A 72089-nucleotide genomic window follows, 5' to 3' on the forward strand; every position below is an offset into this window, starting at 1 on the left:
AAGCTAAAAATGTAAAATATATGACTCGATCTGAACCGTTCTTTATATGTCCAAAATGTAGATAATCGTCCATAGAGAAAAACACCATTGTCCCTTATAATATAGATAGAATTATATACATTTTATATTGATACAACTACTTTTTATGAGCCTGTTCTAAAAGATGAGTTCTAGTTAGCTTTGTTGCTTTCCAATCCGACTGGGACTATACTTACCAAGGAGGGTGAAAACTGTGCTACTTGCAAGTTACTGGCTCAGAAGATACAGCAAGGTAAGGTTCTCTGTACGGTGATGCTACTTCCAATGCCTAATGAAAGTGATTATGAGAATCTTCAAGGATTATTTTATGAGCTGCATCATACTGGAAGCTGGAATTGGGGGTGGTGAACCACAGTCTCTACTCTTGCTGCTGAATTATGGTTTGCCTCAAAGGATTGCAGTATCATATCTGGGCTCCGAGAATATTTTCCAGCTTAAATTGAAGAGTTTTCGGTGTGTTCCTTCTGGGTTCCTTGATTCGCCACAGTGGGTCCTCCTCTTTCACATGTCTTCATCTTTTACTGCTTGTGGTAATTGGTTGGATCGATTTTAACACATATAATAGACCAGTTAATGAGAGACCTTCCCAACTGATTAGCACTTTAAGTGCCACAGGTGATTTGGTCGAGTTTTACGAATATCCTCTTGAGGTGATTCTTCTACGTGTTCAAAGTTATGTGGTCCAGTTAAGTAAATGTTATTTCTTACAGGAACTACTCAGTGAATGGTCTGCTATTGTTTTGAGGGGTTTGAATGGTGGTGTTTTTGTTCATCTTCACTTTGATTCTACTTGTTCCGTATTTGATCCAGGAAAGAGGATTGGCGGGTCAGTTTTATTGGATGCTGACACAGGTACGTCTCTTTATGAGCTTATTACAAAGGTCCCTTATGATGACTTGTTGCTCGCTACTGTGGGAAAACATGCACATGGAGATATCTCACAACATGCTTTCCTAAAATTCCCGCATATATTCTTGCTTCTCTTGCCAACTCTCACAAGTACAAGGAGAATTTTTTATAATTGGAGATGGGTTTATAAAGCCAATCAAGCTCAAGTTCGACAAGAGAGTGTTGAGGTAACTATTTATGTTTGTTGGATTATTTTTCCAACCTCTCTATATTTTCCAGCATGTTGTTGTCAATTTTTGGGGGTTTATAGTGAATCTACATCCTCGGGGAGGAGGACAAGATTTCGGGTTGAGTCTGATGTACCTCACTTCACACATGTATTATATTGCACACTTTTATGGAAGTGGAAATTTACAACAAATGGGCGGTCGGTTGTTGAGCTGGGAGTTGAAGTCTCTAGCTTTGAGGCTAAATATTTACTCATGGTAATTCAAGTTTCTCCTGTGTTGGCGTGGCTTGATTAGTTGAGATGTAAATTCAAATGGTTTTCTGTTGTAACTACTTTAGTAGTTATGTTTTGCTTGGGAAATGTTGACTGCAAAACAGCAAGAGACAAAGGAGGGGGTCCTGAAGTAATGCAAGCAGACATAATGAACAACCCCCTGGTGGTCACTGTATCTTGTACAAGGTTCTATCATGCAGCACCAGCTGTTATTAACATGACAGTGGCGGGAATTCATGGTCATACTGGAATTGGTTACGAGATGGCAGCAACATCATTTTCTACTGAAATGAATGCCTTGACCTTTCTCATAATACTCACACAGGTGGTAAGGTCTTACATTGAAGCTATTGCGCAAGCAAATATTGCAGTGTCATGGGGTGGTGCTTCTGTTCGTGGATTTCTTATTGGAACCTACGGAGATAGTGAGCCTGTTCACAAAGCAGTGATCAGTGGACTATTTTGAGCCTAGTGTTGCAGTCTTTCAGGTCCTCAAATGGATTTTTACTGGCGTTATGGTTTTGGGTCTTGTAGTGCATGCTTTTACAGTCCTTAAAATGATTCATCTATCTCACATCCTTGAGGACAAGGATGTTTTGAAGAAGGGTGGAATGCATGTACCTTGGGTTGTGTTGGAGTGCCCATATCATATTCGATGGGGGTAGTTTATTAGTATTTATCTTAGAAGTGAGTGTTTTTATCAATTGTAATGAGCGGGTTAGATTAAACATCTGGTGGCATTGTAGTCGTAGATGCTAGGTTAGCCTCTCTAGCTTTATAAGCTAATTGAGTCTGTAAGAAAATAAATCAATGAATTAAGAAAATAGAAGAGGAACTCAGTCCAGTGTGGCTGCAGTTGGTTACTTTCATGCTTTAGGGTTCTTATTATCTCAGTTCAATAGTTCTTGTTGTGGAATCACTAGGAAGTCCATGACATCTTCCTATTGTTGTTTTTATGTGACCAAAGGAATTAATGTTCCACTTCACTAAATCATTCTTCACATGACTGAGTTTATTAAACACAACAAAAGATGGTGAGCCATTCACTTTGTGAGACCAAGAATTATGAAGAATATCTTTAAACTCGGGATTAAGCTAACAACACTGGAAGAACTTATACGGAATGTTAACATTCCTATCATAATGGAAACACTTAACCATTATGTGACTATGGTCAGAACAAATTCTACCTAAGTTGGTGACTCTAGTGTGGGGAAGAGCCGAAACCCATTTATCATTCATAAAGCTCCTATCCAATTTTTCAAAAATCAAATCCACGGGGTTTTTGAATCTTCGATTACACCAAGTGAATGGATTACCATAAGAGGATACTTCATTCATATTCATCTTAAGAAGATGTTCTCTAACAAAATTAGGAGGAAAGGAGCATTCAGGATTACCTCCTTGTTTTTCAGAGCTATGTAAGATGAAATTAAAGTCTCCAACTAATAGCCGAGGGTTGTTGTTATTTTCAAACATATCATTCAGAAAATTTCATTGATTTCTCATGCCAATTGGAGTTAAAGAGCCATAAATGAAAGAAACAGCACAATTCTTGATTGTAGGCGTAATGCCGCACAATATATGAATCATGTTTAAGGAACAACCTAGGACTTCAATACTCGAATTTTCAAAATATCCAAAAGCAAGACCACCCGATTTTCCAACAGCAGGAATAAAAGACCAAGCATCAAAAGGCATATGATGTGTGTATTTCCTAACTGTTTCAACATAAACCATACTTTCAAGCAGACAAACAATATCTAATTTATATTTTCTAACAAGGTTAAATACATGTCTCCATTTTTTATCCGAACAACAGCCATTTATGTTCCAACATAAGAACTTCATTATTAAGCAAAAACAAAAGCTAGCAGAAATTAGGCGAAATAAACCACACAGATAAGTATTGACAACAAACCACTAGAAAAAAAAAAATCAGACAATGAGTATGAGAGCGACAAGTAAAAATCTATACGAAAAACTAGGGAGAGATAAATATTTACTTACTAGATCATGAGTAGTAGAGGTATCAGCTGCCGTAGATTCTGAATCCAACATCATAAGATCGATTTCCCTTTCAAATTCTTTATCGAAGACGACAGGTTCAGGAGGATGGGAAGCTAATGGAGTAGGTTCAAGAATAACAGAGTCTCTAAATCCAACATTATGACCAATATCACTCATAAAGTCATTGCCTGAATAGAGAGACCTAAAGGAATTCGAGGAGAAATTTATTTCCGATGCTGAGCTAAATATAAAACCCTAAGAAGAGACCACAGTCTGAGAGAAGGTGGAGCATGAAGAACACCAGAAAACATTCCAAGCAGAAGAACCCATACTAGATGATTCCCCTAAACACCCAACATTTAAAGAGACATCTGATGGAGGGGTAAAAGGAGGCAAAGAAGAAACAGGAGACCAACGGGGGGTAGGCATGAAAGCAAAAGAAGAAACACCAGCAGAAGAGTTATGAGGGTCAAATTCAAAGTCAGTCCTAGGATTTTTACCTTTTCTATCAAAAGGGGACAAAAGGGAAGACGGGGGAAAAAAAATAGGACGAGGCGAAGAATGAACAAAATTAGAAGGTTCTCTAATGGTCAAAGCAGAGATCGAAGGAATAACAGAGGAGAAAGTGTGAGAAGAGGGAGTTGAGATCATGTTACGTATAACCCCCGAAGGCTGAAGACTAACTGAAAAGGCAGACGACTTGGATTGCGCATGAGGATTGACAGCAGTAGAACCAACATTAGCAGATCTAGACTCCCTGGAACAAATCCCACCAGCTTGATTCATCCTCAGGTTAGTGACTGCAACATGTGTAGCTCGAGGAGAGGTAGCAGGAAGTCCTCTAACATAGATTCTTGTCTGAATCTCTCTACATTTTTCTTTATCATGGATAAGCACAAAGCATCTCTTGCAAGCACGAAAAGGTAGCCTTGGATAAAAATAAGTCATATAAAAAGTCTTACTATTAGTATTGAAAACTACCTTTCTTGTTAAGGGAGAGTTAAGAGGAACCATAAGCTTAGCTTCAAAGTTATTTCCAGCTAGGGACTTAGCAGTGACAAAGGTACCAATATGATCCAGAACTTCCCGAGCCTTTCCTCTGTTAACCAAATCAAAAGGAATTGAAATTTGAACCAGCATAAGTGTAGTTTCCCATACCAGATCAAAAACAGACTCCAGGTTTCCTAATGGTTGCACTGCAAAAAGCTGACCAAACAGTAAAGTAGGACGAGTCGCATAAGCAATATCCCTATCTTTGATATTCTTAAACATGACAACAAACAAATTTTGAATACTCATTCCCTGGATATAAGGTTTAGCAAGCTTGAAATCTGGAGAGGTAATGGTCCAGATTCTGTTGAGATGATGTTTCACCGAGGTTTTTTAATAGCTACGGGAGTTATCGCATAGTAAGGCAACAAATCTATGAGGAAACTCTTCTACATCCTCATCTAAGTCTAAGACCCTAACTTGGTCAGCAACAAATGCCATAGCAGAACAACCAGAAAACAGAAGAAAAGTAAAGAAATATTCAGAAACTCAAGAGGTGCATGGAGAAAAACTTGAGAAACCAGGGCATATATAGAGGTTAACTTAAACCATTGCAATAAATCAATCCTTGGAATTGAAAGATGATAGGACTGCCATAATGACAGAAGCATCACGCTCATAAGGAAGTAACTACTAATAGAAGGAAACTGAATAGACAATTATGCTTATTCTTAAAGCACAGAGGATCAAAAGGTAACTGAAATTGGATTAAAAACCTGCCAAGTGTATGAAATCTTCTGAGGCATCCACCCATTACTAGTGAGAATTAGTGTACTGATTAAAAAATTCTAATATCCCTTAATATAAAATTATCATATAATGAGGAAATAAGAGGGATACACAACTTTTGATGCTGAGCAGCAGAACTTTTAATTCCAACAAGAAACCCTAGTAGATTAATGCAAAGAGTGATGCTTACATATCTATCCAACAGTCTTACTATTGTCATCATTAAGAAATGACTTCACAACATTAAAGCATATTTAACGTCACCATAACATAAAACTTCTAAATTTTATCTCAAGAAGGAGTAAGAAACTTTATTTAAATCAAAAATCATCAAATCCCTACACAGAGTAGGATCTCAAAAATCCCACAAATCCTTTGAATGACTATACTTCGTATTTACAAAAGGAAATCAGATATAAGATTCATACACCATACCCAAACAACCATCTAAACCCATCTTGTCACATATCTCTTTGATTAATCGAATCTTATGATGTTGTCTCAAGAACCCTATGGTTGCACCTCAATTAACTCATGACCTAAGATGAAAAGACAAGAAAAAACTCGTGAAAACAAAACAAATCAGAGGGTTAGATGAAAAGCAATATCAATAAAAAATAATCTTTAGAGAATCATGATTGAGAGAAAACCAGAATTACTGAAGAAATTTAAAAAATTTGAAATAAAATTAGGGCATAAATTAAGATCGAAAAACCCTGAAAATAGAAATAAAATTAACAATTAGAAGAGTAATAAGAGTACGATTAGAAGCATAACATGAATTTTCTAATGAATCAAAAAGAGAGATTCTGAATTGAGCAGGAGATCGAAGAAGAAATCAAGGTTGACTAAGTCAACGTCGTATGGAAAATCGTCTTGACTTTCTCCTTTAGTTCAGATGCTCAATAGTTTGGTCAAAATATTTTTTCTGGTTTTCATAAGAGAAATTTACTAGATGGTCCAAAAACCGGTCGAGTAGTTATGCGATAGTCCAGCGGGAGAAATGGTTTATCCGTCGGTCCAATAAAGTCTTAAAAAAAATAAAATTACCAGGCTAACCTTTGACAAACATGCGTGTCCGGGAGTCGTACACATATTCGATTTCTCTTCGTTTTTTTTCTATTTTTCAGTTTCTTCCTTTTCTCTTTAGTGTCAGAGAAAATCTATGTCAGTTTCATCTTCATTTTTCAGAGAAAACGGAATCTAGGTCATTTTAAAATCGAAATCTAGGTCAGTTTCATCTTAATCTAGAGGTTGACGAATCTGCAAAAGAAAAGAGGGAAAGAAAAACATATTTTCTAAAAACAGCAAAGACAACGTAAGAAGAAAAATAGGGGGATTAACGTCCATGATGGTAGCACAAAAGAAATTAGGTTTAATTCAACGAGGAAGAAGATGTATAAACAAGTAATTTTTTGATGTATTTTGATATGGTTGGGTTTGAAATTCTTTTTAGAGTTTGTTAGAGAATTGCTCAGTTGAACCCACCAAGCGTTGGTACGTCAAGTTTGGTTGTCATATTTTAGTGAATCAAAACTCATTTAAAGAGTCGCTTGATTATAACTAGAGTCAACTTCGTACAGGTTAGCTTGAAAGTATTAGGATTTGATACTTACAAGTATTACATGAAGACTTGAAGATGGCGAAGAAGTATGGAGCTACAACGATAACAATCATCCTTCCTCTTGAGGTTAGTAATATTTGACTTAAACTGTTTCATTCCCTAACGTATCTTTCAAGTCGTGCATATTGAAAACGAAACTACGAAGTTGTGTATGAAACTTTAGGTAGTTATAGTATTAAGGAATACAATACGAGGTTTGTTGCTTAGCCATTAAACTTTGTACATAAGACATCGACATAATCGTTTAAATTCTGTAGTGATTATGTATGGGTGTGAGTGAAGATTTCATCCTAGGAAACAATATTTTTACATTCGTTTAAAGGAATTAAGTTCACAAACTCGTTTGTGGATCGAAAGGGAAATCGCTAGGCTTATTGGTAATGTTATTCTTTGCAAATCTATTTTGAACTACCAATATGCGTGATGTGTATAACCGATCATAAACTTGTTTATATGCTTGGTAAAACTTTTCACGGATGCCTGACTTAAGTTATTGGTATAAATTTTATTAGTAAAACCGATCTTAAGTAATCACTCAAGATGGTATGGTCAATACCTTGTAAATAACAACTTTTATTAGTGAAATGGGAACCGATCCTAGTAAGAGGTGCAGGGGAACCGATCCTATGAACATGTGCAACAATTTCTTAGAAGATGGGGGAACCGATCCTATGCACATGTGCACCAAATTACAGGTAGTTACCATAAGTATGTGGGGAACCGATCCTAGTACCTAGTCAAACGAGTTTTGGTAACTAGTGTGACTATGCACAGTACTCACATGGAGGTAGAACCGAAACTTGTTTTGGTAGAAACGTGATACCCATGTTTGGTGATTTGATAGGATAATCAATCACATAGTTCTTGGGAATCAGATGCAAATTGTTTCCAAGATTGTAAGTATGAAAGAGGATTTGCAAAGTAAGGATTTCGTCATTATTTGAACACGAGTTGTAACTCTTATCATTAATTGTTCAAAGATATTCCTTGATAGCTAAGGAGAATCTCAGGATCGAAATTAATTGAGAATATTTTTAATTAAAGGTTTCTTGGTTTTTATATGGAAATTAAATACATATCTTTGGAAAATAATAATTAGTAATGTGCATTTACTAATTATAGATTTTTATATTGGAATTTCGGTCAATATTTGGACAAAGCATTTCCAGGAATTATGAAAATCGATTTTGTCTTTATTGCATATCTTTGAGAATATTCGGTTTTGGAAATTCCTTGGTGTCCAAACTTCCTTGTCTATAAATACTGAAGTTTGCAATTATAGCAAACTGATCCTCAGAGCCAGCAAAACTACCTCAGTTGTGTTGTTACTGGTGGAGCCGCCTATCGGAGAGGATAGTACCCTAATTAGGAGAAATCTCTTACGGATGCTCGGTTTAAAAAAATTCTTTGGGATTTAGAATCTCTATTAGTACCGCTGGTAGGAAACTAGATAATTGCGGTTTATTATTAGTTTTAGATTGAATTGATTGACTAACTGTGGTTGAACTTTGATTGCACGTAGTTCTTTTATGCTTGAGAATCTTCTCTCATGATATAAGATTCACTCAAACTAGATCGAAGTTTCGACGGGGATCTTTAGACTATTTGTAGATATAAAGACGTCTTGTGATAATCCAACGTTAACAGACTTTGTTCTGTGTGTGATTGATCACAAGAGATTCAAGTTGATTGTGTGCAGGTGTTTATTGAAGATCAAAGAAGATTTGAAGACAAAAATACTTTTTGGGTTCATAATCTTTGGTGTGCAAAATACTTGTTTTGGATGGAAAGGGATCCGATTATAATCCGATTTATCATTTTGATAATCGAGATTGATTAGTTGTGTAGATCAGCATCAACACACTTCTTTGTGATTAAAAGTGATGTTTGCTTAAGGCTTACAATCACCTTGGTGATTGGTAAGAAAGAGATCTAAGAACCCGACAAAGGTGTTTATGTGTTAAACAAGAGAGCCTTTGTCAAACTCATATCACTTGGTTGAAAAGAGTTGTTACCGAAGAGATTTATTGTTCATTTACTATTTGGAATACGAACCAAAGGAGTTGTTCCAAGTGCGTAACTTATTACAAGTTGGAGGCGCAAGGATACTGAGGAAACTAGGTGAACTATAGGTTTAGTTGCTTGGTCTCAACTATACGAAGTTGGTATAGATTTTGTATACCGGCTTAATTCTGAGAGTATTCAATCTGGACTAGGTACCGGGGGTTTTCTGCATTTGCGGTTTCCTCGTTAACAAAATCTTGCGATGTCTTTTACTTTTCTATTTCCCAAATTATAATTGTTTTATTATAATTAGAAGTAAAATACACAAATGTTAATTCCCATTTACTTGATAGATAATCCTATAGTGTTTGGTTAAGTCCGAACCTATTATCAAGTAAACATACTTCGTTGTTTTATTGTCTCGATCTAGTATCCATAGACGATCACACGAAGTGTGAGACTGATTTGTTGTATTGTCTCGACTCAGTCCATAGAAAATCACTTTCGGAAAGAATGTACTTATAGGTGGAAAAGTTTTAGATTGAGGAATATTTGGGTACCCTCGTCTTTTCAATTGGTGTCAGAGTAGGCAAACACGAAAAGATCTGACAATCTGTGTTTCGTGCGATCCAACCTATAAGAATTGAATCCAATGGATGATTCAGTTAATGTATCGCAAGATTTTTGAAAATCTCTTCATGGGTTTAATTTCAGATTCTGAATGACTTCATGAGGATAAAGAATAAAGTGATTATGTGAATATAAAGGGTTCACAGTTAGACGAACTTAGTAAAGAATTTCTCTCTTGTGCAACCGAACTTACTCTTGAACTAAAAAAGGAAGGAGAACTCCTTGAAGACATGTGTCTTATGAAAGCTGAAAAAGATAAACTCAATCTTGATATAACTAACCTTAAAGCTGAGTTAGACTCTCTCAAAAATATGTCTTCTTCTAGGATTCTTTCATTAGAATCAAATCTAAAGAAAAGCATTGATCAAGAAAATAAGACCGAGATCTTGAGAAAGACAGCTGCAAAGGAGTATAATGCATTAAGAAAATCATCTGACTCTGAGCTAATGAAAGTCACTGAACATGTCAATTGTCTTAAACAAGAAATGCATTTTTTAATTTCAGGAGATCAGTCGGATACATCTTATCGTGAAAAATCCTGAAATTATGATCTAATCTTTTCCAAAGGAAAGAAAAGTGACATCAAAAACACTCGAAAGAATGTTCCATTCTCTAAAAGTGGATTAATTTCCACGAAAAAGTCTGAGATGAAAAACTCACAGAAGAGTATTCTACATCATCACATAAAATGCTATGGGTGTGGAACCAAAGGACATGTTATTAATAATTGTCAACCATTAGATGGGCTAACTCAGAGGCAAGAAAGTTATGTGAAACCTTCCTCGCTCTCACATAAAACTAATCCTTCTAGGTTAAAAATTCACCAAGAATTTTGCACCATGATAAATCTTTTTTTAAGGAAGGACATAAGACTTGAAATACTTGGAAATGGTTTCCAAATAAGACAACAAAGACAAACAAGAGTAAAAGTAAAAATACTACCAGAGTATCAACACATGAGGTAATACTTAAATATCTTGATGACAGTTTTTTCTATGATAAGTTTGGAGTACCCATTTAAGAAAGGAAAGTTCTTAAAAGAACAAAGAACAAAAAACTCATTGTTGCTCATGAAAAGAGTAACCTGTCTCAACCAAATATCTATTATCGGTTGAGAAACACACTGGCCCTTGATGTGCTCAAACAACTGTTTGATGAGGCCGGTGTATTTTGCACACTTGTGTAGAACCTGCAGAATCTACAAGGATTGTGACGAGAATTCATATCCTTTAAAATAGTCTTAATACTGACAAAATTCAGTTATTTGATATTAAGAAAAAGAATAATTGATTTCCATAATCGGTAAACCAATTTTTGGAAACTTATAGCACATAAAGTTTCGGTTTTATTCTGATCTTTTGTCTAGGATAAAGAATCATGAACATTACTGATATCATGCAAATCTTTCTGCTAGGGTTTCAGAAAGGTATACTGAAAAACTGAACAATAGTACTTTTGGACTTCACAACTTCAATGAATTCGGGAGCATCCCCTATATGGGTACAAATCAATCATCATGTATGATCGATTATGAAAAAGAGTTTCACAAGACGGCTCGAACTTGTGCCGAAACAAAGTTCGAAGTGGTATTGGTAAAACGTAGTCTTGAGAAATCACTATTCATTCAAGCTCATCTCCTCAAACAACTTGCTTTGCTCTCTAAAAGGGTAAACGAAGAGGAACCGAATTTCCACAAAATTTTCCTCAGATAATCAAAATCTTCTTTGTTAGAAATTCATATGTTAAATATCTTATTATCCAATTATCCTTTTTTTTTGGTTTGTTTTGCATAAAATTATGGGTTTTTTACAAAGATAGGCCTGTTTTTTTATTTATTGCAAAACTAGGCAAGTTTTGACCAAAAGTGATGGATGGAAAGTTAGCACCGTTAGTTGTAACTAAAAAGACCTAAAAGTCCTTTGAATCGGTTATTGTGACCCAACCAGATGTGTGTTGACTCTGTATACGTCACCACATAGTGCGTACGTGGCACCGCGTACGTGGCACTGCTTACGTGGAAATGCTACGTGGCAATGCTACGTGGCACTCTTATCTTCTTCTCCATAAATGAATATATCCACAACCACATAACTCTGCTTCTCTTCATTTTCAGATCTAAAAAAATGGATGGTGGTATGAATGACAAAGCAAGTACTTCAAGTAGTATGATAGTGTGTTTAATGTGTGAAATGGAAGAAGATCATGAAACAAAGGCATGTCCATGGGTTTATTCAAGGTGCAAACATGTACCTTGTAATGGAGTAAGAGCTTTGTAAGTAATGGAAAGTTGTTCTTGAAATGCTTGAATCCTACCTGCAACTACTTTGAGTGGTTTTCTCAAGCTTCTTCCCATTCTTCAGCACTTCCAATCAAGCTTCCATCATCTCATGGTTGTATTGCCTGTGGAGAATACAATCACAGTGTTACAAATTGTCCACTGAAGCTTCAAAAATGCTTTAAAGACCACTGCAACTCTCAATTAGAACTGAAGATATGCAAAAATCAACATAGCATACCTTGTGTGCAAGAAGAAATCATGTGATGCATTCAGATGGGCTTCAGATGCTCTTGTCATTGAAAGCAAAGAAACAATGAAGGGTAAAGTGTATGAAATATGCAAGGAATTTAAGAAAAATATGAAAATGTAGCCTACATAAATTTTATAATAAATTTATTTTAATTTCAGAACTTACATTGTCTTACAAAAGCATCCATTCATCCATTCACAAAAGATAACCAAATTGAAACACAAAATCAACCATATTGTTCAGATCCAGTCACAAAACAAAAACAAAAGAGACCAACACAAACATAGGATCAGAGATGTTGTTTTTGTTGCCAAGAGTCTCCAACCTTTCCATGTACCAATCAGCTACAAATGTTGGATTTGTACATATGTTCTCCCCTTTAACATTTCCATTGCATGTGTGCTTCAGATTCCAACTTCTCAGAGTAAATGTAGTTCCTTCACCCTTCATAACTCTTCCATAAGTGAACATAAGACACTTGGTCTTCTGAGTATGAATGCACTTCACCCTAATCTTATAGTTGTTTGATTCACTAAACTTAACCTGATGTATATGCTTTACACAGTAGTCTCTCAAATGCTTCTTGAATGCTTTCTTGCTGACAAACTTGCTTCCCTTCACTAGGCTATACGGATCCACTTGTTCAAAAGTAGCTCCCTCAGGGAACATCTCTTCAGCTTCCTCCTCCTTAAAATGTTGTGCATGGTCTTCCTCAAACTGTGTGTTATCATGAGGCTTTGAATATTTAGTCTTTGAACATTTAGGCCCATCAGTCTTGTTGCTTTCTGATACTATAAGTTCAAGCCCATCAGTCTTATTGATTTCTGATACAAATTCCCAAAAACAAATGATTCGGTTAGAGTTCAAACAAACATTAACAAACAAACAAAAAATAAGAAAAACAAAAGACTACAAAACAAATGACAATTTACCTTCTTCTCTGTCAGAGACCAAGTTCCCATAATGGTCCTCTACAAAACCACAGAGACAAGGGCATTAGTACTAAACAAATCTAAAATCAAACCCAACAAAGTTTAAAAAAAGACAGAAGCAATGAATTACCTTCCTTTTCATTCTCAAGCTCCACCTCCCCAAAGTTTGGATCACCACCATCACTTTCAGCATCATCACTTGCAGCATCCTTATCATCACTTGCACCATCATCACTTCTCTCACTTGCAGTACCATCTGAAAGATATCCATTCTCAACTTTTTGTAGAAACTTATTGTAACTCTTGATATCTTTCTCTTCATTTTCTTTGTCTGATATATTGTTCAAGACATACTCATCATCAGGATTACTTTCATCTTCTTCTACATTCTTCAAGTGCAGGACATACTCATCACTTTTCTTGTACTCTTGGGCAATTGCAAACAAATCTTCCACCACTTCTGCCTGTGTTGTAGCTTGAACCCAAAAGTATTGATTGAAATATTCCTCAAATCCAGGTATCTCATTAACTTGTTCAGCTCCACCAGCATTACTGTGTTGAGTCAATTCTTCAGGTTCAGCTACACTAGCTTCCAAAACAGGATTATTCTCAGCTACACTAGCTTGTGTTTGTTGAGTAAACGTGGAATATAAACATCTTCATCATCAGCTAAATCAATGTATACTTTAGTAGGATTCTTCTTCTTGATCCTAGGTATTCTTTGACTTCTTCTTACTGTCTTGCCATCCCTAAATCTCTTTGTTACTGTCTTGGGTGATGAACCACTAGAACCAACTGGTTTAGGTGGAGTCTTAGAGACTGGCTTATTTGGAGTCACATTCTTTTTGGGTGTCATATGTAGTGGAGGAGGCTGTGAATCTGCAGTAACATGAGATACATCTATCTCACCATTCTCATCTAGTAGCATCACTTGCAAACACAATGTAATCCAACCATGTTCATCTTCAATTGCATTTTCCCAAAAAAACCAAAACTCTACATCATTAATGATGTTTTGATGGTAGGAATGGATCAACATACCATAGAAGGTCCAATGTCTTCCTACTGGTTAGTCTCAACATAAGACTAATCCTAGACTTTAACTGATTTATACACATATCTTCTCTGGAAAAATCTTTAAACTCAAAACACAAAGCAGTATTGATTAGATCCTTATATATTAGACAAATTATAGAAAACCCGTCTCAGACAAATTCTAGAACCATAAAAACCCTAGAAATCAATTATCACACGAACCATAAAAAACCCTAGAAATCAATTTCAACTAATCATTATCAGCAAAACCCATTTTTGAAATTAAGAAACCCTGGAAAATTATCAGCATAACAAATTCGAACATTAATCAACAAATTAGGGTTTTTTCTTACCTCTCCGTAGAACGCTTCTTCCGTCTCGGCATCTTCACCAGCAGGAAATCTTCAATTTGTTCTTCGAATCTCAACTAACAAAACACTGTTTCACTGATTTATCTCTCTACTAAAAACCCTCTCTGAAGAACAAGAGAGAAGAAGAAACTAAATGAATCGATATCTTTCTCTGTCTTCTCTTATTCCTTACACCTTCCCGCGTCGTTGACAATAACAATGAAGTACTATCATGGATTTTTAATAATCCTCGAGATGTCGTGTTAGTTAGATTAGGCTTCCAGATAGAGGCACGTGGACATCTTATCTAATGTGACTGACACACACGTGTGAAGGACATTTTAGTAATCTTACCACGTCCATGAGATATCACTGCATGAGTAATTGACGATAAATTGACGAGTCGACGCGATAAATTGACCGAGATAACAAAAGTGGATGGTATCCTTTTAACTTGCCTAGTTTTGCAATAAATAAAAAAAAACAGGCCTAGAAACGAAAATGAGGGTCCAAAATAGGCCTATTTCTGCATATAATCCTAAAATTATTACAAGAAACAACAATGACGCCCAATAATTTTGGGATTTATCCTTTCTATCATCAGTATTGATGCGTGGGGAAGTAGGTCCCTGCTCTCTCTCTCTTAATAATTTCAGGTTAAAATACTAGGATACAAAGCCTTTTCCTTAAATAAAAAATTCCATATCAACCATAGTTTAATTATAGGGAGTTGGTCGTTTAATTCTGAACTCAAGTATATCTTTTCTGAAAAAAGATATATCAGTGAATTTTCTTGATTACGACTTTTACGACGGGAAGCGCTTCATATGTTTTACATTTTTTAGAGTTTATTACAACCTATTTTATATGAATATCATGTTTCTTTTTGGTATTTCCATTGTAACTATTAATACAACTATATGATGAATGTGATTTTTTAAGGAACATTTGATTTGGACACTTGATTCTTAACGCAAGTATATGATTTCCGAATAAAGATATATCAACTCATTTCCTTGATTGCATATTCTTTTACGGGAAGAACTTCATATGATTTGCACATTTTAGAGTTGACAATCGATTTTATATACCTTTTTTTGTGACAGTAATATCAGGTATTGATACAATTATAGAGTGTGATTTTTCATTTAACTACAACGAGTTGAGTTGTCTGCTTGATTCTTAACGCAAGTATATATATATATATATGATTTGTAAAGATAAACATATCAATGCATTTCCTTGATTACATCTTCTTCAATGGGAAGCACTTCGAATGCTTTGTACTATTTAAAGTTGCCAATTTATATATATTAATAAAATATCATGTTTTTTTAGCGTCTATAATATCATATATTGATTAATACAATATAGTGGGTGTGGGTCTTCATTTAACTACAAGAAGTTGAAGCGCTGATATATCTTTATTCGACAAGAGACACTCCATATGCTTTGCACTTTTTAGAGTTGGCAATTGATTTTATATTAATATCATTTTTTTAGTATCTTTTTAATATCAGGCATTAATGCAACTATACAACGAGTGTGACTTTTCATTTAACTACAGTGAGTTGAGTTGGTTTCTTGATTCTTGACGTAGGTGCATGATTTTTCATTATATTTCCTTTGATGGAAAATACTTCATATGTTGTGCACTATGTAGAGTTTGCCATCTATTTTATATTAATATCGTGTTTCTTTTTAGTGTCTCTAATATAACTATTGATACAACTATATAGTAGGTTAACTATATGAAGTTGGAACCTGGAGGAGCAGTTGATTTGGTGGGTTGATTCTTATCACAAGTATATGATATGGTTGTAAGGTAGGTGGGGAGTGTATAGCGGGTGAAGTACGAACAATATTTGGCTGAACTGGAAGCCATTATTGGAGTTTTGAGGCAGAATATTATTATGACTTTATTTCTTTACTTTTAAGTTGCAAATATGGATTAAGCAAGAAATGAATATTCTAAAATCTAGCAAGAATAAATTTCGTTGTAGTGCTACTAGATTAAATGACTTCAAATCTATCCTTACTGATTGTTTTTAGAGTACTGATGTTGGTAATGTCATGAACTACTTATTGATTTCAAAAATCGATATGATTTTCCAAAAGTATTTTCTTTTAGAGGATTTATTAATCTCGAAAACTTTAAACAGTATGTAATTGACGAATTTAGTTCCAACTGCTTCTCCCTTATAAAGCATAGGTTGGACAACTTAGGCAAGATAAAGAGCGGTCAGGATTCATTCTTGGCAAATCTAAATCCATGGCTCTAATTGTTCACAACATTATTGTATTATTAGTTTCTTATAATAAATACTTTATTAATCTCTTATCATAAATAACTTATAATTATCTTAATAAATGTACTTTCATTGGATTATTAGAAAATTTGTTAATAAAAAATCATAATGACTTTTGAAATTTTTTTCAACCCATTACATTTTTCTAAATATATTTTTATTAAATTTTCTTTTAATTATCTTATTAAATATATTTCCATTAAATAATAATAAATATTTTAATGAAGAATCATAATAACTTTTAAAGATCTTTTCAACCATTATATTTTTCTAAATATATTTTTATTAAATAAATAATACATTTTTTTTATTATCATATCAATAGAAATTAGGGATGACCCAGGTGGTGTTTGAGATTGGAGATTGATGGAGCTGATAACGATAGTGATGGTGGTGGAAAAGGTAGTGGTAATTAGTGGTTTTGGTGGTGGGTTGCCATCTGAAATGGCTCACATTCAATGCCATAGACTATCTGAGAGTTTTCAAGAATTGGAGATATACGTTTTCTGAGTCGAATGGGTTGGCATCTGAAATGGCTCAATGTTTTATGATATAGTGCTTAGATAAATGAATTAGTCTTTACTTGTGTTATTAAAATATAAAAACATACGATGTAATATGTGTTGTAGAGTCCATTCAGAGTTTTAATCTTTTTGGACCATTTTTGAATGAGACGAAATAAACAAGGATTTTGAGTTTATGGGACACAATTTTATTTATAGGAAATATGAGTTTGAGTGATGTACTTTTGTTTTATTCTACATCGTACGATGTTTTGGTTTTGCGCGGTCACTAAAATAAGGGAGATGTAGAAGGGAAATACCATTTCAAATGATCGATAATATGTTTTTGTCTTTCCAATATCGTTGGTTTTGTTGTGAAAGAGGGCAAAAATAAACATTATTTGGGAGAATGTGAAAATATCAAACATACTGGAAAGGAATCATATATGAGTACATGATAAAAGATTTGTCGACTGAAGAGTAAAAATATATATTGGTTTTGTCTTCATTCGTAATGATAAGGAGAGTAAACTCGAAAATTAACAAATACTAAATTTAATATCCAGATAAAAATTATGCCCATGCCTTTTCTGCATGGGTTAAGCGCTTGATAAATCTACGTTGAACTAAAGGCTATGTAAGTGGTGGCCAAAATTTGTCTAGGAAGAAGATAAATCTACGGTTTTGGTTTGTTCAACTAAATTATAATTTTTTATTAATTAGTATCTCAGTAGTTTCTTATAATGAATGATTAATTGACTTTTTTATCATAAATATCCTCTTAATTGATCTAATAAATACATATTTTTATTAGTAAATTATATTAATAAACATTAATGGTGGTATTAGATGAAGTAGTGTGTGGTAGAGGTATTAAAGACAGAAAAATATAATGATGGGTGTTGGTCTTTCCCTGGTGGTGGAAGAAATAGTGCCAATGGTTGTTTCTAATGGTGGTGGGTGTTGGTGAATAGTAGTGAACAATAATATTTTTATGTATTTACAAACGCACAACATTATATTGTGAAAGATACAGTTAGCTATTTTGTGCACGATTGGTAAGGAAAAAACCAAATATTTCGTGGATGATACCAGATCATATAAGGAAATGTCATCATACCGCTGGATCATCCAAATAATTCCCGATCAAACAAATCATGACTTTTAGTGTTAAATAAAATTGATTACAATATAAAAGAGATTATAATAAAAACAAAATAATGGAATAAAAAAAATAGTGTAATAAATTAATTGACGACTTAAATTTGTTCAATATAAACTTTTCTCATGACGTATGTGATAAAAAATTAAAAAACACGTCCAGTGGTTGGGGGTGGAAGCAACGGTGAGGTGAGGGAAGAAGTGGTATCAAGTGATATTTCGGATGTGGTGGGTGTTGGTGAAAGTAATATATTTTGTTAATAATGTTTCACCACAAATTGGTTAACCTTATAAAGAAGAGAAGATGTGGTTGATCGTCTTAATGATAATATAAACTCAGTTAAAATACATGACAATTAAAATAATAACTGCAAATGAACGGTACGAATCAAAATCAGTACACAATAAATTAACTTATTACTAAGTCGCACGGTTATGAAACGAGTCATATCATAGCTAGGTGATATTTTTTTTCATGTTTCTTTGTTCTATATTATAAAACAAAGTTTAACTAAGTTAGTTAACATAAAGAGAAATCTTGATTTTTCCTCCCGATTGTTAAATCCACGTGTGTGGTCGATCCCATGAATACACGCTTTGATTGGGAAATAATGCATCATATATTCTCTTTTTCTCTTTAATTGGGAAATAAAGCAAAGTGGAGAAATTTGATAGACTAAAAATAACAAACCTACATTCCCACAAAACTAAACAATTGATTCTCTCACTCACATCCAGAAGGAGGAGTGGAATTAAAAACTGTAGTTCCCCACTTTTGAACAAACCTAAATCAGAAATAAATTTGGGAATTATAGATAGACTAAAGAGACAAAAGAATTTAAATCCAAGAACATGCTTCCGCTCAACCTTATTTCCTTGAAGATTTGGTATCATCTTCGAAATCTTTAGTGCCTTAATTTGTCAACTGTTTTTGGTATCATCATCAAGAATTCTTTAGGGAGAAGATAAATCAATGATTGTTTACGTAAGTGTTTATAAGTGACGTCTATGATTGAAAGTTAGAAATTCATATCTAACGGTCTTAATATGTGCACATCATTATTATCTCATTAATTTCTCATAATAAATATTTTATTAATCTCTCATGATAAATGTCTTATTAATTATCTAAATGAATATATACTCCCACTCAATACATAACTATCATGTTAATAATTACATCAATAGATATTATGGGTAATCAGGGTGATGTTTGTGAGTGGAGGTGCATGGAGCCGGTGGCGACAATGCTGCTGATGGAAAAAGTAGTTGCAATGGGTGGTTCTGGTGGTGGTATCACAATTAGTCAATATAGTAGTGTGCAATGTTTGTTCGATGTCGTTATGACACAAATAACATTATATTTTACAAGTTGTGCTTGATTTTTTAGGTTTTAAAATAAGCTGGTCAAGTACAAAAGACAAAATAATAATCAAAATGTATGAAGAACAGTTGTCACTTTAAATAGTAACAACAAATGAATAACACCGGTCAAAATAAAAAATTTCACTTATTTTCATGACCGTGTTGTTACGGCACGGGCCAAGTTCTAGTATATACTAAATTAGGATCGATGGTTTCATTATGCACTACAGTTATTAATTGGAACTCTTTCTGGGATGGGTGCGGGCGAAGCCCCCCCACCAAGTGGGAGCCAATTCCCAAAGTACCAGGTGTTAGGTATCATGTTGGTTAATTAGTAGTTTTTAGATAATATCAATTATTTAATTAGTAGTTAAGAATTTATTTTGTTTAAGGTTTGTGATTAAATATTTTGAATTAATGGGAAAAATATTATTATCACTTTTGATTCTACCTCGATGTTCTTAGTTACTTCCATGAGTTATCAAGGTTTGCAATGTTGAACATTTTATATTTGTTTTTAGTATGTGAGGTCGATCGGGTTTAATGCTTTAGTATGTAGAGTTTAAATTATGTTACTTTTGAGATTACTTAAATCTATTTATTTTAGTTTGTTTGTAAAATATATTACTCTTTTATTAAATTGCTTAAAATTAGTTTTTAAAACCATGTGAGATCTGTAGATGATAATAATATTATAAGTTTGATTAGTAGAAATTTTTAGTTCCATAGTTTTTAGTTGTTAATTTTTAATTTGGTGGAGAGTAATTCTATAGTAGAAACTTTATAAATTAATGTTGTTGGGACCATAAAAATTTATTAATTAAGCGAGATATTAGTTAACCGATAAATTGATAAAATATTAACTTATAGAGAAATTTATTATCAGAGAATTATTTTCTAAATATTGTGGAATGTTAAATTCTTCAAAGCACCCTTCAATCTATCACTTTGCTTCGTTGTAAACTTCAATCAACAAATAAAACAAGTTTGATCAAAAAGATGGGCCAGTTCAATGAATGTCAAGATGTCCTGAATATCCGGAAGAAAATGAAGTTATGCAACTATTGACTGATGAAGATATAATTAAGAGTGTTATGGGAACCGATAAAAATTAGAAAGAAAGTGATGAAAGTTCTACAATAGATCCCCCTTCACGAAACGAGATCGTTAAAACGGTAATCACATTAAATAATTTCTTCATAAATCATTTTTCAAAAAATATTCATAAATCATTAATGTATTGTATATATATATATATATAGGATTATTAATTTATATTTTATATGGGACCTACATAGATAATTAAAAATATATTATTTTATAATTTTGGCGAATCATTAATTTGGCATGTTGTCCCCCAACTTGAGACCGGCTAAAAATATTATTTAAGAGAGTTTATTAAATAATCGAGTGTTAATTAATTAAGTTTCCATTGTATTAGAACTCTCATTAGGACGTGTGCAGGGCGAAGCCCCACCTCAGTTGATATTAACCAACGATGTAAAAAATTACAACAGTCCTGGTGCATAGCACAGGTTTCAAACTAGTTTGTTTGTTGATCATGCAATATGCATCCGAAACACGTGGAAGACCCAAATAGGTATGTCATCTCATCTAATATTTGCAAAAATTGACCATATGGTGTCGAAAATTCTGGGAAAGGAGTCACGGTGGGGTCAAAATTTACATAGAGAAACGATCTAAATAAATCATGATCAAAATTACAAAGAAAAACTTGGTCGTCCGCCCCTACTGCTGCAACAATCATCTAGTAGTCCTGTCCAATTCAGTGGATTCAACAGTCAACCCCAAATATTAATTGTTCCTGCACAATGCTGGTAGCTCATCTTCTAATTTTGCAACTTGGTCTTCTAATATTATATATCAAGCAATTCAGTTTCAGTTTCAATTTAACATTTAACCTCAAATAGTCGAATTGTAGTTTGAAGTTATTCAGTGGGGAATTAGTTGAAGTTCATGTAAAAGAAACTGTATCTTACACAGTTGTATATATTTCATAGAAACCATTATATCCGAAGCCATTAGTGAAATTGAAACAATTTTAAAGAATAGCAATAAACCAAAATGTGGTAAAAGATAAAACAAGATGTAGCAAACTCACCTGTATTAGTTTGCGAAGCTTTTAGATAATGGAAAAAAATCTTCAAATCACTGGAATTTGCACTAACAGAGTTACCGAGATTTCAATTGAAACCCTAAGTATTAAATTGAGGTTGGGTGTGAAATATTTCAACCAAGATTTCAATCAAAACCCTAATTATTATGATTTTGAGGATTTTTGTGTTTTTCGATTTAGCGACGACGAAGAAAGAAAAGAAATTGATTATTCAATTTAGGGTTTTGTTTGTTCTATTTAGGGACAACGAAGAAATAAGAGAAAAATTGAATCGAAACCCTATGTATTGAACTGAGAATTGATATTGGAGTTGGAGTTTGTTGTTCGAGATTTTGGACGAAGAAGAAAGAAAACAAAACATAAAGGTCTAGTTTAGCCCTGATATTTTTGGAATCCCGGCATGTCTGTTAAAAAACACGGGAGGACAATTTAGTAACTTAACTGGCAACCGGAGAAAAAGCCTCTTTTCTTTATATTAGTATAAGATAACAAATTTCTATATAGACAAAAATCATATATCTATATAGGCTTCGATTATACACATTTGATATTTCGAGCTGAGTTTAACTCACTTACATATTTCTTGAAATATGTGTTGGTAAGCTTTCGCTTTAATCAAGTTCATCATATATTATTGACGGAAGTCAAAAGATGATCATGTGAAAATATCCATGTAACATCTTACATGATTTGTGTGAGACAATCATTTGATGTAGACTCAGAATGTTTCGTATTGATCATTCGATCACTTGGAAATTGCTTTGAAGTTAATAGTTTGTGTGAGACAGCTATTGTCTTCTTCTAAGAATGTTTCAATGATTGAAATGGGAGTTTATGAAAGCACATTTCATTTATGTGTAACAAGCTAAGTTTAATCTAACGACTGAAAGATATTAGCTGGAGTCTAATCAGGTTTTCATCTAACGGTGAATATTGAATGCTTTGTTGACAAGGTAACTTAGATTGCAAACCTTGATTTGAATACTATATAAAGGAGAACTCTAGCAAATGGGAAACCTAATCCCCACACCCCCCTTGTGTGATGCTAGTTGCGACTAGAGTCGATTCTCCTTTTACCTTAGCTTTTCCCCAAAACCATGTAGGTTAACGACTTAAAGACTTCATTGGGATTGGGAAGCCATACCCAACTATTTCTTTGTAGTTGCGTGTTCTGATCTTGCTTTTTTATGTCGTATTGAGTACTATCTCTCTAAGATTTGCTCGAGATTTATTCTACGATAGGCAAGATAAAAGGTAGTCACAAACATCTTCGTCTCATCGTTTATGATTCCACAATATCTTGTTTCACTACCATAAAATTAAGATTATTGTGTGGTGATTGATATTTCTAGGTTGTTCTTTGGGAATATAAGTCCGGTATATCAATTGGTTTCTGTTCACCTGGATTTATTAAAAGACGGGAACAAAACTCATAGGTTTATTTGTGGGAGACAGATTTATCTATTCAATAGACTTTTATGTGTGAGACAGATTGGTTTATCAAGTCTTCGACTTTGGGTCGTAGCAACTCTTAGTGTTGGGTGAGATCAGCTAAGGGAATCAAGTGCACAGAGTCCTGCTGGGATTCAGAGGCGTAAGGAACACAACTGTACCTTGATCAGTGTGAGATTGGTTAGGGCTCAACTACATTCCAGTCGGAAGTTAATTGGTAGTATGCTAGTGTCTGTAGCTGCTCACATTCCGCATTATATTTGTTTATATAATTGAAATATCACGGGTTGTGCGTAAGTTCAATCAAGTGGGAATCCAACCTTTGGTTGTTGATTAAATTGATTGACACTTGGATATTGGTTTTTGATACTGTCAAAGTTATTTCTTATATTCAATCGGGCTCGCAAATTCTTATTTGTTTGATTGAAGATTGAATTGAAATAGAGATATAACTCTTGGATACATTTCCATTGATTGAGTCTAACTGTCTAGTTGATTCTCTTGGAATTATATTGAAGTTTGTCCATACAAATTTCTAAGCGAAATTGGGTGTGGTTGTTAGACCCCCGCTTTTTCATCCCCGAAATTCAAAAGAAAGACTATCGTGTAAAAGCTTCGTTGATTATAATTTTCTGAGCATATGGCCCATATCACGATGCTCAGAAATCGCATAAAGTTTCTTTAATTTGTCGTGAACGACAATTAGGATCTTTTGAGCATACGTCTCATACCGCATACTCATGAATCCCAAGAGAGTCCACAATGCTACTGAGAATATCGATTTGAATCCCCAAGTATATGTCCCATGCCACATATTCGATATTACCAAAAAGATATCTCAACACAGCATCTTAAATGCACGTCTCATACCGTACACCCAGAAATCCTCGAAGTTCACAGATTGGAAAAAGTCATTCAATATGACAAGCAGTTCTCAACGCAGTAATGTTATGACCAAACACTAATGTCAAAGCAGTCGCCAATAGTTTTCCGAGTTGCCACAGGTGTAGTAGGAACTTGCTGGCATGACAACGCACACCCTTCCAAACGGCTAAGATGGTGATCAATCCCATTTTGCGCCCACCATTATGAAAAATCAGGTCGCCAAGTATATGATAGATCGCCATCTAAGACCTAAAAAACTCACCAAGTCTAACACCACTTGCAAAGTACAACCGACTTATTTATAAGACATAATCAAACCATTTAAAAACATAAGGTTGAATCTATAAGATACATGAACCAATTGACGAAAGGCTGATACTTATAAGCGTCATTGTAATTGACCGGTAAGTGACACCCACAGCCGCATGTCGCGCCGGCCGAAGCTTTCCGTCCGATACTTTAACAACATGATCACCCACCGGCCAAAAGTCCCATGGATCTGGCAAATTTGGTGGGCTTTGCTCTCCCTAATTATTCTTACACTCCAATTCTAGGCCCATGGACCGGACCCAACCTTTCAAAAAGGAAAAGGAAAAAACTTACTGATTTGTGTTTTTTCTTCTATACTTTACCTCTGTATATATAAAGAAGTAATCTTCCTTTGTTTTAACGCTCATATGTATTTTTTTTTTTTCACTTTCAATGCAAAACCTTAACCTCCTCTCCTTACAAGTAGTTTGCTGCTCAGCTTTCCTTTTTTTACTTGTAGGATTCTCCCTCTCAAAGGTTTTCAATCTCCCACCTCCCTCTGGTTTTCGGTGGTAATTTGTCGTTTTCGTTTTGATTAAGCGAACTCAACTAACTAATCTTGTTATCTTGTCTATGTGCAGATTTGAATTGAAAAATTCGGTCTGGGTAGATCTATTTTCCATTGATTCTGTGATAGAATTTGTAAGTATGATAATTTGTTTGATTACTGATTGAAGATTGAATAAGTTTGGGGGTTTGTATTTTTCAATTTGGGGATTTTAATTTTTTTTTTTTTGTTTGTTAGATAAGTTGTTGTGGTGTTAATGAAAAGGTCTAGAGAAGAAGCTTACATGGGTTCTCAAACTAAACGACCTGCAATATCGTCTCGAGGCGAAACGTAAGTCTTTTTAATTTGATTCTTTAGATGGCTTAATTTGATTTTGTAATGAGATTAGCTGAAAATATGAAACTTTATAGACTGATGAGTTTGATGATTCTTGGTATTTTGAATCTGTAAATAAAGGCGTTTCATTGTGTAGTTTACTGATTGTTTAAGTGATTAGTTAAATTGACTTTGTATGGATGGAATCTAGGTCTAGTTAGTTTATCAATTAGTTTTTTTTTCTCGAAGTGGTTTGGATTTAAGGGAGGGGTATGTTGCATGGACTTGTCAGTTTTGTTCATGTTTCTGATCGAAGATTAAATGTAGATTTCCTCTGGAGTTATAGCTACAGGGTTATCTGTACTCAAATTGGTAGTCTTTATTTTGATCTGTGATTGGTGCTGGTTAACTACAGCTCTGGACAAGCTCAGGGACCTGGAGGAGGAGGAGGAGTAGGGACGCAGACACTAACAACCAACGATGCCCTAGCGTATCTCAAAGATGTAAAGGACATGTTTCAGGATAGGAGGGACAAATATGATGAGTTCCTGGAAGTTATGAAAGATTTTAAGGCTCAAAGGTTCTATTTGTCTTTCTATACTTGTTTTAAATTCCACAAAAATGCATTCTTGGGGTGTTTTAGGGGTGAAAATTTACTATTTTCCCTTCATTTTTGTTTGTTGCTCTCAGAATTGACACAACAGGGGTTATAGCTAGGGTGAAGGATTTGTTCAAAGGGCATAGAAACCTTATTTTGGGTTTCAATACCTTTTTACCTAAAGGTTATGAGATAACCCTCCCACTTGAGGACGAGCAACCACCAAAGAAACCTGTAGAATTTGATGAGGCCATTAACTTTGTTAACAAAATAAAGGTAACAAATTTGAAGTTAGTTGATTTTTGTAGACGGTTTTAGTTTTGATCTGGGGCTTTTCATCCAACTCGTATTTTATTTTTTTTATCTTCAGACACGATTCAAAGATGATGACCAGGTTTACAAGTCATTCCTAGATATACTGAATATGTACCGGAAAGAAAACAAGTCCATCGCTGAGGTTTATGCTGAGGTAAATATTTCTTTTCGCACTTGGTCTTAAACCAAGGGTGAAGTGAACTCCTGGAAATTTACTAGAAACTGAAGTTTTATTCTTGCAGGTAGCTGATCTTTTCCAACTTCATCAAGACTTGCTCAAGGAATTCAAACATTTCCTACCAGACACAGACTCTACACAGCATGCTCCATCGGGCAGAAATTCATCTTTTCCTCGACCTCATGAGAGAAACTCTGCTGTTACTGCTTCAAGGCAATTGCATGGGGACAAGGTAACTTTCTGAATCTTCAATCTAAACTTGTTGTTTGCTTTCTGAATCCTCAAGCCAGTGTATTATTTACTTGCAATACCAGCAGAGGGAAAGAACTACAACATATCATGCTGAGCGTGATCTCAGTGTGGACCGACCTGATCCTGACCATGAAAAAGTAATGGGAAAGGAGCATCGGAGACGTCCCGACAAGGAAAAGGAGAGAAAAGGAGATCGTGATCGTGTTGAAAAGGATCCTGAGCACAAACGAAAGTTTAGGAGGGCTGAAGAGACCAATGACCCCTTTCTCCAAGATGGGGAAGGTCCATATGATGACAAACCTTCCTTGAAGAGTGAGACATCAGATACATCTTCTAAATATATGGAGTTTACTTGCTTTAGCTACTATTTATTTAGTCCTGGTGGAGGGTGAAATATATATTTTTCATCTTCAGTCTGACATATAATACTGATGCGCATACTGAGACTCTCGTATTGTTTTCTATTCAAAATATTGCAGGTGCTTACCCCCAAGAGTTTTTGTTCTGTGAAAAAGTCAAGGAGACGCTAGGCAATTCTGGTTTATACCAGGAATACCTTAAATGCCTGAACATCTATAGCAAGGAAATTATCACGAGAGACGAACTGCAAGGCTTGGTGTGTATTACACTAATATATGTTTTTCACTCTGTTAAAGATTTTCTGTACTTCTTTTTGTGCCATCCCGGTTTTCATTTATTCTCCCTAGCATTTGGTTTCTGCTTATTTTACCGTGAGGTCAGTAGTCTGTGTATTGCTTATATGCTTGGCGTAATAAAACTTGAGGATCATTTTAAAATGAAGCACCAATCCTCCTTGATACACGTGTTTTAGTAACTTATGATGCGTTATCTCTATGTTCTGAATAAACCTTTTCCTTAATCTTCTTATTGATGAATTTGTTTATGTACTTGCATATGCTGGTTCTGATTTTCTATACATGTTAGATAATTAGAATGCGAAAGTAACTCTCTTTGGTTCTGGTTATTCTGGAGAAAATTTTCCTCTGGTTTATGTTACATTATCATTTATCATGTACCTTTTGAAATAGAGGGATAGTTATTTGTTCTGTTATTTTGTTTTTTTGCTTGTGTTTTCTAAGACTCTAAGCTCCTTCTCTAGATGTTCATTCAATGAGATTTAATGTGGAGTTGTTGCTCCTTCTTTTCAGGTTCGTGATTTACTTGGAAAATATCCTGATCTTATGAATGGGTTTGAACTATTTTTGTCGCGTTGTGAGAAGATTGGTATGTTGTTGGAACTAGTAAGACTTTCAGTTTTGGCTATAGCCTTTTTTTTTCCTTAGATGTTTCTAATTTATATCTTCCCCGCAGACGGGCTTTTGGCTGGCGTCATGAATAAAAGTAAGATATGATTAATTCCATATGCTGTAGATTTCGCTATAGAGGTTTCGTATATCTTTTGGAAAGTGTGTCATTAGTTCTTTGATTTAAAAACTTTGAAGGCTGGACCACTTAAATCTTGATTGTCTATTCCATCTACATTGTGTAATCAATTTATTATTAGTGTTGTTGGAAAGTTCTGAAGCCTTGTTATGAATGTGCCGCAAAATCTTATTATCCTCTTGAAAATTGCAGAATCCTTATGGAGTGAAGGACATGTGCCTGGACCAGTGAAGGAAGAAGAGAGGAATAAAGAGAGGGATCATGACAGAGATGACAGGGAAAAAGAGAGAGATCGGGAGAGAGAGAGGAAGAGAGTTGATAGAATTGCAGGTCACGAGGCTTCGTTCCTAAACAAGGATAAGTATATGGCCAAACCCATATCTGAGCTCGACCTTTCTAACTGTCAGCGGTGTACACCGAGTTATCGCCTTCTGCCAAAGAATGTAAGCGATTTTCACCGTTGATTCCTCCCCTAACCATTTTTGTTTTTGTTCTGATACCCATTTTTGTTAATTGAGTGCAGTATCCTATACCCTCAGCCAGTCAACGGACAGAGCTTGGTGCTCAAGTTTTGAACGACTTTTGGGTATCAGTGACTTCAGGAAGTGAAGATTACTCCTTTAAGCATATGCGGAAGAACCAATATGAAGAAAGTTTGTTTAAATGTGAAGATGACAGGTAATGTGCATTTTCTGCAACATTGGTTTGCTCTATACCGTTGTTTGTTTTTAAACATGTGGTGAGTTATTACACTGCCTGTTTCCAGTTTCTTCTTGTGAACCTTGCAAACGAACCTTGCTTTGCCGGTATGCATGACACAGTAATTGTTTGTAGATAACTAGAAGTTAGCGACACCAAAAACAATAAACTAGTTTGCTTGACGAGTAACTGCTGCAAATTAAGTTCCTATTAGGAGCATGCTACTTATTCACTTGTAACGCTTACTTTGTGCAAGTAGAATTGAAGAGAATTCTCTCTGATGCCTTAACCTCTTCTTCATTAAAGGCTTTGTTAATTGCCAATGTTGTGGTTCTGAAGATTGACTTTGATTTCTCATTTGGTATATAACATTTCATATTAACCCAGATTCGAACTGGACATGCTATTGGAGTCTGTGAATGCTACAACAACACTCGTCGAGGAATTGCTGGATAAGATCAATGATGATGCTAGTGAACTGGATAGTCCAATACGTATTGAGGATGAGTTTACAGGTTTGGAGATGGACTGTGCTTTCATCTAATAGTCGAACTCATGTTCTTTCCTGTTGGTAACCTTTTTCTAAGAACATGTCTATTTTGCTTGTTTCTTTTGTCATAGCCTTAAACCTGAGGTGCATTGAACGTTTATATGGTGACCATGGCCTGGATGTGATTGAAGTGTTGCGCAAAAATACATCTGTTGCACTGCCTGTCATACTAACCCGTCTGAAGCAGAAACAAGAGGAGTGGTCAAGGTGCCGTTCAGATTTTAACAAGGTCTGGGCAGAAATATATGCTAAGAACCATCACAAATCACTGGATCATCGTAGCTTTTATTTCAAGCAACAAGATGCCAAGAGCTTGAGCACAAAAGGTAACTTAAATGTCTCATAATTGGGCTTAGCTTATTAATTTCTCTTGTCTATACCCATGCTTCCTCTGCTCAGCCAGTGACTTTACTCTCATATGCGGTTTTGCCTCAGGTTTATTGTCCGAGATTAGAGAAATCAATGAGAAGAAGCGTAAAGAAGATGAAATGCTAGTTTCAGTTGCTGCTGGTAACAGACGGCCGATAGTACCAAATCTGGATTATGAATACTCTGATTCTTCGATACACGAAGACATATATCAGCTTATCAAATTCTCATGCTCTGAAGTTTGCACGGCTACTGATCAGTTGGATAAAGTAATGAAGATTTGGACAACCTTCTTGGAGCCCATGTTCGCCGTTCCTCCTCGAACACGAGGTGTAGAGGACACAGAAGATGTTGTCAAGGATAAGAATCATTCTGTCCGAAATGGTTTGGCAATTTTGAGGGAGATTGAAGGTATATCTAGTGCTGACACTGCCATTACTAATTCCAATCAATTAAATCACCTTAGCAATGGGGATGGCACCTTCGTATCTGAAGGAAAAAAATTCCACAAGACTAAATTGGTAAATGGGGATGCAGATAAAGAAGATCTTCGCGAGCAAGATCGAAGTACCCACAAGAGTGATACTTTCGGTAATACTTCACAGCAGGGGAAAGTCCAGACTAATGCCCCCATGTGTGATGAAACTTCAGCAGCCTGTAAACAAGCTACTTCTAATCCACGGCTAACTGATTCTAATGCCTCCACAGTTATTAGAGGAGATCAAAGTCTTGATAGAACTAATATGGAAATTACATCTGGTATGCTGCTTAAATTCACCATGTTGGCGATTTTAATCACCTTAATGACTGATTCTCCAACTATGTAACACTTACTTCCTTCTTTTGGGTGACAAGGGCATGGCACTACTCCTTCCAGATCTGTTGTGGCCAGTGCTGTGGAGAGTGGGCTTGAGCGGGCACTTCCTGCTGAAGCGTTACCTTCATCAGAGGTATAATTTTTCCAATTATTTGTTCACATCTTAATTTGCTCCCTTAAAACATAAATATGCGCATCTGTTTGGTTGTTATAAATGTTAAAAAGCATATCAAGATTTTAGAAATCCAGTAAATTGCATGGACTATTATTTGGTGCTCTTGTGCATACATTTGTGAACTCATTCTGGTCAACCATTTTGTGCAATTTTATCTTTGTTATAAATGTTAAAAGCATATCAAGATTTTAGAAATACAATAAATTACATGGACTATTATTAGGTGCTCTTGTGCATACATTTGTGAACTCATTCTGCTCAACACTTCAACCCAGTGAACATGGAGTCACTTGCTCAAGTTTGCATTTTGTGCAATTTTATCTTTTATCTCAGTACTAATCAGAAAAGCTATTATGTTTTGTAGAGAGGAGGTGATAGTTCGAAACCAGGGATATCAGCTAATGGTTCACTGATGGAAGGAACCAAAGTATATCGGTATCACAAGGATTCTACTGGGCACCAAAAGATAGAAAGAGAAGAGGGTGAATTATCACCAAATGGGGATTTTGAAGAGGATAACTTTGTTGGCTATGGAAGTAGTGGGCCAGCTAATAAAATCCGTACTAAAACAAAAGATAGTGCTGCAGTATCCAAGGATGGACAAGAAGTTAAATGTCGTGTGGAGGCAGCAGGTGATAATGATGCTGATGATGAAGGTGATGAAAGTCATCAAAGGTCAACTGAAGACAGTGAGAATGTTTCTGAGACTGGTGAAGGGGTTTCAGGTAGCGATTCTGAAGATCACGAGGGAGAGGAAGATGCTAAGGTGGAAAGTGAAGGTGAAGCAGAAGGTACTGCTGATGCACATGATGTTGAAGGTGAGGGGTCATTACTGAAGTTTTCAGAGCGGTTTCTACAGACAGTAAAACCTCTTGCTAAACATGTTCCTTCAGCATTAAAAAACAAAGAAGGGAAGGATTTTCGAATATTTTATGGAAATGATTCCTTTTACGTGCTTTTTAGGCTTCATCAGGTGAGGGTTTTTTTCCTCCTTGTTTTCTTGTTTTCTTCATCGGGTAAACTATGTTGTGGAGTTTCGCCTTTGTATTTTGTATTTTGTCAGACATTGTATTTTGTCATCTGATTTTGCTTGCTTGTTTTCTTGCTTATTCATCTGATTTTGCTTTTGTATTTTGTCAGACATTGTATGAGAGAATATTGTCAGCAAAAACAAATACTTCATCAGCTGAAAAGAAATGGAGAGTTTCGAAGGATACAAGCCCTCCTGACCTCTATGCCAGGTTGTTTAGGTGTTGATGTTTGTAACTCATGATCTGATGGTATACTAACTGGATAACTAATTTGCGGTATTTCTTTTTGACTTACAGATTTATGAGTGCCCTATATAATCTACTTGATGGTACAGCTGACACTGCGAAGTTTGAGGATGAGTGTCGTGCTATTATTGGAACCCAGTCATATATTTTATTCACACTAGACAAATTAATATTCAAACTTGTCAAGCAGGTAACTTGTACATCTTATGCTTCTTAATTCTTTCCTTTTTCTTGAAGTGGGTTTGGCTGTTGCAAGATTCTTATGGATTGTGTTTTTCTCAGCTTCAAACAATTGTTAGTGACGAAATGGACAATAAACTTCTTCAACTACATGCATATGAAAAATCAAGGCAGCCTGGGAGATTTGTAGATATAGTTTATCATGAAAACACCCGTGTTCTTCTTCACGATGAGAACATCTATCGCTTTGAATATGTAAGTTTTCATTACGGAACTCTTTGTGTCCTTTATTTGCTACATGTACCACATATTGTATTTCAAAGGGGGGAGATAATAGTATGTCATTGACAACTTTTCTCTTTTGCAGTCTTCAAGTCCAAACTGCTTATCCATCCAGCTGATGGAGTCTGGGAACGAAAAGCCTGAAGTCACTGCCGTAACCCTGGATCCTAACTTTGCATCCTATTTGCACAATGATTTCTTGTTAGCTCCTACAAAGGAGGAGGTGACTGATGTCTTCCTTGAAAGGTAGAGAGCTGCAATGGGTCTTTTCAAATATATCATTATTTTTATAAATGGGGTTCACAACTTGCACACTACTAATAATATTGATTTTGCAGAAACAAAAGAAAATTTGCTTGTGAAGATGAATCATCTTTAGCATCTGAGGCTATGGAAGGTGTTAAATTAGTCAATGGTCTTGAGTGCAGGATAGCTTGCAATTCATCGAAGGTATTCTGCCCTGTTTGATAGTGTCAGTTTCTAATAATTGAAATAATTCTCTGAGTGGATTGATTGCACTTCTACTTCTTTTGTCCTAAATTAGAAACTATGTACTCTTGGCAGGTCTCATATGTTTTAGACACAGAAGATTACTTATATCGCACAAGGACGAGACGAAGAAGTCTTTCTGAGGATAGATCCTCATGCCATGGCCAGGCCAAGTCCATGGATGGTCATCCGGCTCGAGTACAGCGGTTCCACAGATTGCTATCTGGATCTTAGTCTCCTTTACGAAAGGTGTAAAGGTAAATTGTTTTGGTACTAGAACTTCTTACTTGTTTATTTGGGTGTAGTATAAACTCTGCATGAATTAGGTCCAAACAATTAACGAACTAAGCGAATATAGAAATGATTATTCCAGTTCCACCATTTAACTATCGGAATTGGTCTGAGAGTGTGATGAAAACCAACTAGCTTTATCAGGTTCATGTTTTGAGCTTTTCGGTAGCAGAACCATGAACGTCCCTGTGTTGGTCGCAAAGTAGTAGAAAGGACAAACTAAAATCTGGCAGATTAGACTGATTATAGAAACCAAAATAAATCAGCTTTATGTTTGTTTTTTATATCTATTTTACAGGTAGTACTTTCTTACATTCGGATTGCTGATGGTCCCTGCCTTCTGGACCTTCACCTCCACTGAGCAAAGAACTTGCACTGAACCACAAAAATAGAATATTCTTTGGCGTCATCAAGCAAAATAGCTCTTGATTAGAAGCTTTCTATCAGATTTTTTTCCGATACAAGTCCTGCCAGAATCCATGCAGTATTAGGGAATGCTTGCTGCCATTGTTGCTGTCTACAGTTGTAAATGTAATTTTTATAGTTCTTAAGTTGGCTATCAGAGCCACCCTTGTGTAAATAGTGTGAGTCTTTAGTATTCACATCTTCTGAGGGATGTAGGTTCATTATATTTCTTTGATAACTATTTTTTTCTAGTAATCTGTCCAGAACAGATAACAGTGGCATATAAATGTACCTGTTTTTATTTCATCAGAATTGCTAGACTATTTGTTGATGCAACTTTGATAACCAATACATATATGGCTATAAGATTGGTTAATACAAATATTTGCTAGAATATTCTGGAGTGATTGTTTTACTAGCATTCGACCATGCACTATTGCATTGGTTTGACAAACTCAACCTATAATTTAGCTATCCAACATCCAATTCCTTGACGTAATTATTGACAAACTCAGTATGCAGCTTCTGCGTAAGCTATCTATATGGCATGGGAATGTTGCTCGGTCAACCCTGTCCGGACTGCTTACCCAGCACATTGTTCTCTTTTCTTAGTTCTATTAGGTATCACACTCATACCTAGCTTATATGCTCAAGTAATGCATCTTCTGCTGCGCACTACTTTGGAACCTTACACACAAAGTTGTGTGTTTGTCCATATATTTCATTTCCTTTCATATATATAAAAGAAACTGCGTACTAACGAATATTCAACAAAAGATAAAAGATACTAAACTTTTCTATAGAATGCTATTATTGAGGCGTCACATTTCATTAGAGGGACGTCACCTAATAGGACAAAAACGGGTCACCCATAAGTAATATCAAAAACCCCTTATCTAAAATAATTTTGTAATGACTAAACAACCCTTATTTAATTAATTTTAATTTAATTTAATTTAATTAGATAAAAATTAAATTAATGAATTTTGTTGTATACTTGGTGAATTCTGGGACAGTTTTTGTGGGAAGAAAAACTGGCCGTAAAATAAACTTCTACGGGTGGAAATAATCCAAACCTGGACGTAAAATCACTTCTACGGTTGGAAATAATCCAAACCTGAACGTAAAATCACTTCTACGGTTGGAATTAAAAGAAAACTAAACATAAAATCAGATTCTACGGTTCGAATTAAAAAGAATATGGACGTAAAATGAGCTTCTATGGTTGGAACTAATTCAAACCTGGACGTAAAACTACGTGCAAATAAAATTCTACGGTTGGAATTGATCCAAACCTGGACGTAAAATCACTTCTACGGTTGGAAATAATTCAAATTTGGATGCAAAATCACTTCTACAGTTGGAATTAAAAGAAAACTGGATGCAAAATCGGATTCTACGGTTGGAATTAAAAGAAACCTGGACATAAAATGAGCTTCTACGGTTGGAACTAATCCAAACCTGGACGTAAAACTAAATGCGAATTCTACGATTGGAATTAATCCAAACCTGGACGTAAAATCACTTCTACGATTTTTAAGTTTTTATTTTAGTTAAAGGGTAATCTAGACATTTTTATATGCGTTAGGATATCCCATAACCATTTTTCTGGACATTAAGAATCCAAGTGAAGCCCCTCTATTGGAGTGAGACGTCCAAATAATAGCCTTCTTTCTATAAACATAAGTATTGGGTGTATGCTAAAACTTGAAAACCGGAAAGAACCAACCATCATCACTAATTTCATGTCTTTAGCTACAAAAATAAACATAACTCTTAACTTAATATAACCACAAAGATGTCAGATAAGGAACCTCAAGATGTTTAGATAAAGCAACTTAGGTTGTCTCTCTAGTTCATCCTCTTGATAAGTTTGTTAATGTAATCTTCACGGTTTCCTGCATCGCCTCCTTCAACATAATGGTTTCTCTTCTTCTTGAGCCCACCCAAAGGTGCACTCAGCTTAAAGGGCCACAGGAAGTTGTTTGCTTGCTTGAAGTGGGGACCAACTGTCATGATCTCATGAATAAGATCTTCAATGCAGATGGTTCCATACTTTCCCAAACCCTGCGATTAATTTACAACTTCTTAGAATCATCAATGCAAGTTTCCAGAACCGCTAAAACTTGATATCAATCATGTGAATCGTTTCAAACCTGTTCGATAATGGAATTGTCGGTCAAAGCGGTTCCTCGCTTGTTAATCTTTCCATAACCCCTTTTGTAGATCAATTCCTTGACAGTCTTAAGATTGGGATATCTATAAGATTAGACAGACAATTCAAATTAAAGTTAAAATCCCACCACAAAAACTGAACATACATAGATGCACCACAAAACCAAACATCAAGAAATCGGAAGATACGCACCCATAGATAACGTAAGGCCCAACTCTTTGCAACATCTTTAATGTGGCTTTGTTCACCTTAAGAAATACTCCATTAAAGATCTGCATTCAGAAGAAATGCATATACATTAAGGCCAACTGTTTTCTCTGCAGAACTTGTCAACATAAAATGGCATTTACAAAATAAGACTAAAACCTAGTTGTCACGGCTTTCTACCAGATCTTACAACACGCAGGTCCATTTGGTTGTACGTAAAATAATAGTATTTGTATGATACTAATTTGTGTTGTCAAAATACCTCTGACATGAGGACATAGCTAACCACATACACCACCACAGATGTCTTCACATTAAATAGAACCATGAACTAGTATGGTGTTTATAACTATCCTACTCGGCCTGATGGCATGATGAAATTGATAAATGACTACTTACGGAGTAGAATGTGGGTAGAAACAAACATAATCTTACAAAAGTATGGTGTTTATACCTGTCTTAGACGCAAAAACTGCAAAATCTTTTTTGATTTTGAGTTGATACTGCAAAACAACAAACATGAATTAAACACTAAATTAATGTCGGGAAATTAAATATGTTTAACAAATAACAAAATATATATACCCTCTGATTCGAACGATAAAGATTAGCTTAGCTTCTGGGTTAACGTAAAATCCTCCTCTCAACTTCGCCTCACGCTTCAAATTGATTAATTCCCTTTCCTACACAATCAAAAATATTTCATCATTTAGGTGAAAATGCATATTGAAGATGATTCACATGAATTGAAGAAAATCCTGAACTATTGACCTTTTCGATGTATTCCTGTCCATTTGGTTGTAAGTTTTCTGTTCTCACTGTTCTTCTTCTTGGAAGCTTCGAGTTCTTGCTTCTTTGCTAGTTCACATTCATCACTCCTCCTCTGCTTCTTCAAAAAGGACTCTGGAACCATGGGCCCTGCTTTGACTTCTGTGGCCATCTCTTCTCTGTAGATCATCCATCCAGTCAATAAGTATAAAAAACAACAATTAAAAAATCTAGCAACTGTTGACTCCATCTTAACTACATTAGATGCGTATGAAACACACCAACTATTGGAATATAGGTGTAAAGATAGTTGTATCCTAACCACTCCACAAATGGAAGCTTATAGCTATTTCAAACCATTACTGGGTTGGCTGCGCACATCTATTCCCGGCAAAGAAAACATATTATGGGATCTGTCAATCAAACAGATCCCAAAAACAGAAAGATTCAATCTCAGAAGCGATAGATCATAATTCTATTCCTAATTCAAGTTCTAGCTACTTCATATCAATTAAGTTGTCCATGGCAAACAAACATATTAGGGTAAACCTAATTAAAAAGGGACAAACCCTCCCTTTCATATGACAAGTTTATCATACAATAACAAGAAGACAAAAAATGAAATCACAATGGGATATCTCAACCACCATCTAATACACTCAATTTGAGGCTTAGAGTAGGAAAAAAAAGTCTAACTAATCTTTAGCCATTCCAAGCTAAGCCCTAGATTCTTCAAAATCGTCAATCACTATACTCCGATCTTTCACAAACTCTATAAACCCAAAAACCTCAAAACCACTACATAAAACGAAACAAGGAAATACCAATTGGTCCTAAAAATAATATATTAGAGACAGTCTAGTCCAGTGGACCTAGTCAATTGTCTGTTTGGTCCTATTTGGTAATATAAATTATAATTTGGTCATAAAAATTATGGTTTGGTCCTAGAGTGATGTCATGGATGATGTAAATATCACCTTGTAGTGGCAGAAATACCCTTTTGGATAAGGACCATATATATAGTCAAAAAGTAAGAGAGAATAAATCATTCTCAGATTTACTTTCTCTCTCATCTTTCTAGATCTAATCTCTCTCTCTTTTTCTTTCTTCTTCTTTTTTCTCCTGTTAATGGCGTCTCCATTTTTTTTCTTCTATTTTTCTTCCTAGTACTGTAAACGATGGTGATGAAGGTGAACATGATGAAGAAGATGAATACGATGATGTTAGTACTGTTGAATACAATTATTTTAGGGTTTTTCTTTTCTTTTTTTTTGCTGCTGTTGACGATGAAGATGATGAAGAAGATGAAGATATGTTGTTGCAGATGTTGTTGACGATGAAGACGATGGTGTTAATCTTGATTTTGATGATGATGATGAAGAAGAAGATGAAGACGATGGTATTAATCTTGATTTTCTTTTTTCTGCTGCTGTTGACGATGAAGATGATGAAGAAGATGAAGATATGTTGTTGCTGTTGTTGACGATGAAGACGATGGTGTTAATCTTGATTTTGATGATGTTGATGAAGAAGATGAAGAAGATAAAGATCTGCTACTTCTACTGCCGTTGATGATGAAGACGGTGGTGTTTTTGAAGACGAAGATGTTGCTGCTGTTGTTGAAGACGACGAAGATGATGAAGATGATGCTGCAGTTCATTCCAGAAATGAACTCTGTTTTTATATGTGTAACGATCCTCAAGCTCGTCAACGCTTTTAGATCGGTTAAGGATTGACCTAACGATGATCAAGAGAAGATTAAGTCGATAACGACTCGATTAGTTAATATAGATTTTAACTAATAGAAATTAATCTAACAACGATTTAGATACGAAACTAGTATCGCTGGATAGATCTCAAAAATTTACGTGGAACGGGCTACTCGAACATGTCATTTGGATACTATACGAAGAAGGTACCACTGGATTAGTGCAAAGGGTAAAATCGTCATTTCACGGATAAACACTTCAAATGTAATTCAGACACGTTGTGGCAGGGATTATCAAAGCAATTTCGTGTCATAGTGAGTCTTATCTTCAGAAGCCGATTTAAGAGAAATCAGTTTTCTCTTATTATTTTCTCTTCTTCTTTCTCTTTCCCCTGTTCTTCATCTGTTGAGAGTTTGAGAATTAAAAGTGAGGATTTTGAGATCGAATCAAGAGTAGAAACATCAAGGAAGGGTTTATGGTGGTGATGATTGTGTTGTGGTAGGTTCTTAGTTAAAAGCAGTGACGAGTTATATGAGATTAAGTTAGGGTTTTCTGAAGGATGAAGATTGATTGAGGATTCATGGAATTGATTTGTGTATTGAGTTCCTGGTGGAAGAAGATCGAACGGGTTTGTGTTTAATTAGAATTTTGAAGTTGGGTCAATAATGAATCAGAGAGTTAGGATTTCATGTTCTTCCCCAAGTTAAGAACTAGGGTTTTGGATATCGAATGAAGATTCAATTTGGAGTTAGACAAGAAGAAATTGAAGTCTGGGTGGGGTGATTTGAGAGGTGAATCGAAGTGTGGAACTCAGATTTGAAAGATAAAAGAATTGGGAAGTTTTGGAGTTTCTTGTGAATCAGTGAGGATGATGAAGATTGTTGGGTGTATATGGTTTTGAGATGATTGTTCAATTGAGGCAGAGGAAGAAAGATCTTGGCCTCAGTTACCTGTGTAAAACTAATTTGAGGTAATTGTTTCTCTGAGGTGATTCAATTTAGTTATTCAGTTTGATTGTTTGATTATTTGTTAATCGAAATGGAGATTAAATGACAAGGTAGATAGGTGATTAAATTGTTGTTGTTTCTGAAGATGAATGTTTGTTGATGAAACTGAAAATTGAGAATAAATATGAGATAGTTATTTGGTTGAGACTATGGCCTGAGTTAGATTGATGCATAGAATGGTTGAAGTTGCAGGATATGAGTGATGTATTACAACTGGTGATGGTGTTGTTGTGTTTTGACTGGCAATTGAAGTGAAGAACATGTATGATATGTATAAAGGTGGTGGTTCTGTAATTGTTGGTGGTGTTTAAGGGATTGTAGTGATGAGTAGAATTAAGTTAGCAGTGAAGGTTGTTTAATTGGCAGAAAGTGGATTCGGGTCTATGTGTATGAGTTATAGATGAAGAGTTGAGATAAGTCTGGTGACAGATGAATAAGAATCAGTTAAGAGTTGAGATGGCAGTGGAGCTGAAATTGCAGGTGGAGATGTCATGGCTAGTTAGATGAGATGACAATGGTTGTGGTGCTGCTGATATGTATGTGTGTTGGAACTGAAATTGAACTGCAGAGAGTGGTACTGGACAAAGTAAGTGGTTTAAGGGTGTATGAGCTGGACAAGAGAATTGGAGTTAGTAATGGAACCGAGTTTGAGTCAGTTTGGTGGGTGTGTAGTTGTTATTGAAATATTACAGGGATTAAACTTTAGGAACTGGGTATTGTGATGTATTGCCAAAAGTGCAAATGGAGGATGAAGTAGTTTGTGATTTGTGTAGAACTCTTGGAGTTGGTTTGTGCTGTTAAGATGTATATGCTGAGTTGGTTGTAATGCTGACATAGCAAAGGGTTTAGCAAAAGCTTGCAATTGCCAATTAAGGTAAATAGATTTTTGTAATTGTAATTGTGTTATAAAGTTGCTTGAGATGTTTGAGTTTGTATGCATATATGTTTTGGTTTAGACCTATTAGTTATCCTAGTCTGTTTAGCTGACTCAGTTCATTTGACCGAGTCGAATCGGGTTTGACCCACTGAGTCACTTGTCTTGACTTGTTGACCATTGACCCTGGACTTTGACCCGACCTTGACTCTTTTGACTGACGTTTACTGTTAGTTGACCCTTGGCCATCACTTTGACCGTTAGTTGACTTAGTTGGATTGGGCCTTAGATTAGTGGGTCGGATTAATGAACTTGGTCTTAGGATCAGTTTTCTTGATTAGACATTTTGGACCCCTTATGGTCCGAATTAACCTTTGGTTTCTTCTACAAAGTTGTAGATATTCATGAGACTTAACTATGGACTATAGAATCAATCTAATTGGATTAGTTCAACCTTTAGATATGCAAGAGATGGATAATAAAGAAGTGTAGAACCATAAATGAGCTTAGAGCAATTAGATAGACTTGTATGATTCTTATATGAGCCATTTTGGCTATCTTCTTAGACTTCTTGTGTGATTAACAGTTAGTCTATTTAATAACAATCAATTCAAAGGATGAACCAGTGGATCGTGGATCTCGAGGTAGGCGTGGCTTGTCATCAAAAGAGGTCGGAATACTTTTAACTCTTTTGAAACCATTGTTTGTTTCTTTTACAAAAGTTTATGTTTAACAAATTCATGCATTATTTGATTGTGCATTGTTTTATTTAAATTCCGAAAGTATATAGAATACGCTCCTTCATTTTGGTGTGTAAGGAATTGGTCGACATCAATGCATAATATTGGATGTGTAAGGAATTGGTCGACATCCAATATATTTCATTGTCAATGTATACAATTGGATGTGTAAGGAATTGGTCGACATCCAATAATACGTTGTTTTGTCGAAGGAGTTAGTTCCATATACCATGATTGTTTGTTTCTGTATTTTGGATGCCATTTAGTGTTTTGGGACAAACATGATTTATTATTGGATGTGTAAGGAATTGATCGACATCCAATAGACTTCATTATCAATGTATAATATGGGATGTGTAAGGAATTGGTCGACATCCGATATATTCATTGTTTTTCCAAATCATTCCAATGATTACTTGAAAGTTAAAGTTATTCCTACTGGGCACTCTGTGCTCACCTTTTCCACTTTCAGTTTTCAGAGACAGATCAGAGTTGCGCAGCGAAAGCCACAAGTGTTGAATCCTTTAATTAGTTAACTTCTGCTATGTTTATTATGTTGTTTATTGTATCTGTAAACCAAATGACTATTGTATATGTATCATTTGAGAGAAGTTCATGTATATATATTCTGAGTGGGGTTAGTTTTGGGATAAGTTTTGTAGCACATTTCTTAATTGAATGTTTAAGTATTTGAATTAGACTCGTAGTGCCTCTTTATTTAGTTAATCTCTTGGATTAGTCAGCTGCTAGCTTAGGGGGCGCTACAGTGTTCGAATTCAAACGAGTCAGATGGTTAGAAAACAACCTGTAAGTTTAAAGTTTATTGTTAAGGCCCAAAGGCAAAGAATGTTACAAGAACAGAGAACCTTTACACATGCCAGGCACCTAAAACCCGACAATCCCACAGAACTAGACCAGAGATGTTGCAAGATGACTTCCAGGGCTACTTCTCGGACTTTGATTTACTAAAAAATGTTCTCCGGTTACGTATCTGGTATTCTGATTTTACAACTTCTCATTATGCACTACCCATTCGAATGCCGCATACATCTTACACTTTACATTGCAAAATTTGATAACATTAAACTTTTATCGAATCAGCGCTTAAATATGCTAGTAATGGGGATATACCACGTTATTACTTACACCTCTAACCAGCAAGCTCGCTTATTGGAGGTCGGTCCATGACATTAGATGCGGCCAACGCATTTTTTTGCAGAACTGGGTCAATATCAGGCAACTTAGGAATCTGTGATCAAAATATAGTATGCATGTTAAAACACGTATAAGAATACACATATACGAACTTCGTTATCTTTATTCTTCTTCACTTCTTGTTAATTTTGATCGAGCACTATAAAACTTTCATAGGAATAGGATTACACGAGTACTTTAGACATCTAATAAATATTGAGATTAGCGCATACCTGAACCAATAAATCGATTGTCCGTCTTAATAGACGAGCTAAATCCCCGTCATCCATTGCACAATCCATCATAATTTCTCGCCAAGTTAAGCCAGAGGCCCAAGCTTCGATGATTCCAGCAAATTGACTATCCAATGCACAAGAAATCTGTAACAAAATCGTAATTACATTTCATATGTTGTGAATAATAATGTAAGGTATTTATGCAAAATATCAAGAAAGCCCTTTTCCGACAAGCTCACCTTTACACCATGTTTTTCTTGGAGCTGAAGAACCGAACTTCTTTGCTCATCCAGAAGCTTGATCAAGTTTAATACAGTAGCGGACGGCTCATATACGTAGCTGCATAATGACATCAGCAATTTCAGCTCGGAAAGAAATCTGAATGACTTGAGGCAACATTAAAAAAGTAGAAATACAAGCAACTGAAATAAAGATAAAGATAGAACCTATTATTTTTCCATGGACGAAGTTTAATTCCTTCGGAAACTAGACTTCCACAGACAGCAGCTAATTGAGCTGGCTTTAAATCTAATAATATTTTATTCCGGAGCACCATAGCTAGCCAGAGTTCATTTTCTCCTCGAATGGCTGCCGCTGTTTCACCAAGTGGAAATATCACGTGTGTATTTTTATCCAAAGCTCTTGCTTCATGTATGACATTGCTGATCTGATACAAAGAGGAGATGTTGTACACATCATCATATGTAAATGAACGTACTAGTCAATTTCATACACCGAGTTTTCCACTAAAGATAGCTAACAGTTCATCAGCTCTTAAATGGAAAAGAAAACGTAGTTGAAGTACCTGCAAAAACTCCTTCCACCCAGATGGTTCAATTTGCTCTATTCTATTAGTTAAGCGAATTGATCGAGCCCTTAGTCGTTCAATCTTTTCCTTGGTAAAGTTGGTCACGTCAATGATCTTCTTATATTCTTTGAAGCCTTCACTACGCGAGATTTTTTTCTTCAAACGAGACACCGTAGTTCTTTGCTTCGTGTAACGTTCAAGAGCATCATGGAACACTTGTGACCTTTCTAGCACCTGATCATTGACATTCATTAACATTTATTAACAACTTACATAATATTGCTTGTATTTAACAGTTCGACAGAAAGAAGGGAAAAGCTCTACCTCATCATCTTCTGAAAGGCTACTCAAGACTGGCACATTCAAACTCCAAGACCATGTTTCAAGAGATCCTTCCTTACGCCAAAGACCTCCAAATTCAGACTCAGACAGCTTTTCCCAGTCAATTTCTTCCTTATCAAGTAGCGACTGCATAATTTCTCGAGGCGAAGCATCACCCTCAGCTAGAGGAGCATTGGGAAAGCCCGTGCTATAAACTGTCTTAATCGACTTCTGTGTGAAGAGATACCAGGAATTATCTGAACCAAGAGCCACGTAATAGGACAACTGGGCATCAAGTTGTCTGTCACTATCTCCAACCTCCAACTCATTATCCACAGTGTTTAGTTCAAAAGAGTCATCTGCATCAATCTGTCATGTAGGATAAATAGCATTTTAAACTGCAGTTGAATCATACGGATGCTACAGGATTCTCATCAACTCTAAGTACCTAATCCTTAGATGGTGGAAAATAAATGCCAAAGCATATATTTGCTTTTCATCGAAGATAACTAAGAAAGGACTTCTTTCAAGTACTTTTTGAAAGAGTCAAAGACACAAGAATAATAGTTCTTTTTGGAACTTTGCTTACCATGTTCTTGACTTTAGAGCTAGAGAGTGAATCAACCTCGCCCAAATAAACAGCAGGGACTAAATGCATAAACCCTTCACTATCCTTGTGTTGCAAGCATAGAAAAGGTAACTGCCCATCTTCCAACTCCTTCAATATAGGCTTCAGAGCGGCCATTCTTTGTATTTCCATCTCTCGTCGCAGCTTCGTCCGAAGTCGTTTTTCTGCCTGAAAATGCAATTGCCTAGCATATGAATTCACAGTTGTTTGAAAATAATAATATCTTTCGCAATGAAGTTAAAAAAACACATCAATGTATACAATCAATATTGATAGCTAGGGTGAGTGCTATATGACCTTGACCACACTGTGGGACGCAGAGTTGCTCTGTGTTTAAGTAGATCTATAACTACTCGTATAAACCAGAGAAATGTATCCAGTGTACCATATGTGCGACTTGCTAAACAGTCTACATTAATGTTTAGCAAAAATAGAAAAACGAAAACGCTTCAATGAAGCATTTTCACAAGATTATAGAAAAACGATAACGCTGTGAAGAAACAGATAACAAGGTAAAGATAGTAACAAATGAACATACAGAGACTTATTTTGCCTATTGGTTCATGAAATGCAGTGATGAGTGAGTGTACCCGTAATTCTTCCTGCAATGCATGTATCTCCTTATATGCCTTCGCAGACATCTGTTTTCGGCTTTTTTCATCAATAGCAGCATCAGTAACTTCAAGAGTTAAGAAGTCGATCTCTTTTTCTATTTTGGCGAGCTCTTCTTGGGCAGCAATCATGACATTGCTTCCAACATAATTCCCGAAACTTTGTTCAATGATCTTCCTAGCTTCATCCAATGTCCGCTCTGCTCGAAAGACTTTTGTTTCATCTGTCTCCTTCGATCTACGAGTTACTCTTGCACCCTGTACACAGCAAAGAAAATGTTATTTACTGAAAAGCCTAGCACTAATACAAAGTTAAGCTTTCGGTACTTACAGAGAGGAGGTTTAGCACCATTCCATACGAAGCAGTAAACTGCGACACAAGAGGCTCTAGTCCAGAAAAGAGAACCTTGCAGCCTTCTTCAGCTCCTTCATTGGTACCTTGAAGAAGGACAACATGACCCTTTTCATCGATACCTCTACGGCCAGCTCGACCAGCCATCTGAAGAAGTTCATTTGGACTTAACTGGATACGTCCAGTTTCACATCTTTTGCTAAGAGAAGAAATAACAGCTGTTCTAGCTGGCATATTGATCCCAGCAGCAAGTGTTTCCGTCGCGAAAATAACCTTAATCAGTCCTCTCTGAAACAACTCTTCAATAAATGACTTCCACAGGGGTAAGCAACCAGCATGATGTGCTGCAACCCCTTGCCTCAGACCTTTCACAGAAGACTCTCTGATGGCATCAGGATATTGAATGCGAAACTTCTTCAATGCTAGATCAACTTCAGCCATCTCACACTCATCTAAAAGCTTGCAGTCTTCAACATACTGAACAGCTACATCACACCCTTTCCTACTAAAAATAAACCAAACAGCTGGCAGCATATCCCTTGCCCGAAGGTGCCATAATGTGTCTCTAACCTGTGGAACCTGGATAATACTAACTTACATTAGATTACCGACTGTCCTCGTCTTAGTAAAGGTTAAATGTCTGAAAGTGAACAGCGTATGTAGTTTATAAGTGAAACAAAACAAGTCCACATCTTTTTCCGAAAGATAGAAAAATGCAAAGGAAACTGGGTTGGAAATCATTCTACTAATGATATTTCTGTACCTGTGACCGGCGAATGCTGTTTATGTCATTTTTAGAGAGTGCCGACTGTCCAGATACATCCGAAGCACTATTATAGCGCCGGTCACTTTCTCGCCTTCTTGAGTTCCTGCCTCTATATCCATCTTCCTTGAAAGGTTTAACTCCCGCAGCAGAAAGTTGTAGATAATTGAGTGATAATTTCCTTTTGTGATAGTAATCAGAAGCTAAAAGTTAATGAACAATCATATAGTTTACAGACACAAGGGAAAAAACACAAAAAAAGGTGAGCAAGACGTACCTGTTCATGGTAGTTCCTTTCTCATTAAGAAGAGGTGACAAAGATTTTTTTGTAGAGAAATGCCAAGTCAATGGAACTGGTCGTTTAGTAGATGTTACCAGCTCTGTTTTACCATGAATCTAGACAAAACCGAGAAAATAATAAATGCTATGAATTAGATAAGTTAAGTCGGGGTAATGCCTATGAGCTTGCAAAACATCCAAACATTAACTTATTCGAAATCCACCTGCTATAATTTTTAAAGATACACACACTTTAGATTAACAGTTAGCTAGGATTTAACCTTGAGCAATTAAATAGTATATGGAACGAGAGGGATAATGAAGTAATGAAAATACATGGATTAACAATGATATAATGTAGGGCTTGTTATACAACTTAATATTCAGCACAATTAAGGTCATAGCAATTGCATGTTACCTGCTCAATCCAACCAGCCAGTTCATCAGCATTGGCAACTGTGGCCGAAAGGCATATAAGCTGCACTTCTTTAGGAGAATAAATCACCTGAAATTTGCAACGCTTATGAGGACTAAGAAAAGACAATCCTAAGATGCATAGTTTAAGCATTGAAATAGAGACTCACTATTTCTTCCCAAACTGTACCCCTGTAGATGTCACTGAGATAATGAACTTCATCCAAAACAATTGCATCGACGTGAAATAATCCACTACCAGAAGAATCGGTCCCAACACTGTAGTAAAGATGAAAATGAGCCAAACACAGAAGTTCCCTTTCTCAACTAAATCAACCAGGAAAGTTTGAAAATTGCTGAAATAGAGATGAACTAAATGCCTAGCCTAGAGTTTTAAGAAACACTTCTCAGACCACACTAAGCTCATCAGTCTTAACTTGAACAAAACAATAAAACGGTACCTCTGATACAACATATTCCGTAGAATTTCTGTTGTCATAATCAATATGGGTGCGTCTTTGTTAACTGCAGAATCTCCGGTAAGTAGACCAACATTACTTTCACCAAACGTATCACTGCAAAAGAGAAAAAAAACAACAACAAAATACGCCACCTTAAAGGCCAATCATCTTGCACATAAACTGCTCAAGTTCATACCAGTGGAACATAATCTGAAGTGCCGGACTCAACTAAAAAACATTTGCTATCAAGGAGCAAAGAATCCAAGTACTTAACACAAACAGTTAACATACTAAACATTTATACCGAAAATCTCTAAACTTCTGATTAGACAATGCCTTCAATGGGGTTGTATACAATATTCGCCTTCCCCTCGCAATCGTAGCTACAGATGCAGCTTCAGCTATCAATGTCTTCCCACTACTAGTTGGAGCAGAAACTACAACTGATGAACCTCTTAAAAATGCTTGTATAGCCAATCTCTGACACAAAATTCAAGGTAAAATCAACAAACAAAATATATGCAAAAATCAAAACTTTGAATGCAAAGTTAAATTTAACAATAAAAACCTGAAATTTATCGACACGAAAGTCGTAAATAGAAGAGAGTTCATTGTAATCAATAATCCCTTCACCTAATTCTTTAACATCGTTACAAAGTCTCTCTACTCTTTGCCATTTATGTTCTTCATATCTCGATGACGAAGAAGAAGATACAATTACTGAATCACTTTCTTCTTCTTCCTCATCTTCTTCTCTATCCGCATCAACAATGAATTCTTCATATTCCTCTGCAGCAACATCATCATCTTCATCCTCATCCTCCTCCTCCTCCTCTTCTTCAACATCAGATACTCGCCCCTCTATTGAAAAATTAGACCTTTTTCTAAAGCTATACAATTTTGTCGAACTTATCTTCAATGTCAGGACTCTTGTTCTGGCAAACCCTAGGTTTTGATAAGATGGGGTTGGGAAGAAATTGAAGATGGGTTTTGAAGATATGGATATACAAAGAGGAGGGGTCGAACAAAGTGGAGAAAGAATCTCCATTTTTGAAAGAGAGGGGGGGAAAAGAGCTTTGTTTGAGCTCTTTCTATTTCTCTCTTGGATTTTGTTTTGGTGGGAAAAAGAAAATCTTATGTTCTTTACTGAATTATTATCCAATCTTCTTTTCTCATTTGGAGTTATTAACGGATAGTTTGAAGTGTCGTACCCGCAAAATTTAGTTAATAAAAGTCAAAAATCAAATCAATCTGAGAGCATGTTTGACTCGGTCTGAATCGGACACGGCTCACGATCTAAATCAGACCTTACCCGTGATTCAGATCCGTTTGAGTCGGGTAATAAAATACCCTTGATACATGCGAACAAGCCACTAACTCAAAAAAACAAACTTATCGAAACATATCCAGATGAGTCGGGTGATTTCAGTCGGATCCAGGTGAGTTAGGAAAAACGAACTTGCTCTTAAATACTAGATGACCGTGCGGTGGAAGGCCGACGATGAAAAAGGACATGATCAAAAGTCATCTCTACACACTTCATATCAAATCATACATTTTACAGCCAATTCACCCACGCAACCACCACTTAATTTCACAAATGTTAACACAAAATCCTAATGCATCACAAATACGTCATGGTTATCTGACTCATCTCACATATCATTAACCAAAAAAATAAAGTGGTAATTGAATTATTGTCCCTCATTTTGATGGGCCTTTACAAATATCCCTGACAGATTTTACAAATGTCCCTGATGGCATAATTGAATTTTTTTCTAAAAACCTAATTATTATAATTCCTTATTTAGTCTTTCTCATCTCTTCGTTCTTCTTAAGAGAACAAATCCCGTTCTTCTTCGCATCGCTCCACCACCATCTTCTCCATCGTCCCCCCCCCCCCACCACCAAAATTCCTATCAGCGCCACCACAACTAGCACCACCACATCCATTACGTCCACCACTAGTATCAATAGATCTATCACGATTTTCTTTTGATTTCAACTGATTTCATACAGATTCAGAAATCGATTTGAGTTTTTGGTTTTCGATTTTTGGTAATTTCGAGTTTGGATTCAGGATTTAATCGAACTATCATCAACAAATGACTTCTTTTTCTTCTTCTTCTTCTAAAAACTAAATTTAAAACCAGATTCAAATAAATTGGGATCTGATTTAAAATCAGAGAAGTAATTAATAATGATGACGGTGGTAGTGTGGCGGCAAAGGCGGAGGTATGTATTTGAATCTATTTACGTTTTTGTTTTGAGATCTGAAACTGCAGCTGGTTGAAGAATGGGTCTGTATTTTTGTATAACTAAATTTCTTCTAATGAATGTCAAAATGGATTAGAGATAAATAGATGTATGTTAGGGTGCAATTGAGCAGATTCACAATTAGATGAATGTTAGAGAAGTGGTGTTTGTTGAGGCTGAAATAGGAGCAAGCATAGGATGATGTTTGTGGCTACTGCAATGAAGGATATGAGGTTGTTGTTGCTTATGAAGCTACAGGTGATGATCAATTGTTGTTGTTTATATGTTTGACGGGATCAATTGTTGTTGTTGATCCAATTTTTTATGGGATCAACTACGATTGTTGATCCATCTATTGGATCAACTCCTATTGCTGACCCAATTTTTTATTGGATCAACAATAGTTGTTGATCCATCTATATGGATCAACTCTTGTTGGTTTTGGTTGGAGTGATGAAATTGTTGTTGGATTTTGGTTCTGGTTGTTTTGGTGGTGGTGGCGGTGCCGGAGATGTGTGATTTTGTTGGTGGCGGTAATGGTGGAGACGTACGAATGAGAAATTAGTCATTGAAATAGTAGTAGAATGGTGGTTCTGGTTGTTGTAGTTGTCGAGATTGGTTTTGAAGATGATCTTGAAGTTGTTGGTGCTTATGAAGCTACAGGTAATGATCAATTTGTTGTTGTTTATATGTTTTTATGGGATCAAAAATGGTTGTTGATCCATCTATATGGATCAACTCTTGTTTGTTTTGGTTGGAATGATGAAATTGTTGTTGGATTTTGGTTTTGGTTGTTTTGGTGGTGGTGGTGGTGCCGGAGATGTGTGATTTTGTTTGTGGCGGTAATGGTGGAGACGTACGAATGAGAAATTAGTCATTGAAATAGTAGTAGAATAGTGGTTCTGGTTGTTGTAGTTGTCGAGATTGGTTTTGAAGCTGATCTTGAAGCTGTTGGTGTTTATGAAGCTACAAGTAATGATCAATTTGTTGTTGTTTATATGTTTTTATGGGATCAAAAATGGTTGTTGATCCAATTTTTTTATGAGATCAACTATTGTTGTTGATCCTTTGAACTCCTATTGTTGACGATATTTCCTTGGATAAGTATAATCATGCTTTGTAGTTTAAATCATGTAAATTTCTTCCAATGTTGAACTTGTGGTGCAATGGTAGCATGGCTGACTCCATATCAGATGATGCGTGTTCAACTCACGCCAAGTTCACTCCATTTTACATGGATCAACTTCTATTGTTGATCCTTTTTTTTGGATCAAATATTGTTGGTTCTATTTTTATTTGGATCAAAAACTGTTGTTGATACAAAATATATTTGAACCAGTGGTGGTGGCGGGGACGGCGGCGACGAACTAGTGGTGGCAGCGGCGGCGACGAACTAGTGGTGACGGCGGCGACGAACTAGTGGTGGTGGAGGACTGTTGGTGGTGTAATGATGGTGCTTAAGGAGCGGTGGTGAAATATTAGTCGTGGTGGCGGTTGGTAGGTGGTGGTTGTAGAACGGTGGTGGTGGAATGGTAGTTGAATGCTAATGGTGGTGGAAAAGTGATAGAGGAAGAAATTTATTGCTTTTTGAAATAAAGAAAAATATTATATGAGTGAGGGTATTAAGGTAATCTAATATTAAATGGATAAGATTATAAAAAAGTAGGGACATATTTATTGTTGAATAAGAATATATTTATTGGGTGTCAAAAATAGGGACATATAAATAATATACCCAAAAATAAAATGCAAACACCGCTTTAACAAATAATTACACGATGAAAACCATATATGATTCTTACAAGTTCTACGTTTTTCGTACATATTAACAAAAGCAGTCCGAAAAACAATATTTGACCTTAAAATGCCATCTCTGATGAGAACATGCAACTAAAAAACTGGTGAGAGTTATCCTATTTGGGTTGACACCTTGTCTCAACATCTGTCAAAATAAGCCCATCGCTATGTTCCCTAAGAGCAACTGCAGTGGTGCGATCAAAACCAAAGATCAAAGATAAAAAAAAAAGACCAAAATTTGGGTTTAGTCCGTGTTGTGACGCAACGGTACATGATTAAAATTTCGTCAGGCGGACTTTAAAAGTCCGCCCCATTTTTTGTAAATTTCATCAGGCGGACTTTAAAAGTCCGCCCCATTAAAATTTCATCAGGCGGACTTTAAAAGTCCGCCCCATTCTTTGTAACTTTCATCAGGCGGACTTTAAAAGTCCGCCTCATTCTTTTTTTTTTATTATTTAATTAAAATTTCATCGGGCGTAATTTAAATCTCCGCCCGTTAACAAGCGTACTTTAAATTTACGCCCAGCAACAAGCGTACTTTAAATTTACGCCCGACTATATTAGAATTTGGGATTTGGTCGCGACCATATTTGGTCTGGAATTTGATCTTTGGTTGGGATTTGATCTTTACTCCGTCCCACTGTGTTACGATCTCATCCCAAATTTTTGGTTATACTCGCCCACCGTGGATGCTCTAACCCAATGTGAGAGAGATCAGAAACCATTGTCATATTTTTTCCAGGAGTTTCGTCGGTGAAAAAACAAAGCACTCAAAATTGAACTCCATTTTAATAAAACCATTAAATTCAACCATCCCATATACTTTTACGAGTTTAGATTTTAGCTATGTGTCTTACTTAGTTTTGTGATTAATTTTACAAATAAAAAAGACATTGACCCCCAAAATTTCTTAATATCTTGTAACAGGAGAAAAAGACAGAAAATAGGGAGAAGAAAAGAGAGAGATTTCTTATTAATGTGTACAATAGACAAACATTATAGTCTCTATTTATAGAACTAGACACAAGGGCATCCCATTAATAAACGTGATTCACTTTAGATATTCTTAACATAATTACACGTCTATAACACTCCCCCTGATGACATTGTGTCTAAGCTAATTGTCTCGTCAAAATCTTGTCAGGAAATTCCAAAAGCACAAAACCCGGTCGAAAGGAAAAAGTACAATTGAGAAAACTTAGAAAAGATTTAGACATGCATATGTTACCTCATTAAAACCTTGACAAGGAAAAACCCAGTGGGACAAAACTTTGACGAAGGAAAAAGAGTACAACGTGATAGTCCAGTAAAATACCTTTTACTATGATGCTCCCCCTGATAAGTGCTTCAGTTAAGTCTTGGCTTGCAAACATTCGAGTTGAGATTTCCCAATTTTGCAAAAGTAGTTGATGTAGTTTCTTCAACAAAATGCCAATACGCAGTTATATTACCAAAGGTGAGCAAAGTTTGTGATCATACCTTATATGGATCAGAATGATATCCAAATTCATAGGAGTTGGTTATGTTGATTCGGTATAACAAAATGACCTAGTTAATGGTGGGAATCCACCAAATAACCAAAATCCATACAACTCCCCCTTGGATGACCACCATGTTGAATTTAATTGCCTCACTAAAACCTTTCCAGTAAAAACCCAATGGGAAAAAAATTGGATGAAGGAAAAATAATACAAATATCAACATTTTGAAATAAAATTGAACGTCAGTGAGATGTTTCCTCGTTAAAACCTTGTCAGGAAGGACAAAACCTAAAACGAAGGAAAAATAGTACAACTTTTGATGATTTATGGATGCTAACTCAACTATATGAGTACTACAGAAAACGAGCATCAAAATCATAACTCTAGTCTACCTCAAAGATGAGTTTAAGCTAGCATAATTCTAACTGCAAATTTAAGAAAGAAAAATAATAGAATTTATGCTGCCAAAGCGTGAATTTTAGTGTTTTTAAGGACTCCTTAAGAGACGTAAATAGGTGATATCATCAACTAATTAATCCGAATTTTTTGTTTTGTACCAAAATTTTAAAATACAAAGGATTGTTCATTAAACCTGACGTAAGCGAGTCAGTTGGCTGCCTGAATATAACTTTAATCCACCAAGGATTACAAATTCGATAACGTTCTCCAACCACATTTCGTGTGAATGTAACACAAGTCCTTCAAGACTACCACGCAAATGCATTATATAAGAAGAACAAATTGTTAATGAACCAATCCTAGGGTTTGAACATATAACCCAAATCGCTCTTAAAACGATTTATTTCTCTTAATACGCAATATGACTAATATCATCATGTAATTTTCAGGCTTGGCAATTTTAAGGTGTTAAGTCTAGCTAGCATCCTTATATTGCGTCAATTGAGAAATTATAATAATCCAATCTAATTTGGATTACATGCCAACCAATCACACAGTCGATATTCCTCTGCATAGGGGTTCAAGACCACCATTTATTTCTAGTAGCTACTTTAAGTGAATATTCGACACTTATTAGTTTATACGATCTCACACGGTTTCCAGTGTATGCATACTTTAAAAAAAATTCAAAATCACTGGTACCAGCGTCCATGGACATTATAATCTCCCCATCTTCCATTGAGGAGATATGAACTATAGGAATGTGGATCATGTTTTGATAGACTCAATCGGAGTACTATTTGTAGCCGCTTCTAAAACGCTACTTGTTGCTATATGTGATTGGATTTGCCTTTCAACCGGCAAACGCTTATATAAAAGCAAAATGAGATATTTCACACCAATCATATAATGACAGCCTTTACTAATTCGATCTTGATAGGAGAGAAATTGATATAACAATTAATTTAATTAACAAAATATTTTTGATAGTGTATACTCTCCCCCTGATTATGGCGGGAAATATTTTAATCTCATATACGAAACAAATTTCGTAAAGTATTATCCGATTAATTCGAGGACATATACTTATAATAATTTCTGGATGTTCACAATAACAGTGGGACTATATGACTTCAGTGGCCATAAGAAATTGTCCTAAAAATTGTAGTCTTCTTGACATATAAATTTGACATCAACCATGGATTCGTTGGTTAGAGCAAGAAATATATAAATCTCCAATGACCTATAGGGCCGACGAGATATTCATTCACCTAAGAATGAAATTATAGACACTTTATTTCATTTAAAGAAAGTAACATCAAGATCAATATAGTCACTACAAGGACTAATTAATGATTTAGGCTAACAATCCGGGTGCGCACCCATTGATCTTTTGTGTGCTATTGTATTTCAACATCAAGTTGAATGGTCTTAATTTATGAGATTAGATTAGGAAGAAGAAAAATTTGCTCAATATCCATTAGGAATATAACAATTGCTGGTTGCAATTATGAATAATATGCTAATGACATCTTATCCCTCTAGGATTTATAGAGAAACCAATTTCAATTGGCATATATGATTTTTTTGTAAAAAATAAAAATAAATTAAGAATTCATTGTCGTTATCGATTTTGGAAAAAAAAAAGAAAAATACATCCATTATTGGTTGAAACTGGTAAATGTTTTTAGAGAATATGCCAATTTATTTTCTCACATCTTATAAAAATGATGGAGAAAAACCAATCGCAACGACAAAATAAAAAAATATAGTCATTTTAATCATCACAAAGGGAAAATCCACTTTGGGGTTAAGGATAGTTTCTAGTAAAAAATAAAGAAACTATAGATATAAATCACATGATCTTCATCCAATTGGACGAAGGTTTTTCAACCATGCATGTAATTAAATACCGTAAAGGTATCCAAATTGTAATAACACCATCTTTTTTCTGTGCTTATAGTTTCAATAAAAGAATAAACTGTGTAAACCATCTTTCGATGGATTCTTTTTTTCGTTTTCTATGAAAAAAAAATTAGAGAAGAAAGGAAATCAAACTTGTGGCAGAGTTGATCACCAACGTCCCGTAAATATAGACTATGTCTTTTAGGACTAATCAATAGATTTTAATAACACCAAAAAAAAAAAGATGAGAACTTCGACAATAGCCATGATTAAATTCTCGTCAATGGATTTGACGATGCTATATAAAATCCATAAGAAGGGGTAGAGGATGATGTTATAATACACCCTTCAAAAAACCATCCTTTAATATTGATGGATGAAACATGGATGAACGTACTCATCCTCTGATCCACCACTCTCCGGGTTGAACATTGATATTAAAAGGGAAAGATTGACCAAAAAGGATTATAAATAGCATTAATAACAAGCTTTAAGAAAAAATTGACCAAAAAGGATAAAGAAAAGCAAAAAAAAGAACGAACAGGCGGATACAGTTCACAAAGTTGTTTCTTTTATGATTGCTTTTTTTGGTTCTTGTTAACTTGTATACCCGTATACATGTTAAGGTTCACTAAAACAACAATTTCTTGCATTAGACACAAGATTTGTTTGTCTTATTGCGTTGAAAACAATCATTCTTTGCATTGGGAACAAAAAATATTGTTTTTAGTGCAAGAAAAACCAATTTCTAGTAGAATAAGACAAAAAACACAATTTCCAAAGAAATAAAATAATTCTTTATTAAACCTTAACATGTATACGGATATACAAGTTAATAAAATCCCTTTTTTTCCTTTTTCTTTTTGTGATCGTGCACAAACTCCCATCTGAAGATTCCTGGTATAGTACTGACAACCCTATGACAAACACCATATAAACTTTATTAGAATTTTTAATAAATTAAAGAAAAGAAAATCCAAGTTAACAGAAGAGCAGGTTAGATATAAGTATAGAGAGTCTTCTTCGTTCAGCTGGTAGTGCGTGATAACGTCTTGTAAAAGGAAAAAGAGACAAAAAATAGGGAGAAGAAAAAAGAGAGATTTCTTATTAATGTGTACAACAGACAAACATTAGAGTCTCTATTTATAGAACTAGACACAAACACATCCCATTAATAAACGAAATTCACCATAAATATTCTTAACATAATTACACGTTTATAACATAATCAACAAATGGGTGAGTTGGGCTCCATTAACTCGGTTCCCAATTGGCTTGGATACATGCTCCAAGTCCCCCTTTGAAGAACTCTCTTATTTTTCTTCTAAAAACTCTTTTTTTTGATCGATGATCAACTCTATCTTTAATATAAATTCAAAATATTTGGCTTAGTTAAATGAATTTAAGACTCATAAATGCTGCAACTCAAACAGATTTGATGATTCACATGTCTGATTAACTAATTTGATGTGATTCAGTGAAAGTTAAAATTTAATTTTGAATGATAATGATGACGAAATTGTTGTAATTCATTGGATATAATGGAGATTTTGAAAAACTTTGAACAGGTGATGTGTTTGTTTGATTATATTAGAAGGAAATTCATAATCAATTTGATTGATTGTCGTTAATTTTATCTCAATTTCATGAAATTGGTAAAATAGAAAAACTAATTTTGATTTCCTTGGACAAACATTGTGACAGACAAAAGGACAATCTCTCGTCCTATAAAAGGCCGTGCCCTTTGGTCGGCTGATTAACTTGGAAGTTTGGATTAGAGTGTGAAAAGTGAAATGTTTTCGCTTCTAACTTGTACGACTTTTGTTTTGAGAAAATGAAAGGTAAAATATTTCTAGTTTTTTTCGGCAAGCACTTGAAGAATTTTATCAAAGTCAAAGTTAGTAACAAAGACGGATTTTCTTTTCATACTCTTTTCTCTTCGATCTATTTTTATATTTTATCAAAGTCGAAGAATTTAGTAAATGAATGAATTTCAAAAAGGATCATGTCACAAATAAGCCGGTGGGAATTATCTTGTGAAATTTCGAATTCAAGTTTCGGTTTGATGCATTTCGAAATTAAGAGACAAGTGAGAAAAGTTCTATAAACTTTGCGCATTTGAGTTCGCAAACCTATTCAAGAGCCAGAAGTTCCTAGACTCAAAGTTCCCTTGATTTCGCGAACCTAGTCAAAATTTTAGTTCCTGAACTCTAATTTTCACTTGATTTCGTGGCCTAGTTCAAATTCAAAGATTCTGAACTCCAGATCTCCTGAGTTTGATGGCGAATCCAACCTTCTGAGTTCGCATACCTAGTTAGCTTTTGAAGTTCTTGAATTTGGAACTCGCTTGAGTTCGTGAACTTGAATCGGTGAAGATGTGATTTTAAGATGCAACCGCCAATTTCCTATACTAGATTTGGTGCCACTATGAAGGAACTGGGCCAGAGATCTGGGAACAAACAAGTGGCAGAAGAATTGGATGCCTTTGTAGTAGCTGCAGTATTGGTGGCACAGTTTCTTCAGGTATAGTACTCCGTTAATTTGAAAAGGCATTAACTTATTGTTATTGGACATGCGGGTTATGTCCGTCTTTTTCTTTCGTTTTAACAGGAAAAGAATCTTAAGATATTTCTTGTTGATCCTCCTGGTTCTGGACTGTTTAATAAAGTGACAAGAGGAGTAATGTATACCCATGAGGAGGCTGAGGGCCGAAGATTAAAGAACCCATTTGACACCATAACCAACCGTCTGACGAAGAATTTTATGATGGCAAAACTTGATGGAGCATTCCGGTGTACAGGTATGGAAGCAATTGAAATGTCTAGGTAATTTTAGTTGTTTCACTCTCTCCTTCAGTACGCTGTAGTACCGCCCGCTGGTAAATAGGAGCTGATTTGGAATGCCTTCATAAGCGAACATATAACTCTAATAAGAATTAACTCAAGTGCTGGTCCGAAATTTAGCCTTTTGGTCTCACTAAGGGGGGTTAGGTGTTTCATTATTTGTGTCACTGAAGAGATTCACGTGTTGTTCTAGTTGCAGGTATATTTGTAACTCTTTGCAGCTAAAATTCAACTACTTCTTTGATTTAAAGCTAAATATCTTTTTGGGAATCTCTCTAGCTAATCTTCATTACTGCATGAGAATGTTATTGGCAGTAGATAGAAACTGTCTCTCAAGGCTTTGTTTTATTTTGTTTTAAAGACACTTGTCTGATTCCCTGTACATTTATCTTCGCGAGTTTGAATTTCTGTTAGAAGCTTTTGATACTAGAGAGCTTTGTGCTAGGAGGAGTTGTTACAGAGGGCTCTGCTGATATCACTGCTATATGTCTTGCAAATGTGGCTCCTGCTTATGGGTGAAAATGCCATGTGGTAATTCCAGATGATGATGCTACTGAGAAGGTATTTATGCCGGGTGTTTGGCTGAAAATATGTTTGATTTGAATAATAGGGCGAAATCTGTGTTTTGTTGGAAAACGTGACCAAAACTAAATATATTTTGGTATTTAGACGTTTCTGTCCTTAACTTTTTATTTTATCACCTGTTTTTTCCTAACCGTACCCAATATCTGATTATTTTTATTTATTTTTTACAGTTACCGGTTATTATTTGACTGTGGCTTACGTGGGTGTTGAGATAACACATCCGGACACCGTATAAATGTCGAGAGGATAGGCATAAGGGATAGATATCAGAGTCCCGACATCAACTTTTGTGGAGTCTCGACACTGCATATTTGCATCTCATTATACGTTTCTAAACGTGATTATCAAAAAATTATACAAATCATTAGTGAAATAGTTATCATTAATCGGCCTCGATGTCTAGATGTTGTTACTCAAATTTTTTATTTCTCGTCTTGCTCTTCACTTCTATTTCTTCAACTCCATCTCTCCAAAGAGCTCATTTTTCTTCTTCCGCGGAACACACACTACACCCATCTTCTTCTTCTTCTTCCTGTTCCTACTCATGTTCTTCTTCTAGTTCTTGTTATTTCCTTTTCTGGTCATTTTCTTCGTCATCATACAGTGTCTTCAATAGAGATACCAGAGTTTTTTTCTAAGGATGAACAAGAGAGCCAAAACGCAAGGATATCGAAGTCTAAACTCATCTATAAGTTCATTTCATTATAAGTTCCACTGATATGTAATCTCAGGTATGAAAAATCCGTCTTCCTAAAATCTTGATTTAAACCCTAGAAATTGGATTTCTAATCTTTTTCCTCATTTTGACTTCCACGTCAGGATATAGATTGAAAATTAGGCTAGGGTTTTGATGTTTTATATGTTTATGCATCTTTAATGTTTTCTTTTTGGGTTCAATTTCATCTTTGATGATAATGTTAAACTGGATAGAAATTTTGATTTTGATTTCATGAAATAGGTTTGAAAGAGGGTTTAATAGGCAGTTTCTTAGTGTTAGATTAAAATTTGATTACGAAATTATGCCACTGTTTGATTTTGGTTGTTAGGGTATTTATATGTTTATGCATCTTTGATGTTTTCTTTTTGGGTTCAATTTCATCTTTGATGATAATGTTAAACTGGATAGAAATTTTGATTTCTTGGGTTTAATAGGCAATTTCTTAGTGTTAGATTCGAATTTTGGTTACGAAATTATGCCACTGTTTCGTTTTGGTTGTTTGGATTTTTAAAGAGGAATTTAAGAAAACATCTGATATGGTTGTACATATCAATAACAAACTAGCATGTTTGTACATACTAGGGTACTTCTCTCATACTGTGTAACTGTGTTGAATTTTTAATAGAACAATTTCTGGAGATGTATGAGCTGGTTTAGTGTTTCTCATGCAGAGCTCATGTCTCTCTAGTAGTGTTGGTGAAGCAAGACTCTCTTAAACTATAAAATCATTGTTATTAATTTTCTTGCTCAGGTTACAACTGATGATAGAAATGCCTATTTATAGGCTACAATGGACTCTCTAGTTTGGTCTAGAGTTTTCCTTTGTTAGTCACTCATTACAAAAGACTATCACCACATACCTAGAATACTCTAGGATATATCACACTTATCAATTTCTTTTTGTATACAGAACTCTCTGGCCTTGGAAAAAACTGACATGGTGACTCTTTGTTTGTTCATTCTAGGGTGATAAGAAATAACTGTGTGAAGACTGAAGATAGGACTAGATATCACCATCACTGACAAGCAGGGTCTCACTGGTTGTAAACGGGGAATTGAAGCGGTTAGAGGTTCTCCTGAACAGTCATACCAACACCTGGTCAGTCACATTAACATGCTTGTAGAATACAACCCAGGAACGCAAACAACAATTGAATCCGATAAAAATGGTGGTGTTTTGTATTATTATTTTTTGCGCTGGGCATATATTTACAAGGATTCAAGTCTTGGTGTAGACCCGCATTTGCTGTGTATGGTAAGCATCTAAGTGGGGAACGCAGAGGAACTCTACTTTCGACAATTGAGTATGATGCCAATGTAAAAATGTACCTTATTGCGTTTTCCATCGTTGATTCTGAGAACGGTAATTCCTGTTTATGGTTCATGCAGAAGTTATTCGATGCGCTTGGTCACGAGTATTCAGTGACAAAGGATCTAGTTGTATGTTCAGACAGATCGGCAGGCTTCCAATCAGCGATTGCGGAAGTGTTTCCTGAAGCATGCCATGTGTACTGCGCGCACCATATTAAAGGTATCTAACAACAACAATTTATAGTCGTGTTACATTTGTTAAAAACTCATATCCTTTAAAGTTTAACCCTTGAGCTATGTAGCACGGGACAACTCCTAGTTATCTTTGCCGATGTAGTTTACACATAATATTGAGGGAATATTCAGTTGTCATTTTTTCACAATGCAGGGAATATCATCAGGAGGTACCACAACTTCGCCGCTGCTAAGGAATTTATGAGAGATGCGCAAGCGTACACTATGGATGGTTATCGGAGGGCTATGTTACAAGTCAAAAAGGATAAGGCAGTTTTTTCCTATGTGCAAGAACTTCATCCAAGGCATTGGGCTAGGGTGAAAGCCAAGAGAGCCTGTTATACTCTCATGACAACACACATCTGTGAGAGTTGGAATAACCTACTTTTGAAGGCTAGAGATCTCCATATAAACCATTTAGTGGATTTCATTCGAACAGAGCTGATGGGAGGGTTGGATTGCAGGCTTTCAATCGTAGTGTCAGCTGGAGAAGTTGGATTGCAGGTACCCAATGTTGGCGCGGTAGTCAATCATCCAACTGCAACAACGCCAGCCCCATCCCCAGCCAAAGCATAGATCAGAACTTTCTGGATGGTCTCCGACTCTCTTGTTTAGAATGTATGTTTTTATTTTGAATAAAAACATTGTCATGGGCTTTAATATTAAGTACCCTTGAAAAGTAAAACTCTTCTGGTTATGTAAGCTATTAATCCTTATAAGGCAATGACCTTTATCAGTGTTAATTATACTATGTTCTAAAATTCAGCGTCCTGGAAAATTTATCTATATCGTTATATTAGAAGTGCAAGCAAACTAAAGGTAATCTTGCTTTGTGTGCAGCTATTATCCGCAACAAGAATAATATGTTGTGCAAGAAATTTCTACAACTTATTATGGTCCCCAAAACCTGTGCAGGAAATATCCACAACAACGGGAGAAACATCTTCTAGTTCAGTTTGGTGTGGGTGGAAGCATCTGTCACACATGTGAATGACACACACGGAAACTGTCCTTGTAAACAAGGTTGTTCAGGTGCAGAAAAACGGCTACATCGAAATATTATGTTGGGTCCAAAACATATGAACGACTCATGTTTACAAATATTCATTGCGTGCAGCTGTTATCCACGGTGATACGGAAAGACCAAAATAGTCTTATAGTTGTAGATATTCCCTGGTTTCTAGTTGCGGATATATCCTACACAGTTTTGAGTGGATATTTCATGTACGTCCCGGCCCCTTCTGACCAGGTACGATTTGTAACTATTCGTGTACCATCTTCCTCAAAAGTTGTGCCACGTGCGAAGTAGAGGCACAGAAAATTTGAAAGACACAGAGGAAATTTAGAACGACGAGTTTGGAATTTGGAAGAGCAAGCTAACTCAATCACTGAAGAGATAAAAATATTTCGGAAAACGTCCCCATTAAGGTAAAGGGTGTTATTTAGACATCTCTTCAACCATATATTTTTCTTTAAAAGGAATGGAAACTAGATGTTTTTTTCATCTCGCTTCTGCAATCTTAGAGTGAAACAAGAATATTAACTCAGAGACTCAATTTCATTCTCATCCCAAAACAGCCTTGGTAAATGAAAGAGATATTGTTGAGGACGGTTTCAACGGGATTCCACCATCCTCAATTTCAATATAAATTTCACCATCCTTGGAGAACCAACCTCAATTTCAATCTCAACTCGCCGCACCTCAATTTCAATCTCATTCTCCATTTATGAATAACAGTTACGAAGTTGGGAATAGCAGTTCTAGCGATGTTAGTGGCAATGAAAATTGTGTTGGTGGTGATGATGCTGATAAAGGTAAATCCCCAATTGAATTGGAACCAGAGAAAACTCCCAAACCAAGTAAGACAGATGGGGTTCTGGTAATGGATGGATTATAACTGCATCCAACCCTCGATTTGGAACTCTTACTGCGCTTGAAGGTGTTTCACTTGTGGGTGATCGATTTTTGGTCGCCGGTGGAAGGAAAATGGGTTTTCAGACGATAGTGTTGTCCTACGAAACAATATTACATACACGTATGCTTGCAGCGGGGTTGGAGATAGATGGGGGTTATGGTAATGGATGGATTATAAATGTGACCCACCCCCGATTTGGAACTATTCCTTTGCTTGAAGGTGTTGCTCTTGTGGCTGATCGATTTTTGGTCTCCGGTGGAGTGCAGATGGGATTTGAGACCACGGTGTTGCCTTCCGATATAAGATCATTTGTCTGTATGCTTGCATTGAGAACCATAGATCCTGAAAGTGGTCTTGTCTTTCCAATCTTGGATCTTTATTGTACACATATTACCAGGCCTGCAGCCGTACTGTTAGCCGAAGAAGTTGGATTGCAGGTACCCAATGTTGGCCCATTCCCAACCACGAGCCAAAGCAACACCACCACCAGCATCAGAACCGAAGAAGAATTCAAATAAATTGGAGTGTGAACAAGGGTAATCCCTAGATCATAAATTTATGGACGGTCTCCGACTCTCTTGTTTAGAAGCAATATATGTTTTCTTTATTTTGAACCAAAACATTGTCATGCTCTTTAACCTTCAAGTACCCTTGCAAAGTAAAATCTGGTTATGTAAGATGTTAAGCCTTATAAGGCAATGACCTTTCACAGTGCATGATGGTAATGGATTGAAGTGTTTAACTTATATTCTGAACATGTAAACGGCGGGTAAGCAAAGACATGCATGATGTACAACAAGTATTAAACTGAAGGTCCAATTTATTAAATGTATAAGCAGACAAAACAAACATAACCACAACAATAAAAAAAAACTAATACCTATAATTCTCAAATTGGAACAACATTACAAATTCACTTTAACAAAGATTAAACTAATAACGCTAGACTACTGTAATATAGTTAAAAACCTGGTGATGTGTTAAATATTACAAAAATAATGTTTTAAGTACTATAAAAGATATTTTTTTAAGGAAAGATGCCCTATGGATGATTAGCGTTAGGAGCATTCCACACAATGGCATTTACACATGGACTCAACATTTTTCCTGCCATTTTTTATGCCTCATTCCACGATATATTTCTCTGGCTTTTAAATCATATATTTCAATAGGTTTGTTGATCTTTGGATACCTTTTCATTAGATAACATGTAAAAAGGAGGCAGTCTGGCTTAGTTCCTTGCTGTGGAATGCAAGTGGATGAACCTTTGTGCTGACTTCTGATACACCCACTAATTGTGTGTTTATCATTCGTGTGATAAAGATTTCCATTGTTTGTGCATCTTTATAGCATGGATCAAAAATGTTTGGATCAACAACATTGATGTTAATCATTGAGTTCAGGAACTGCCACTCTCTGTATTTAACATCAAACACCAATAGAATCCAGTGATGTTCCGAGGCTGTTGGGTCCAGACTTATATTCATGGGAATGAGGAGGAAGTCCAAGTTGTCCAGCTGCATTTTTTCGAAAGGTTTACGAGCACTTTCATCTATCTGACGTTGATTACCAATACGGACAGCATACTGCATTTTTTCCCCATAATTCAATTTGGTGAACATCATTCAGAAATCATGGAATGAATTAAACAAAACGTCACAAAACAAAATAGAGAACGTCGAAGAACTAACCCATGCCATAGGGTCTAAGTACGCACACTTATTGTACTTTGGATTTTCCGTCTTATGGTCCGATGCAGCTCTCATTCTCCTCCGTAATATATAGAACTGTATTGCTTGAGCGTCAACAAATTCATCGAATAGTAATCCTTTAGTGTTGATCCGAGTACAATAACTTGTACATTTTCCTAATCAACAACATTTACATCCATGAGAAAAGTTGTGTCACTACAGGGTTTCAACAAGACCATTATCATGTTAGTTCAGTAGATAAACATGACACTATTGTAGTTTAGAGAATTCTAGGGAATGTTAAAGCATTTTTACAAAAATTCTAGATAATAAATTCTAATTCTATGCTCATATCATATATCTCCCTAATATCATCGTGATTTTCCAAATATCAAAAATTTAACAGTAGATATTTTACCTTGTCAAACAGTGCATCCAGAAACTAGAAATCCTCATTTTGTCTTCTAGACTCATTTTATCAAAATGTTCACTCCCCGCCAGATTGGGAAGCTTTTGACCAAGCGGCTTCTTCGTAGCTGTGTTTGGTTCTATATGATATTCTTCTTCACTATCAGTGTCTTCTTCTTCTTCAGTATCATCATCTTCCAGGCCATTCAGGATCTCTTTGTTTTTGGCGAAAAGTTCATAAAGCTCAAGACTGTATGAATCTAAATTAATGACTTCTCCATCAACTTTTAAACTATCTAGCACAGCCTCTCTGGCACTAACAAACTCGACAAAAGCATCCAATTGACAATCTCTAGATTCAAACTTAGAAATTTCTTCATCTTTCTTCAACAACACTTGTCCATATATTTTCAATTTATTCTCCAACAACTGAATCCTTATGTCCGAGCTCATATTACTGGTGTCAGGAACCACAGACTCAAGAGTCAATCTTTTCTCAGATTCCGACCAACCTTTTATCAGTGATTTTTCTAGCTGAAACTGAAGCATCAGAGGTATCAACAGACTTGCACAATAGATTTTTGGAAATAACTAAGAACTTAAGTCATAGATTTTAAATGATGTCTTTGTTTTTACCTTGGACACTGCTTCCTCCATATCTATTTTGTAACTCAGTTCCTTTGTTGTCCATCTTGCCATCCTTGGAAAATTATTTTTCTCTTGCTTGAAGTAGTTTGAGTGCTCTGCGAACAAGTACTGCATGCAAATAGCTTGAGTAAATCATTTTATTTTATTTTTAAAATTATGCACACAATAATATATACCTACGCATGAAAATAACTCGAGTTAATAAGATTAATTATCGTGCAAACTAGTCGTAACTGTCACACTTACCAGTAGATAGGGTAAGCATCCACATACAATTTTTTTTTATTTCCCTATGCTCGACATGAGAGTGGTGTGAATTAGCTTTGGCCAATCGAAAGTGTTCATCACTGAAAAACTTCGGAAATGTTTTCCATATTCCTTCTTTGACAACGAGCTTCCTTCTCATGTTGTTAGGAAGACAGTCACAGAAAGATGCACTGTGAGTAGCTTTATTAATAGGACAACATTTCTACTTATTTCTTGTACATCTTCAGTCTCATCCTGAAGTATGCGCACAATGGTATTCTCAATGGTAGTCTTTTTCATCTTATCACTCTCAAGATAAGCCAATATATCTCCTTCTTCAGCAATTGACTCCCTACTCAGTTTTACAGTTTCCCCTGGTTTGGGTCTCATGATTCCAAAATTGACGGCAACATGATTAGGGTTACTTGTCAAGGTGACCTTATTGTCACCATCACCAAATTCAAAATAGTGGTCTTCATCATAGTTACCTTCTCCAGAGTACTTGTAAGCTCCTATAATTGTTTGAATTGGATGAGGATACTTCAATCAATCACTCTTAATCATAGGAACCTCCTTGTAAAGAAACAACTTCATTACCTTCCACATATGGCCTTTATTTAAATACCTCAAATGTTCGTCCCTAAACCACAGTAATTTCTCTAACAAAGTTGTTGATCCCGCTTCAAGTATCAGCGCATCGCGCCTTTATCTTATCTCCGGATCTTTCTCAAATCTTTCATAAAAACTTACTACTGCATGGAAGCCACCTTTGTAGGATTTTGATTTTGGTTCTGCAAAAATGAAGACAAAATACTCAGAAATCATACTTCTGGAGCTAAAAATCTGCTGAACCTTTTAAATTAGGAAAAATTTATTTTCTTACCACCTTTGAAGGAGAAAATATCTGTACAAACTTCCTGTTTTTCTACTAGCATACCCTGCGAAATTGCTTCTTCTGGAAAAACAAAAGCATAATTAGGGCACTTGTACATATAGGTGGAAAAGCTTTTTCACGTCAAGCATTACAGATCCATACAATCAAATTTGCTTACCACATTGATATGGGATGATATCTCCAGGATCTTCTAGTTTTTGCACTGCAAAAAGCGGTTCCGGAACAACCACAATGGCAGTTGAAGTTTCTGCAAAAACAAAAGGATAAATCAGGAACTTGTACATAAACAAAACAAATAAAGTTTTGCAAGGGTTTAATTTTGAATTTTACACCAAAACCTTATAATATTTCTAATATTATAGGTTTTAACTCTATCAAGTGTCATCTTACTCAATTTTTCTATTTAGTTTGACTCGACTTCAACACATACCATAAGCTAGTGGACTTGGTTAGCTTGAATCAACTAAATACCAGTTTATAGCAGCCGGCATACACTAATTATGGTGTGAAATGCATATAGACAGTCGACAACAAATAAAATTAAGCTTAAGCCTAAATGTGTACATAATTCATGGTTAATTCAACTGTTTGCATGATTTTTTAATTTTCAATTGCATCTAATTGAACATATTTCACTTGCATCTACTAAAAAAACAAATTATGGATAAATCATACACAAAGTAAATTACCAAATCTCATTAATTACCAGAAATTGGCTCTTTCTTTGGCAGTTTCCTCCTATTTGGTTCGATTTCGATTGGATCTTCTTCTTCTTTCACAACAAAAAATCTTAAATCATCTTCTTTTTGTACACCTGAATTACCCCTAATCAGACGATAATCAATCTTGAGATTTGAAGTAGATCGTCTTTTCTTTCTTGATTCACTCTTTTTCTCCATTACCAAATTTTTTTATTTTTTATTTTTGATGAATCACTGGGTTTCTGTTGAACTTGGAAAAAAAATGATTTCTAGGGTTTTCGTTTCCGCTCGCTCTCTCTCTCTCTCTCTTCAACAAAACGATGGTTTTTAAAATTGAGTTGTGGTGATCCGGTACTGGTAACGAGATGTGGTTTTGACCACAGGCTAAGTTTTGACCACCTAGTAACCATGCATCAGTAACACGTGCTCTGTTTGCATATAACGATTTAAAAACATTTTCACTTTTACGTTATAACTGTCGCGGTAAATGATTACCGTCACCAATTTTTAAATTAAAGATGTTTTCCTCTGATTTCTTTCTTTGGGGTCTTCAATGGGTCCAAAAACTAGCACACTCCTTTGCCCACTGGATTGGATATAAACCATAATCATCAATCCTTCGAGGCATAATCTGTTTCTCCTTGATATATATAAAATAAAATTGCTTCATGACCTATGTGACTAGTCGAAATTCAAACCGGAAACACAAAAAGAAAGCACAAAAGCACAAAGAAACACACCAATTATCGAATTCATAGTTTGTACGTCGTTATACCACTTTTGAAGTTCATGACTTGTAGGACTAGTCAAAATTGCTTCATGACCTATGTGACTAGTCGAAATTCAAACCGGAAGCAGAAAAGAAAGCACAAAGAGAAGGCACAAAGAAACACACCAATTATCGAATTCATAGTGTGTACGCCGTTATACCACTTTTGAAGTTCATGACTTGTAGGACTAATCAAAATTGCTTCATGACCTATGTGACAAGTCGAAATTCAAACCGGAAATACAAAAAGAAAGCACAAAGAGAAAGTATAAAGAAACACACCAATTATCGAATTCATAGTTTGTACGCCGTTATACCACTTTTGAAGTTCATGACTTGTAGGACTAGTCAAAATTTCTTCATGGCCTATGTGACTAGTCGAAATTCAAACCGGAAACACAAAAATAAAGCATAAAAGCACAAAGAAACACACCAATTATCGAATTCATAGTTTGTACGCTGTTATACCACTTTTGAAGTTCATGACTTGTAGGACTAGTCAAAATATTCCTATGACCTATGTGACTAGTCGAAATTCAAACCAAAAGCACAAAAAGAAAGCACAAAGAAACACACTAATTACCGAATTCATAGTTTGTACGCTGTTATACCACTTTTGAAGTTCATGACTTGTGGGACTAGTCAAAATTGCTCCATGACCTATGTGACTAGTCGAAGTTCAAACCGGAAGCACAAAAAGAAAGCACAAAGAGAAAGCACAAAAAATACACCAATTATCGAATTCATTTTTCATTTTCCCGATTCATTCTTATATCAGAATGTCGATAACAATGTCCTAAATTTATTAATATTTTCTTGGATTTTTTTTCATGTCGAAGGTTGATAATTATACCGAATACATGAGTTCGTATTAGCACAAAGAGAAACACACATGCTTCACAATCCGTATGAGCTTCCCAAATTCAATCTCATCCGTCAAGATCTTTTCTCAATCCGTATGAGTGGATCAAACGAACGTGGTCCGTCTATCATTTTCATTCGGATTCACTCATTTTTGTTTTTTTGAAGCATTTTTTTATTCACCAAACCTTCACTCACTTTTGAAGCATTTGTTTCACTATGAATTACTAAGATTAGCTCTAGATTTTGTGTGCTTCACTATGATCCTGCTTTCAGCCCTTTTTCTAAGTACTGTCCAATAGTTTCCCTCTTATCCATTAACAAATCCTTCCTAAATCATCATATTAATTCAACCAAAATCTAACAAGAAGAAATTGAGGAAGGATCCGATGTAATTTTTATGAAATTAACTCAACAATTTCAGAATTTAGGTGAAACTCTATCTCATGAAGACGAAAGTAATATTAGAGGACAACTGGTGAATCTGGTTGAAATGGGGCATGATGTTACGAAATACAGAAAAACATTTGATTCATTAGTTGAACTTTCCCAAGAATATCGAGAATTGGAGAATAAATTGGATGTTATAAACGCTGATGAAATGGTTCAACTAGAAGTCATTCAATCTCGCGTTTCTGAATTAGAGAAAGAGAAGGATTTGTCTGATGTGAACAATCCAAAGATATTATGAATAACCAAGACACTGATTCCACTATTAAACATGAACAAATTATGGTAAATAATCCAAAACTCTAATTATCTTTTAAGTCCCTTATTTCTTAATTCACATATAATCAGGAAAATTCCCAAATATTAATTGTATCCCCTAAGCATAGATTATCTAAACAAAGTATAACCTATCTAATTGAATCACAACCAATGAAGATAATTATGCAAGCAATTAAAAACTCTGCAAAAGCAGTGATTGAGTGAATTATAAATTATAAATTAGAAAAAATAAAATAGTTACCAATTATTCATGCGTAAATAGATTCCTCATTGCCTTGGTTGTGGTACAATTAGCTCATCATCATGTTGGAAACACGCTCAAAATTTGATTTCATTTATGCTCAAAGATGGTTTACAAATGATGAAAGTATGAGAATGATTAAAATTACAGAGAATCGATATATGTTAACTGTCGTTGTCACTGTAGCAGATAAGACTGTCGATGTCACTGTAGCTTATAAGACTGTTGCCAAACTGTCGCAGCGACTGTAGCTTTTAAGACTTCTCTGTGAGGGTCTTATGTTCTTCGTGTTCTTCGTGCAACAGTAACAACAAAGTTTCTGCAATCTTGATTTTCTCGACTCTCTGATGCTCTCCAACTCTCTCAATCCTCTATATCCCATTATATGACCCCAAAAGACTCTATTTATACCCGAAACATGCATCGAATCTCCTCCATAACTTCACAAATTCTCGGCAGTGAAAGAAAATACTTTCGGATATTTTCTTTCCTGTTTTAGCTCCTCACGCGTTTTACAGCTTAAAACTCACCTTGTTTAACTTCTCCACGCATCTTCAGTATCCCAACTCTATCCAAACACGTGAGTACACGTCTGAAATTGTTGTAATCCCGTGGTTTTATTTTTCCGGACACGTACTCCCCTGATTCTTCCCGTCGACTATACAACCAATTTTAGCTGATTCCAAAGCTCGTACCAGGCCTTTCTAGCCCATAGGAACATACCCAATCAATGTCAGCTCTTTAGTCTCCCTAAAACTGGTCCAAAAGGCCAACCCTAATTCCTGCCACGTAAAAAGCTCCATTTCCCGCCAAAAGTTTCATTTGAATTGGAGAAGATGGTGTTGTGGACAAAAATGGGTGATGTGGACAAAAGTAGGCTACATATAGCCGTGGGTGACACTTAGCAAAAATGGGGGTACGTATAAAAAATGTCCTCTGGGGTGCTCCGAGCAACTTTTCGAGCCGAATTTTCCAACAATATTTATATCCAAAAAAAATACCTACAAACACGCAAAACACCATAATAAGTACAAAATCGAGTACTAACAATACGGAATATTGGTGACAAATTAGACACAAAAATGTGTCCATCATTGTCCAAAACTCGGCTTATTGCTCTGAAATCAGAAATTACTGCGCTGAAGTATAAAGTTGATAGCTAGGAACATCCGAGCGTTTTTTTGGACAAATTCAGGTCCATTGGAATGGATATATGGAAGTGGTACATGGCATTCGATGATACCAATTAAGTGGAGTTTGATCTTTAGTTTGTTTGTAGGGTATTAGTTATATATCGTTGCTTCACTGTTAGCAAACATTTGATTAAGAGTTATATTTTGTTTCGTGGTCTCATTCCATATTTGCTGCAACTTTATTGGTGTTTTCGTTATCTTTGCAGCAAATGCGACTAATTGCTAGATACTACGAATCCTGCGAAGCTAGATATGAAAGAATTTGAGGAATCATACAAAATTAGGTGAATTTGGATAACCAAATAATACGGGAAGCAATCCCAAGAAAAAAAACTAAAATCCCAACCAAGCATCAAATCAAGCAATCTTGAATTTTTGTTTAACAGAATTTTTGCATCTTCAAATGACCAGAACACGATCAATAGAATTTCGACAAGGATTTTCTTCTTCTACAAAAGGCGTGGTTGCATTTAAAAAAAATACATGGCAAACCAACCATAAGAAAACCCAGATTTGAGTTCATCGACATAATACTTGTATATCCAAAATGCCACATACCCTCATTCAGGTCAGAGCTGCACAAACAAACAGATAAAGGGGTTACTTCGGATGATAGAGGCCACACTTGAATATATTTACATCCTGTCAAATCACCATTTGGGATATTACCTGAAGGAACTGTTTCTTGTAGATTTGAACAACTATTTCCCGACGATATCGCAAAATTTGACTTTTATCAATATCTTCCAGATCAATCCCCCTGATTAGATGCTCGACAAATTTCAACGCATATACCCCGCATGAGGTTCTAATATATGCAGAAACCGATTTGGCATCAGAAATGTATATTATTATTTACTTGACTTAAAAAACAACCAACATCTCAAAATAAATTGGAATGAAATATAAGTCGGGTGTCATGAAAAGAGTAGTTACATGTCGGGTTGTTGAGGGCAAGCCTCATCAAACTTGGGATACCAGTCCGTATCAATGTAGTTCTCCAAATACTCTGGTATACGTGTGATTTCAGGATCAACTCCGTCTGATTTAGGATCACGTGGCAGTCTCATGGAATCATATATATGAATGTTTTGATGATCTAAGTCGATACGTACCGCCACCCAGTGTTTTTTTTGACGATATGCACCACACCATATAACATAGAGACTTTTTTGCCATGGTTTATCCCCACCAAGTGGCAACATCC

The 72089-nt window shown here is 35.5% G+C and overlaps 2 protein-coding genes and 1 pseudogene across 4 annotated transcripts; 1 reads left to right on the top strand and 2 right to left on the bottom strand.

Moving 5' to 3' along the window:
- The first annotated feature begins 24762 nt into the window (after window positions 1-24762).
- On the top strand, window positions 24763-33901 carry LOC113318781 (paired amphipathic helix protein Sin3-like 4). Of its 3 annotated transcripts, XM_026567030.1 has the most exons (26): window positions 24763-24880; window positions 24985-25045; window positions 25149-25241; window positions 25642-25806; window positions 25917-26100; window positions 26195-26293; window positions 26382-26549; window positions 26632-26881; window positions 27049-27185; window positions 27739-27814; window positions 27902-27931; window positions 28166-28416; window positions 28497-28651; window positions 29060-29187; window positions 29294-29548; window positions 29658-30002; window positions 30129-30350; window positions 30447-30541; window positions 30948-31556; window positions 31724-31824; window positions 31912-32050; window positions 32143-32295; window positions 32408-32568; window positions 32661-32772; window positions 32887-33068; window positions 33401-33901. In XM_026567030.1, exons 3-25 carry the CDS (start codon window positions 25168-25170, stop codon window positions 33043-33045), a joined length of 4068 nt encoding a protein of 1355 aa, XP_026422815.1. In that variant the 5' UTR covers window positions 24763-24880; window positions 24985-25045; window positions 25149-25167; the 3' UTR covers window positions 33046-33068; window positions 33401-33901. The 3 variants fall into 3 exon arrangements, with proteins under 3 accessions (XP_026422815.1, XP_026422813.1, XP_026422814.1); XM_026567028.1 differs by having other exon boundaries at window positions 29658-30350; XM_026567029.1 differs by having other exon boundaries at window positions 26635-26881; window positions 29658-30350.
- Window positions 33902-35301: 1400 nt separating this feature from the next.
- On the bottom strand, window positions 35302-36834 carry LOC113315099 (annotated as a pseudogene).
- A 4947-nt stretch (window positions 36835-41781) lies between these two features.
- On the bottom strand, window positions 41782-48210 carry LOC113319063 (DExH-box ATP-dependent RNA helicase DExH15 chloroplastic-like). Its single transcript, XM_026567362.1, has 16 exons — window positions 47624-48210; window positions 47360-47535; window positions 47056-47169; window positions 46765-46873; window positions 46599-46685; window positions 46179-46297; window positions 45902-46082; window positions 45118-45717; window positions 44766-45044; window positions 44137-44343; window positions 43551-43916; window positions 43224-43460; window positions 42865-43085; window positions 42658-42757; window positions 42416-42562; window positions 41782-42237 (listed from the first exon to the last, which is right to left on the bottom strand). The coding sequence occupies exons 1-16, from the start codon at window positions 48101-48103 to the stop codon at window positions 42139-42141; spliced, it is 3522 nt and encodes a 1173-aa protein (XP_026423147.1). The 5' UTR covers window positions 48104-48210; the 3' UTR covers window positions 41782-42138.
- Between the last annotated feature and the right edge of the window lie 23879 nt (window positions 48211-72089).

This window comes from Papaver somniferum, chromosome 10 (assembly GCF_003573695.1).
Source record: "Papaver somniferum cultivar HN1 chromosome 10, ASM357369v1, whole genome shotgun sequence".
NCBI lineage: Eukaryota > Viridiplantae > Streptophyta > Magnoliopsida > Ranunculales > Papaveraceae > Papaver > Papaver somniferum.

Excerpts from the sequence above, each read along its gene's own strand:
- LOC113319063 (XM_026567362.1), bottom strand. The coding sequence starts at position 48,103 with ATGGAGATTCTTTCTCCACTTTGTTCGACCCCTCCTCTTTGTATATCC. Across the intron at positions 46,686-46,764 it reads GTACAGTTTGGGAAGAAATA|GTGATTTATTCTCCTAAAGA; the intron begins GTGAGTCTCTAT and ends TGCAAATTTCAG. Across the intron at positions 45,718-45,901 it reads ACAGCATTCGCCGGTCACAG|GTTCCACAGGTTAGAGACAC; the intron begins GTACAGAAATAT and ends AGTATTATCCAG.
- LOC113318781 (XM_026567028.1), top strand. The coding sequence starts at position 25,168 with ATGAAAAGGTCTAGAGAAGAAGCTTACATGGGTTCTCAAACTAAACGA. Across the intron at positions 28,417-28,496 it reads ATCGCCTTCTGCCAAAGAAT|TATCCTATACCCTCAGCCAG; the intron begins GTAAGCGATTTT and ends AATTGAGTGCAG. Across the intron at positions 32,773-32,886 it reads TAGCTTGCAATTCATCGAAG|GTCTCATATGTTTTAGACAC; the intron begins GTATTCTGCCCT and ends TACTCTTGGCAG.